This window comes from Triticum aestivum, chromosome 5A (assembly GCF_018294505.1).
Source record: "Triticum aestivum cultivar Chinese Spring chromosome 5A, IWGSC CS RefSeq v2.1, whole genome shotgun sequence".
Classification (NCBI taxonomy): domain Eukaryota; kingdom Viridiplantae; phylum Streptophyta; class Magnoliopsida; order Poales; family Poaceae; genus Triticum; species Triticum aestivum.
Window position 1 is genome coordinate 677,513,910 of NC_057806.1, and position 72,089 is coordinate 677,585,998.

A 72,089-nucleotide genomic window follows, 5' to 3' on the forward strand; every position below is an offset into this window, starting at 1 on the left:
CACAGGAAAATTATCCGGGGACTTCGGCGTCACTCTGCCGGTCTGCATTGATCGTGCTATGTCACCACTTCGGCGTGTCAAGATCTCCGCTCCGCCACCTCGGGACCGGCTTGAGGGATGGAACCTTGCCCCGCATCAAGCTCGGACCGCGTCATCAATACCGAACACATTAACCAGCTAAGTCGCTTTCATGCTCAAAGCTTTAATTTCTAACTTGCGTTCGGTTCGACCAAGCATTATACTTTTTTGGAAAAAAGTTGCTTCTAAAAAAATTCCTTGTCCAAACTTTCTTTGTGACGCATAAATTCAAATACCCCGTTTACTTGGGGGCTTCCTTTATGAATCTTTTCCTGTTGCATATGATTATACTTGTACGACTTTGTTCCTTGTTCGTGTATTACGCCACAATATGCACCACATTGACTTAAGTGATTTGCAAGCTAGGTTGCCTCGCTCCTATGTTTACCCCTACGTTCCCAATTTTTCGGCTAGGGAGTAAAGGGAGCACCTCTGCGATTGTCACGATCGGGTCACCCGAGCCGGACCTCAGACTAGGTGAAGCCGAAAGCTAGCGCTCTTATAGTTATTCAATGATGGTCGGCACACTATGGAACTCATGAGTACAAAAAATCTATTGCACAAGTCTCATAATAACAATGAGCACCGAAGAAAGGTATCGGTGGGGGTACTATTTTCTTCGAAGATGCTTCTTACTCTTCGCAGTAATATAGCATAAGTTCCCTGAGCGCGCTTTGTCTGTTACAGCCTTATGGCCTGATTGCCTGGTTATTGGAAACACCGTCGATATTCTCGACCGATGGAGTACATAACACTTTTCGGTCCTTAACCGAAGAGGGAGAAGCCGACGGTCGGTTAAGACGTGTTTAAAGTTCGGTTGAACATAGATATGATATAAGTACTTCGGTACATGCAATCATTCTTCTACCCAAGTCACTTGGGGGCTCTTAAGTTTATTTGAGCCGTTTTATAATAAGTGTTCTTCTTCTCAGTCATTGGAAAGTTCTATTATTATTATTTATCACTCCTTTTTCCAACACGAGTGTGCGGTCACTAGCCGGGGAGCCTAATTTCTCTCTCAAAGCCGCTACAGTTTAGTTTGCTAAACTGGCCTGATGAGAAGTACTCCGCCCTCGGGACGAGAGGTTGAAGCCGTAGGCTGACCCGTTCGAAGTCTTGAGATAGGATGTATCATGTTAAAGCACGACAGAAGCACTTCTTTTTTCTAAGACCAACTTTCGGATTGGCACCGAACACTTGATATTGTTCAGACGTCATGTTTTTTACTGACGTTTCTTGGTTTTCCAAGCTTTTTGGCACTTTTAAACTATTTGTGCTTTTCCAGCATTAGTCTCGCAGTGCAACGCCGGACACCTTTAGGGATTCGGCAAAAACATTCTCAGATATTGCTATATATGCATCGGTTTCGAATTGTGTCTTCGGTCAATAGTTGGGTTGCCCGGCTCCTGCACTTGCTTCCTACGTTCCATTTTTTTGGCTAGGCGTGCAAAGGGAGAACCACTGCGATTGTGCTTCCAGCTCACATGGTTAAGCACCTTAGTGGAAAAAGCCGAAAACTAACTGTCACAATAAGCGTAAACTGGTCAGCGATCTGATGACTATGACAGGCCGTTCATAACATTGGCCGAAGTGTTCACGGCTTGACCTCGACTGTCGCCGAACACTACCGGGGGCTATTAACTGGCCTCCCAAACTAAATCCTTGATATTTTGCTCTTACATTAGAGCTGATGTTTAATGATCATGCTTAGCATGACAACCCAAAGAAAGGAACCGATAGCGGGACTATTTTCTTTGGAAGACATTTCTTCTGTTAAACAGTAATATAACATATCTCTCTGCGTACCTTTGTTTATAAAACCATATGGCCAGATTGCCTTGTTTGTTGTAAATCTTTGCCCTCGTAAAGGCTTTATAAAGTAGGACAAACACTCCTCGGCTACTGGCCGAGGAGGTGGAAGCCGATGGTCAGTCAACAAAGTTTTGTACAATGCGGATCTGAGCATTAATGACGTAAAGTACTTGGATACATAGAGTCATTACACATAATTTGTGATTTTACTATGGATATTGATCCTTAATTCGGCCACATGTGCCCGCATTCAAGCTCGGGGGCTACTGGGCTTCGGGCTTATTATTTACAAATATTAAAGGGGCACATCGATCCCCTGATCTGGTGTTGCCACCCGACCAGTGTCTCGGGGGCTACTGCATTGCTTGTCCAATGCAGAAAATTTTATGTGCAATATAGTTTCCGAGGAGATTTTGATCCTCAGGTTGGTCGGCCGCACCCAACCTGAGTCTCGAGGACTGAGCATGCCGCTTTTAGTTTCCCAAAATATTCTGCCGAGCTTGGACTTGATACTCAGGCCGATTTTGCAAATCAACCAGAGTCTCAGCGGCTACTAGGATCAGCGGTCTTACGTCATCCTTCAAGTGCATCTCGGGTTTTAGACCGATACACACCTTGAGGGCTACTGGCTATATATCTCGGCAAAGAATAAATTGCACCAATAAAAAATATTCACAAAAATCGGCCCACATTCGGGGTGGTGCACCACCTCGGAAGCAGCCCGGCATAAAGCTCGGGCGCTAGTGGCTGGCTCCATAGAGGGCATTTCCGGCATTAAGCTCGGCTAAACTCCTTTAAACTTCTTTGAACCAAGGTAATTTACGACACCTCAGATATAGTCCGGCATTGGAGTTCGGATACATAGTCCGGCGTTGGAGCTCGGATACATTCCGGTGTTAGAGCTGGGAAGCGGTCCGGCATTGGTGCTCGGCTGCAAAAGATACCTCGAATGCAGTCCGGCGTTGGAGCTCGGACGCAAGAGGACATTGCCTCCCGGGAACAACTTCAAAACCCGAGGTGTGGCATAAAAATAACAAGGCATTGATAAAGGCCGGAAACTTAAAGGGGCTCCTCGGATACCCGACGTGTAAACTCGTCGAATGCATTTCGGCGATCCTCAAGATCGAAGATAAAGAAGATTTGTTGAACCAGTTTTCAAGACCGGCAACCGAAGATGAAGAACAGTTCGGAAGAATCGAGGAGCGTCCCTAACTTGAAGACCGGTTCAGGGGGCTACTGACGGTGTCCTGGACTAGGGGGTACTCACCACGTCGTTTCCCGATCTATTAGATTGGGCCGAGGACCCCCGTGGCCGTATACTCATGGGCCAGTTCGAACGGCTACCGCATACAAGGAAGATTCCACAAGACTTGGCGATCAAGACAAGGACTTCTCCCCACGGGCGTATTCGGCTAGGACTCTTGTTATCCTAGGCCTCTGGTGCATTATATAAACTGAGGCCAGGCTAGTCGATAGATATACAATATATACAACAATCATACCATAGGCTAGCTTCTAGGGTTTAGCCTCCTTGATCTCGTGGTAGATCTACTCTTGTACTACCCATATCATCAATATTAATCAAGCAGGACGTAGGGTTTTACCTCCATCAAGAGGGCCCGAACCTGGGTAAAACATCGTGTTCCCTGCCTCCTGTTACCATCCGGCCTAGACGCACAGTTCGGGACCCACTACTCGAGATCCGCCGGTTTTGACACCGACAACCATACCGACTTACTCTTATTATTCGCCTTGCTATATGGGATGGTAAATCTGAGTGACTTACCTATAGTAGAGAGACGACGATATTAAGCCTTGTTTAAACCTTAGAATGGTATAATCATTTTCCCTTGTACAAGGCAGCTGTTGCCAATCGTAGGACATACGGTGAGAATGAAGCCTGGACCCATTTCCTGCAGGAGAAGCCCTAAATGGTTGACCACCATGAGATATCGATAGTTGTTTAGTATTTGGCGCCAGACCCGTCAGCTAGGAAGACCCAGTCTTGGAATAACCTTACCAAGATGAAAGGACAAAAGAATTGAGGAAAAGGTTATGCCACTACCAGAAGAGCCCAGAGACGGAATTTTTCTCGAGATCTGAGAAGACCGACACTATCAAACAATAAGGATGGAGTATATGGGTTTTGATGGAACCGTAACCATGTTTCTAAGGGTGGTAGCACCCCGGACCCCAAAGACAATCGATGGATTTTGAGAAGACCCCCAAACCTAACCCATTTCTTTCTAGCCTCTCCGAATCTCGAGGACGAGATTCTTTTTAAGGGTGGTAGGTTTGTAACATCCCAAAATTCTAAATTTTGGAATGTTATAATAAATAGATAGATTTGAATTGATTGCTTGTTCGTTGTGTGATTGATTGACTGAAAGTGAGTGAATTTGAAACTTTTTGAAAGTTAAATGAGAGGGAATAAAAGGACTTTCCAAACTTTCATTTTTGCATTTATGATCTCCGTAAATTCAAATTCTTTTCACCGCAAAACCCTAGAGAGAAGATGACATGACTTGTTCCATTTATTTAAATGAAAAGGGGTGTTGAAAATATTTGAATTTCATTTGAAAATATTTCCAATTCTGAAACTTTACGCAACTCAATGATTTTCACGAGAGAAGATAAAATGACTTCTTCAAAACGTATGAAATATGAGTTGGGAGTTTGAAAGGATCAAATTTAATATCCTTTTGAAATTATTTTCAATTCGGAGTTATTTGAGTTTTATTCAAATTATTTTACTCCAAAAATAAAATATATGGAAAATAGGGTAACATGATTCCCTACATCAAAAAATTGGAGATAAATAAATTTGAATTCATTTAGGTTTTTTAAAAATGATTTTTATGAGGTTTTATTTCAACAGTAGCACTCTTTGCTTTATTTGAATTTCTGTAGATTTTATTTGGTGCTAAAAAAATGTTCATGTCGTAGAAAATCTTTTTCTGAAAATTTTGATATATTATATGCCTATATAATATTTTTTATTTTTGTTTATCTGGAATATATATATATATATATATATATATATATATATATATATATATATATATTTGAAAAAATAAAAAAAAACATTTCTCCCCACCGCCGAACTGGGCCGACCCAATAGGCCACGGCCCAACCCAGCCAGCGCGCCACCGCCTTCCTTATCGCGTGCCCCAGCGGGACTCGCCGGAGTCCGCCGCCTCTACGACGCCCATCGCCCCCTCCTCCACGCCACCACCTCCCCTCCCCTCGCCCTTTTAAGGCCGACCCCGACGCCCCTCGCCCCTCTCTCTCCTCCCCGCTCTCGCTTCGCCGTTGCCGCATCCCGCCCGCATTGCCGCCGCCGCAGCCAGATCCGCTGCTGCCGCCGAACATCACCGTCGCTGCACCACCGCCACCGCGCCGTGCCCCGCCTGCTCGCCTCGCTGCCGTTGCAGTCCCGCGCCGCATCCACCGCCACCCGCGCCGCGCCGCCGACCCCGCCAGAGCCGCCATTGTCGACAAACCGTCGCTGTTAGTTTTCCTGCCTGAACCGGCCGAACCGGTAACTAACCGTCCCGGTTTATTTTCAATTAGGGTTCGGTTTTCGTTTTTAGCCGGTTTATTATTTTAGGTTAACTTATTCTACGAGCGTTCATTAGCTATGGTTCGGTAGCGAACGATTTTCGTTCGTTAGCGATCGGTAATGAACGTCCACTATTTAGTCTTTTTCTTTTATTTTAGTTTTCTGCCAGGGACCTATTCGCTAGGTTTTATCTACAGATTAGCCCCTGGTTTTCTAACGACCGCATCTTTTTACTCGTTTATCCAAATCCAATGAAACCAACGCCCACTTCTTCGTTATGATCTCCTCTATCCAGTAAAACAACTTAAACATGTTTTTGAAAGTTTTAAAATTTGAATTCAAACAGATTTGTATTCAAACTTGTGTTGTTCATAACTTGAGTTTCGTAGCTCCCTTTGAGTTGATTCTTTTGGAAAACCAAAGCTCTTGACCTAAACTTTCTGATAAGGCCAAATACACATAATTTTGGTACTGTTAGAAATTGTTTTATGTTGCAAGAGTTATTTGCTTGGTTTTGATGCTTTCCGAATTGTTCTTCGTTCTTTCCGACCTTTTGAGTGATTGCTTATGTGTGGTTACTATTGCTTGCCTACGATAGGTTGAACGGAGTGTGACGAGTAGAACTATCAAGAGTTATGAGTGTGAATCATCTTCATCAACATTGTAGGCAAGTTCACACTTTGATCATATCCCTTTCATACCCAGGTTTTATGCATTAGTTTCACTCTGAAACATTGCATGGTTAGGAATTGATAACATGTGGGTATCAGGAAGTAGTTTATGAGGTAGGAACCTATTGCCCTGCATTCAAACCTTGGGAGTTACTTTTACGTTCTGCTCATATTGCTATGCTATGCTCGTAGACGTGGATTGGTTTGAGATAATTCATGACAGATGTGAGAGTTATTATTTAATGGTTAAATTAAGGTGGCTACTTTAATACACATCTGGGTGGATTGGTTGGGGCACCAGGAGAACCCAGTGTTTGCCCAAGGGGATCCCGGAGGACCCGTGTGATCACCCTATGGAATGCCACCCAGGCTCAAAGGGATCATATGATTATTCATGCTAGAAACTTCCGTGTGCAGCCACAAGCTATTATGGGCTCTAGCATAGTTGAGTAAGTTGCGTGAAGCTCTTGAAGAGATAGACTAGCAGGTAGTGGGTTGTAGGTGGTATAGTCTATCCGGAGTAGAGAGTTAATGCTTCTGAAAGACTATGTCTCTGTCTCGGTCATCCGTTTCTCAAACATCATGTAGTGCGAGAAATCCAACGGAGGAGATCGAGTCTTGTGGGGAAAATTGCGCAAACCTCTGTAGAGTGTACAAACTAATCATGATTAGCCGTGTCCCCGGTTATGGACATCTTGAGTATCTGGTTCTTAGATTATCATATTGATCTCATCATGTTACTTAAATAATTTGTTGGGTTATTGATGTTAATTTGGGATTGAGTTGGCAGAACCTTCTCAATATTTTCAACCAACTTTGTAGTTAAATAAATTTTATTCCTTTGCAGTAGGGAAAAATTGGCTTTTCGCAAAAACACTATAACCATAGAGCTTTTCCACTAGCCAAATATGCATGTAGTGATAGCTATTATTCATGATTATCCTGTGGTGTAAATTTGCCAGCACATTCAATGTACCGACTCTTTGTGGCTGCAACGTCTCATGTTGCATGATTCTTATGACGAGTAAGTGATACGTTAGGGTTACGATTTCTACACTCAACTTTGCCGTTGGTGTTGATGGGAATCCACAACCTTGTTACTTCCGCTATTTGGATTGAGGTAATAATATTTTGCGTTACTTTATACATGTGATTTACCTCTATTATAAATCCTCGAGTACTGTGTGTGTCAGCATACCGATCCAGGGATGACACTTAAGCACAGAGACTTGACCGTCTGAGGTCGGGTCGCTACAAGCTTGGCCGATAGCAGTAATCCCCGGCCTCTACCGCATGCATGTGCCATATTGCGTCGATGTGAACGCAGCGATGCTCCATTTCCCCGACCCATTGCTTACGCTTGTGCGTTTGCAAACACCCTGTGTGGATCAGCTCGGTGCACACTCTTTGTTCACCAATATGTCTCAAACGAGTGAGTCATCGTATGATGATGCAGGTAGGAAGATGATGGAGATCATCCACAATGGAGGGTAGGTGGAGGCTACTACAAGGAATGACAAGTGGATGCCTCAGAGCTGAATAGGCACCCCCAGCTGGGCACGGGCACGTACACCCAGCAGTCAGACTCGTACATCGGGAAACCACAGCAGGACGGTGACGATGACCTTAATCCAAAGGACGGGCCGACCAATCCAAAGAAGAGGGGCAGTGGAGAAAGTTCTAGCATGAGGGAGGTCGAATTGTTTTGCGATGTGTGGTTGGCCACTAGAATTGATGTGATACATAGCAGGGAGCTAAAGGGTGCAACATTTCAGGCTAACATCCATACTTGGTTCCATGAGCACAAGAACTTTGACCTCTACCTCAACAAACTCATCCGCAATTGTGGGATCAAGTCGCTCAACCATCGATGGTGCATCATCCACGAAGCCGTGAGCAAGTATTGTGGCCATTTGAAACAACTCATCGGTCGGTGGCCAAGTGTGCACTAATCATCAAAGAAATAAGTTACTCTATATATTCTACATTTGGTCGTCCATGCTCTATGTCTTTTGTCCGGCTATGGTCGATGCACAATGTTGAGAATTTATTTTTGTGTAGCCATCCGTCTGTGTAATTTATTCTTGAAGATTGATAAGAGGAACTTTGTCCTCATGCATGGTTGGTTAAAGTTGGATGGGCAACCCAATTGTCAAAATGGAATCACCAATTCCATGAAGACTGCCAGCATCGACAATGAGGAAGACGCAGGTGATAAAATTGCCCAACAAAAAGGCCGCTCAAGAAGGTTAGAAGGGGGTTCCCGAAAAGAAATGGGACGAGAAGAAGGAGAAGCGAGAAAGGGTGGCGGCCAAGATAACGGAGAGGTTCGAGGGCATCTTGGCGAAGGAGGAGGCATGTGTCAAATGTTCCAAAAATGAAGAAGAAAAGGACAGAGAGGTTTAACATCTTGATAGCGGCAGCCGATAATATGGCCAAGCTTGAAGAGAGGAGAGTTGAGCTCGCGGCCGCTTTGGGGGAGACACAAATGTTGACCAGACTAGTTGGATCCCGAAGCGACGATGATCATGATCACACCCATGTCAAGACATTGAAGTGCTTGATGGCCAAGATGGAGGAGGCCGAGATAGCGGCGGCTGGTGAGGAGGAGCCAGGGGCAGAGTGAGGGAGGAGGTATGGGTAGCCGGTCTGGGAGGGCAAAAATATTGTTTTTTTGCATGGATTGCCGGACTGGATTTTTTGTGATCGGGCACATGAGAGAACTATGAACATCCGTCTATTTTGGTTGTGATTGGATGCTATGAACACCACATTTTAATTTAATACATATTGATATACATTCAAAATGAAAATTGATGCCAGAATTTACCAGGTGTTTAGGCTTTTGGATGGCTGGCTCCCGTATCAGTGTTTGCAGACTTGTCCGGATCCGTCTATGAACAAATAGTGTGTCCGTTTTAGGGATCTGAAGATACCCTTATTAGTTAGTCTTAAAATATGCATATGTCTAAATTCGACTGTTCAAATAGGGAATACCACAGGCTATTGGAGTCGTTCGGCTGGTCGCCTTCCTGACTGGTGTCCTCACATCAGTGACCTTTGTTGTGCTCATCAAGGTATGTTGCATACTGAATGTTTACTCAAAATTAATTATTCTCGATATGTATATCCAACGACTTAACTTTTCCCTATTTCAGTTCTTGGCCAAGTCAAAATATGGATTCAATGATCTTCAGTTCCGCGGTTCATTGGATGATCAACCACGGTAATGCTACCTCTTGAGCACTGCGATGGATTTCCCCGAAGAGGAAGGGATGATGCAGCAAAGTAGCGTAAGTATTTCCCTTAGTTTTTGAGAACCAAGGTATCAATCCAGTAGGAGGCTACGCTCGAGTCCCTCATACCTACACAAAAACAATAGCTCAACGCAACCAACGCGCTTAGGGGTTGTCAATCCCTTCACGATCACTTACGAAAGTGAGATCTGATAGAGATGATAAATAATATTTTTGGTATAAAGATGCAAAGTAGATAAAGTAAAAAGCAAAGTAAAAGCAAAGCAATAATAAAGTGATGGAGATTGATATGATGAGAAAGAGACCCGGGGGCCATAGGTTTCACTAGTGGCTTCTCTCAAGGGCATAAGTATTCTATGGTGGGTGAACAAATTACTGTTGAGCAATTGACAGAATTGAGCATAGTTATGAGAATATCTAGGTATGATCATGTATATAGGCATCACGTCCGAGACAAGTAGACCGAAACGATTCTACATCTACTACTATTACTCCACTCATCGACCGCTATCCAGCATGCATCTAGAGTATTCTGTTAAAAACAGAGTAACGCCTTAAGCAAGATGACATGATGTAGAGTGATAATTTCATGCAATATGATAAGAACCCCATCTTGTTATCCTCGATGGCAACAATACAATACATGCCTTGCTGCCCCTTCTGTCACTGGGAAAGGACACCGCAAGATTGAACCCAAATCTAAGCACTTCTCCCATGGCAAGAACAACCAATCTAGTAGGCCAAACCAAACTGATAATTCGAAGAGACTTGCAAAGATAACCAATCATAAATAAAAGAATTCAGAGAAGATTCAAATATTATTCATAGATAGACTTGATCATAAACCCACAATTCATCGGTCTCAACAAACACACTGCAAAAGAAGATTACATCGAATAGATCTCCACAAGAGAGGGGGAGAACATTGTATTGAGATCCAAAAAGAGAGAAGAAGCCATCTAGCTACTAGCTATGGACCCGTAGGTTTGAAGTAAACTACTCACACTTCATCGGAGGGGCTTGGATGATGATGTAGAAGCCCTCCGTGATCGATGCCCCCTCCGGTGGAGCTTTGAACAGGCCCCAAGATGGGATCTCGTGGATACAGAAAGTTGCGGCGGTGGAATTAGGTTTTTGGCTCCGTCCCCGATCGTTTGGGGGTACGTAGATATATATAGGAGGATGAAGTACATCGGTGGAGCTTCGAGGGGCCTGAGGGGGTCCTGGATTAGGGGGTCTCCGGACAGCCGGACTATATCCTTTGGCCGGACTGTTGGACTATGAAGATACAAGATTGAAGACTTCGTCCCGTGTCCGGATAGGACTCTACTTGGCGTGGAAGGCAAGCTAGGCAGTACGGATATGGATATCTCCTCCTTTGTAACCGACCTTGTGTAACCCTAGCCCCCTCCGGTGTCTATATAAACCGGAGGGTTTTAGTCCGTAGAAAAACATACAATCATACCATAGGTTAGCTTCTAGGGTTTAGCCTCTCCGATCTCGTCGTAGATCAACTCTTGTAATACTCATATCATCAAGAATAAATCAAGCAAGACATAGGGTTTTACCTCCATAAAGAGGGCCCGAACCTGGGTAAAACATCGTGTCCCCTGCCTCCTATTACCATCCGCCTTAGACGCACATTTCGAGACCCCCTACCCGAGATCCGCCGGTTTTGACACCGACATTGGTGCTTTCACTGAGAGCTCCTCTGTGCCGTCGCCGTTAGGCTTGATGGCTCCTACGATCATCGATAGCGATGCAGTCCAGGGGGAGACTTTTCTCACCGGACAGATCTTTGTGTTCGGCGGCTTCGCACTGCGGTCCAACTCGCTTGGCCATCTGGAGCAGATCAAAAGTTACGCCCCTGGCCACCAGGTTAGGTTTGGAAGCTTAAACTACACGGCCGATATCCGCGGAGACTTGATCTTTGACGGATTCGAGCCCCTGCCTTGTGCACCACGCGGTCACGATGAGTACGATTTAGCTCTACCATCGGACAGTGTTCAAGAAATCGCACCGGCAGCCGCTCCGACCCTCAATTCGGAGCCAGTTGCGCCATCCATGGACGGGTGGATAGACCCCGCCACGGAGGTTGTATCCTCTGCGGCGATCGAGCCAAATATCAACCTTACCCTTCACGAGAGCCGTGTTGCCAAACTGCCAGTTCCTTCTCCGGCCATGGACTCCAAACCGCCTGCGCCCGTTCCTGTCGAATCCGATTGGGTGCCGACCATGGAGTTTACCTCCGCAGATATTTTTCAGCACTCGCCCTTTGGCGACATACTAAACTCATTAAGGTCTCTCTCCTTGTCAGGAGAGTCCTGGCCGAACTACGCCCGACAGGATTGGGATGTGGATTACGAAGAAATTCGCCGCCCACCCACCACCCACTTAGTATCCACTATTGATGACTTAACCGACATGCTCGACTTCGACTCCGAAGACATCGACGGTATGGACGATGATGCGGAAGGCAAAGAGGAACCACTACACACAGGGCACTGGACAGCCACCTCATCATATGACGTATACATGGTGGACACACCCAACGAAAACAACGACGAGGAACGGAAGGACGCATCCAAGGGTTGTTCCCTCGAGAAGCAGTCAAAGCGGTGACGTAAACGCCGCTCCAAATCCCGCCTCGGCAGAAATAACGATCATATAGACCCAGCGATAGAGCAGGGTGAACCATCGCCCGACCAGGGCAACACGGGGAATCAAACCGAACAACCCGACTCCGTCGAAGATAACAGTCCGGACGACACCACACCAGACAGGCGCCTGGAGCAACATAATTCCCACCAAAGGCTTGTTGCCATGACGAGGATTCTGAAAAAACAGAAGCAAAGGCTCAAGGCTGCACAAGACACACTCAAAATCAAATGGAGTGAAGTGCTCAACACTGCAGTGAAGTACGGAAGTAATCGCCACACCAAGAGCTATCCGAAGCGAAAGTTGCTACCTGAATTTGATGAGGAGGCCTTAGATCCTCCACAATTAAAAAATAAAACGGCCATCCGGTCGGATAGACGACCTCATAGCCAACATAAAGCGGCAAACGACGCCGCACATAAAGCAGTATGCGATCCGCGTAAGGGCTCGCATCAAAAGGACAACGCAACCAGATCCATCTATGGACCACGCAAGCGCGCTCCAACACACAATGCAACACAACAAACATCTGAACACCACGGTACACCCAAATACAAGGGTGTCGCACACCCCCTATGTTTCACCGACGAGGAGCTGGACCATGAATTTCTAGAGGAATTCAAACCCGTAAGCATAGATGCATACGACGGAACAACAGACCTGGGGTCTGGATTGAGGACTACATCCTCCATATCCATATGGCTCGAGGAGATGATCTCCACGCCATCAAGTACTTACCCCTCAAGCTCAAAGGGCCAGCTCGGCATTGGCTTAAAAGCCTCCCCAAAAACTCCATCGGAAGCTGGGAAGAGCTCGAAGACGCCTTTCAGGCAAATTTCCAAGGGACATACATCCGACCACCGGATGCAGACGATTTAAGTCATATAACTCAACAACCCGGAGAGTCCGCCCGAAAACTTTGGAACAGGTTCCTCACTAAAAAGAACCAAATAGTCGACTGTCCGGATGCCTAAGCCTTAGCAGCTTTCAAGCATAGCGTTCGAGACAAATGGCTTGCCAGACACCTCGGTTAAGAAAAGCCGAGAACAATGGCAGCATTAACAAGCCTCATGACCCGTTTTTGCGTGGGCAAGGACAGCTGGTTAGCCCGATGAAGCACTAGCGACCCAAGTACATCTGAAGTCAGGGATGGAAACGGGAAATCACGACGCAACAAGAATAAGCGCCGGAATAAAGAAGACAGCCCGAAGAGCACGGCGGTAAACGTCGGATTTAGAAGCTCTCAGCCAGGTTAGCAAAAGCCGCCCTCCAAAGGCAGCAGAGACGAATTGTCCAGCCTAAACAAAATTCTGGACCAAATATGTCAAATCCATAGCACCCCTGATAAACCTGCAAATCATACCCACAGAGAATGTTGGGTCTTCAAATAGTCCGACAAGCTCAACACCGAACACAAGGGGCAGGATACACCAAGTGAAGACGAGGACGCGCCTCACAAGCAAAGCACAGGGGAACAGAAGAAATTCCCACCAGAAGTCAAAACAGTCAACGTATTACACGTAATAAAAGGGAGAAACAAAGCGGCACCTTTAGAGAAACATGCCCCAGGGCCTATCACCGCGGAGCTCCGCCACTGGTCGTCCCAACCGATCACCTTCGACCATCGGGATTACTCGGCAAGTATCTGGCGTGCAGGATGGGCTGCCTTGGTTTTAGATCCAATAATTGACGGATACCACTTCACACGAGTCCTGATGGACGGCGGCAACAGTTTAAATCTGATATATCAGGACATAGTCCATAAAATGGGGATAGACCCAACAAAATTTTTTCCGCAGCAATGCCACCTTTAAAGGAATAATGCCAGGCCCGGAGGCTCATTGCAGGGGCTCCCTGGTACTAGAGGTTATATTCGGCTTCCCCGATAACTTCCGCAGCGAAAATTTAACTTTCCACGTCGCTCCATTCCAAAGTGGCTATCAAGCACTACTCAAACATGAAGCTTTCGATCGCTTTAACGCAATACCCCATTACGATTCCCTCAAGCCTAAGATGCCCGGTCCATGTGGCATCATTATAGTAAATGGAAATATTGAGCGCTCCTTGCGCGCCGAAGACGGTGCGGCCGCCTTGGCTGCCGCACACTAAACGGCCTCACCAACTCAAGCATTTGACAGGTCGTTAAGACCACAGACGCGGTTAGATGAGTCCGGCGCAGCTATACGTAATTAATACAGGTTTGATGGCTATACCCCTATTACAATACAAGGGGCTCAACGCGTGCGCAAAAGTGGCAATAAGGCTCATCTTTACTCATTTTAAACTATATATTGTTTATTTAGTACACTTAACCTTTGCACGGCAACTTTTCAATTAAGTTCCTCTCTTTTTCAGATGACCATCGTGCTACACCCGTCCAGGATACGGCACAACGGAGACACAGACACAGACGTGCAGCAGGGACCCGTTCAAGGATTCTTTGTAGATTAAGACCCTGCGTAAACCTTTTTTACTGTCTCTTGTTGATTTACATCCCTCGGATTCTCAGTATAATCGAGAAGGATGCTAACGTCTTGGCATGTGGCCACGCCAGAATAATGCACGTACCTGGACACCAGGGGCATCTTACAAAGGGTACTGTTTAGACCCGGTTTACACCATAAAGACCGAATACCTTAGGGAGTATTCGGCGTCGCGAGTTTGGCCTTATATGTCAGCTCCGAATCATGTCTTTGGTCAAATGCTGGGTTTGCCCGGCTCTTGTGTTTTGCTGCCTTACGTTCCGCTCTATCGGCTAAGGCGGCACCAGGAGAACTACTGCGATTGTGCCCTGGTTCATCCGGACGAGCACCTCAGTAGAGAAAGCCGAAAACTGACTGTCATGATATAGAGTGAGACTGGTCAACCACTCGATGTCCTATTGGAATCTTCAGGATTCCTCCACATTAACGAAGGGCCGTTTCCCGGCCAGGCATGAACGCACCCCGAATCCGGATGAGTGCGGAGCCACCAGGGGCTATGTAGTAGCCCCACTGTCAAACTCCTCTGGCTAAGTGAAAGTGCTAAAGCATTATAGTCCGGTTGCCTAGTTCACTGCGCTATCACCTCCTTAATAGGACCAGGACGTTGGATTAAGTGTGAATACGCGTCTTCTGCGGACACCCCCCGCATTATATGCGTGGGGGCTGAAACCGACGACTGCAATCTTTCAGGTTATATACATGTATACATAAACGGCCGCACAGGAGGCAACACAATACTTTCGGGCAAAAGTATAAATACAGCCTTGATAAATTCAATAAAACGTTGTTTTTACAATGGGAATACATGTCACTCAAACATAACATTCTTCGAGCACTGGGCCTCTATCGAACGAGCGCCCTCAAGAACTTCTTCAAAATAGTGCTCGGCAGCCACTCGGCCTATGGCCGAACCCTGCGCCGCGACAGTGGTGGCATCCATCTCCGCCCAGTATGTTTTGACACGGGCAAGGGCCATCCGCGAGCCTTCTATGCACGCCGACCACTTCATCGCATTAATGTGTGGCACTGCACCAAGGAACTGCTGCACCAAGCTAAAATAGATGTTCGACTTTGGCCTTTCCGACCACAGATGATCCACGACAGACCTCATGGCGAGTCCGGACAATCTATTGAGTTCGGCCCATTCGGCAAGCTGATCCATCAATGGAAGCGAACGCTTTGTAACATTAAATTGCGACCAGAACAGCTTGTCCACTTCATGATCTGTTTGATCTCGGAAGTATTCGGCCGCATCGACAGCGCTCGCCGCTAAGTCCAGATATGCGTCGGCCGAACTCCACAGCCGATCCAGAGGGGCATACCAGCCACAATGTCCCCGGCTTCACGTAGTTCCTCCTTCTTCGCTCTCATTGCAGAGCGGGTGTCTTTGGTCGCCATTGTGGCCTTTTCGAGGTCCGTAGCCTTCGCTCGGTTTTCTTCTTCAAGAAACTGGCAGCGGTCGGCAGTGTCTTTTAACTTCACAGCCATTTTGGCCATTTTCTCTTTGCTCTCGCTATGCACGGCCTTCTCGGCTCTCAACTCTTCGGCCGCCTTCAAAGCGGCCGCATTACTACTCCTTGCTTGCTCCTTGGCTCGGGCAAGCTCCGCCCGCAGGGCCTCCACGGTGGCAGCTCCATCTGTAGTCACAATATATTAAAGATACTGGCATCACGCTCCTCTTACTATGTGACATTCATTATAAACATCACCTACCCTGTGCCTCGTCAAGCCGCTTGTTAACAAGCTCGATGTCGGCATCCGCCGCATCCAATCGCCGCTTCAGTTCGGCAACCCCATCAGTCCGGCTAGCCACCGGAGCTTCGGACACCTGCACATAAAGGCGGTCTGGTTATTACCGGGGACTATGATCCTCTGTTCGCCGCCGTTCTCGATGACAACCAGAGTCTTAGGGGCTACTATCTACACAGGGCACATCTAAAAATGTGCGGTACCATCACAAATGTATATCATTTCACGTACCTCAAAGCCCGTCAGTAGACTCCTAAAGGCTTCATGCAACCCGTTTTTGGCGGACGAAATCCTGTCAATCACCGTACACATTAATGTACGGTGCTCTTCTGAGATAGTCGCTCGCTCTAACATATCCTTCAGTACGTCCGACCGCATAACAGATGGCGCCAGACTCTTTTGATTGCTCTCTTCAAGAGCCGGATACTGAGGGCTTCGGGTGACTATGGGATTACCTTCTGGCCTTGCCGGATCCGGAGAAACTCTCCGTGATGACACTTCAAGGTCGCCCGCTTCTTGAGCTGGGGAGTCCGGGGGAGGCGTTTCACTCTCCATCATCTCCGGAAGAAGATCCCCCGATGACGAGCTCTGCTGAGAAGGGCTCAGATCCGAACTGCAAGATAAAATGCTTCGGTTATCTCCCTCAGAAGTAAGGTAGTATATCTTCGCTATTAAGTACTTTTTGATTACTTACAGCTCGTTAGAGGGCTGATCCCCGCACGGACTTTGTGCGGCAGGAGCACCCTCCGAGGCAGGACCCTCTGGTGGAGTTTTCTTCTCCCATTTGGAAACCTTGGTTTCCGGATCATCAGAGGTAGTCCTCTTCCTCCCTTGGTTATCCTCCCTCACGGAGGCGCTCGTTCCCTCGGATGGAATAGGTAGTGGTGGAGGCCCGCTTTCGGCCTCTTTGTTCCCCCCTTCATCTTCCTTTGAGGGCACCGGGCAAGGTGCTGGCTCGAGCATCTTTTCCACCACCGGATTGTCCAAGCCTTCGGGAAGGGGGGCCGAACACCAGATCATCTTCGCCTTTGTTATCCAGTCCTGGTCAAAGAGCGATTCTTCAGAATGATGTCGTGATAAATGAAAGACTGTGTGTTCGACTAGAGGATTACTTACTTGGGCCGCGGTGCGGTTGCTGCTCAGGCCCACATCCTCAGAGGTGTCCGGACACTCTATTTGGGGTCCGAAAAACGACTTGTACATCTCCTCGTGCGTCAGGCCGAGGAAATTCTGAATAGCACGCGGTCCTTCTGGGTTGAATTCCCACAAGCAGAGGGGCCGGCGTTTGCAAGGCTGGACTTGACGAACCAGCATGACTTGCACTACCATAACCAAACTAAAATCTCCCTCGAAGAGATCTTAGATGCGGCTCTGCAGTATGGGCACATCATTGGCTGGACCCCAGCTCAGCCCCCTGCTGATCTATGACATCAGTTCTGGTGGAGGGCCCGAGCGAAAGGCGGGGGAAGCTACCCACTTGGAACTTCTAGGAGCAGTGATGTAGAACCACTCCCGTTGCCATAATCCGGAAACCTCTGGAAAGGAACCCTTTGACCATAGAGCTCCAGCAATCTTGCTTATTAATGCACCTCCGCACGCTGCATACTGCCCCTCGACCGTCTTCGGCTTCACGTCAAAGGTCTTGAGCCACAGGCCAAAGTGAGGGGTAATGCGGTGGAAGGCCTCACATACGACAATAAATGCCGAGATGTGGAGAAAGGAATCCGGGGCTAGATCGTGGAAATCAAGCCCGTAATAGAACATCAAACCCCTAACGAAGGGATCCAGAGTGAGGCCTAGTCCTCGGAGGAAGTGGGAGATGAACACGACGTCTTCATTGGGTTCAAGAGAAGGGACGACCTACCCTCGGGTAGGCAGCAGATGCGAAACTTCGGCGGTCAGGTATCTTGCCTCCCTCAACTTCTTGATATCCTCTTTCGTGACGGAGGATAGCATCTACCGGCCCTGGAGGCTGGATCCGGACATGATTGAAGATCCGAAGCACCTGACCTGGGCTTTGGGTGTTAGAACTCGAGGCGGGGGAAGGATTCGATTAAGCACGGGAGGAAAAAAGTAAAAGCCTTGTCCCTTTATTAAGAGGGTGAATATCAAGCGTCCTCCTCGTGGCCGTTTGGGACTTGCCTAAAATCTAGGAGTCCTAGGCGCGGTTGGGTTACCCACGACCGTATTAATGAGAATCCTGTAATAAGGGGGACACGATCTCTGCTTTGACATGACGTGTCAAGAAACTGCCTTGCGTTATGTGCGGGGCTAGTTAAAGAAAAACGGTTCGAATAATCACCAAGCCATGGCATGATGTCATGTTGTCGAAACGTGTCAGCGGATTAGATTTGTGGAAATATTATTCTCTCTATGGTGGTATGTGGAACGTATTTTGCAGGGTCGAACACTATACTTTTATTCAAACTCTTCTGTGGTGTATCCGGAGGAGGAACCCGCCTTGCAATGCCGAAGACAACACTGCGCGCCGGACTCATCGTCATTGAAGCCTGGTTCAGGGGCTACTGAGGGAGTCCTGGATTAGGGGGTCTTCGGATAGCCGGACTATATCCTTTGGCCGGACTGTTGGACTATGAAGATACAAGATTGAAGACTTCGTCCCGTGTCCGGATAGGATTCTACTTGGCGTTGAAGGCAAGCTAAGCAGTACGGATATGGATATCTCCTCCTTTGTAACTGACCTTGTGTAACCCTAGCCCCCTCCGGTGTCTATATAAACCGGAGGGTTTTAGTCCGTAGAAAAACATACAATCATACCATAGGTTAGCTTCTAGGGTTTAGCCTCTCCGATCTCGTGGTAGATCAACTCTTGTAATACTCATATCATCAAGAATAAATCAAGCAGGACGTAGGGTTTTACCTCCATCAAGAGGGCCCGAACCTGGGTAAAACATCGTGTCCCCTGCCTCCTGTTACCATCCGCCTTAGACGCACAGTTCGGGACCCCCTACCCGAGATCCGCCGGTTTGGACACCGACAAGGCCCACGAGGCAGGGGGCGCGCCCTAGGCGGGGGGCGCCCCCTACCCTCATGACCACCTTGTGTCTTTCTTGACGGAGGGTCCAAGTCTCCTGGATCTTATCTGATGAGAAAATCATTTTTCCAAAGGTTTCATTCCGTTTGGACTCCGTTTGATATTCCTTTTCTTCGAAACCCTAAAATAGGCAAAAAAACAACAATTCTGGGCTGGGCCTCTGGTTAATAGGTTAGTCCCAAAAATAATATAAAAGTGGAAAATAAAGCCCAATAATGTCTAAAACAGTAGATAATATTAGCATGGAGCAATCAAAAATTATAGATACGTTGGAGATGTATCAAGCATCCCCAAGCTTAATTCCTGCTCGTCCTCGAGTAGGTAAATGATAAAAACATAATTTTTGATGCGGATTGCTACTTGGCATAATTTTAATGTAATTCTTCTTAATTGTGGTATGAATATTCAGATCTGAAAGATTCAAGACAAAAGTTCATATTGACATAAAAATGATAATACTTCAAGCATACTAACTAAGCAATTATGTCTTCTCAAAATAACATGGCCAAAGAAAGTTCATCCCTACAAAATCATATAGTTTAGTCATGTTTCATTTTCGTCACACAAGAATGCTATCATCATGCACAACCCCGATGACAAGCCAAGCAATTGTTTCATACTTTAGTAATCTCAAACCTATAAACTTTCATGCAATATATGAGTGCGAGCCATGGACATAGCACTATGGGTGGAATAGAATATAATTAGGGGGGTTATGTGGAGAAGACAAAAAAGGAGAAAGTCTCACATCAACGAGGCTAATCAATGGGCTATGGAGATTCCCACCGATTGATGTTAATGCAAGGAGTAGGGATTGCCATGCAACAGATGCACTAGAGCTATATATAAATGTATGAAAGCTCAACAAAAGAAACTAGTGGGTGTGCATCCAACTTGCTTGCTCACGAAGACCTAGGACACTTGAGGAGGCCCATTGTTGGAATATACAAGCCAAGTTCTATAATGAAAAATTCCCACTAGTATATGAAAGTGATAACATGAGAGACTCTCTACTATGAAGATCATGGTGCTACTTTGAAGCACAAGTGTGGTAAAAGGATAGTAACATTGTCCCTTCTCTCTTTTTCTCTCATTTTTTGGGCCTTTTCTTTTTTATGGCCTTTCCCTTTTTTGGGCCTTCTCTTTTTTATGGCCTTTTTTTATTTATTCCTCACTTGGGACAATGCTCTAATAATGATGATCATCACACTTATATTTATTTACAACTCAATGATTACAACTCGATACTAGAACAAAGATGACTCTATATGAATGCCTCCGACGGTGTACCGGGATATGCAATGAACCAAGAGTGACATGTATAGAAGAATTATGAATGGTGGCTTTGCCACAAATACTATGTCAACTACATGATCATGCTAAGCAATATGACAATGATGAATGTGTCATGATGAACGGAATGATGGAAAGTTGCATGGCAATATATCTCGGAATGGCTATGGAAATGCCATAGTAGGTAGGTATGGTGGCTGTTTTGAGGAAGATATAAGGAGGTTTATGTGTGAAAGAGCGTATCATATCACGGGGTTTGGATGCACCGGCGAAGTTTGCGCCAACTCTCAATGTGAGAAAGGGCAATGCATGGTACCGAAGAGGCTAGCAAGGATGGAAGGGTGAGAGTGCGTATAATCCATGGACTCAACATTAGTCATAAAGAACTCACATACTTATTGCAAAAATCTACAAGTCATCAAAAACCTCGGCACTACGCGCATGCTCCTAGGGGGATAGATTGGTAGGAAAAGACCATCGCTCGTCCCCGAACGCCACTCATAAGGAAGACAATCAAATAACACCTCATGTTTCAAATTTGTTGCATAACGTTTACCATACGTGCATGCTACGGAACTTGCAAACCTCAACACAAGTATTTCTCAATTTCACAACTACTCAACTAGCATGACTTTGATATTATTACCTCCATATCTCAAAACAATCATCAAGCATCAAACTTTTCTTAGTATTCAACACACTCATACGAAAGTTTTATTATTAATCTTGCATACCAAGCATATTAGGATTTTAAGCAAATTACCATGCTATTAATACTCTCAAAATAATCTAAGTGAAGCATGAGAGATCAATAGTTTCTGTAAAACAAATCCACCACCGTGCTCTAAAAGATATAAGTGAAGCACTAGAGCAAAATTATAAAGCTAAAAAGATATAAGTGAAGCACATCGAGTATTCTATCAAATTCCAAATCATGTATGGCTCTCTCAAAAGGTGTGTACAGAAAGGATGCTTGTGGTAAACTAATAAGCAAAGACTCAAATCATAAAAGACACTCCAAGCAAAACACATATCATGTGGTGAATAAAAATATAGCTCCATGTAAAGTTACCGATAGAAGTAGACGAAAAAAGGGATGCCTTCCGGGGCATCCCCAAGCTTTGGCTTTTAGGTGTCCTTAGATTATCTTAGGGGTGCCATGGGCATCCCCAAGCTTAGGTTCTTTCCACTTCTTGTTCCATAATCCATCAAATCTTTACCCAAAATTTGAAAACTTCACAACACAAAACTTAAAGTAGAAAATCTCGTGAGCTCCGTTAGCGAAAGAAAACAAAAGACCACTTCAAGGTACTGTAATGAACTCATTATTTATTTATATTGGTGTTATACCTACTGTATTCCAACTTCTCTATGATTTATAAACTATTTTACTAGCCATAGATTCATCAAAATAAGCAAACAACACACGAAAAACAGAATCTGTCAAAAACAGAACAGTCTGTAGTAATCTGTAGCTAGAGCAAGATATGGAACCCAAAAAATTCTAAAATAAATTGCTGGACGTGAGAAATTTATCTATTAATCATCTACAAAAATAATTAACTAAATATCACTTTCCAAATAAAAATGAAAGCAGTTCTCGTGAGCGCTAAAGTTTCTGTTTTTACAGCAAGTTCAACAAGACTTTCCCCAAGTCTTCCCAACGGTTCTACTTGGCACAAACACTAATTAAACACAAAAAACACAACCAAAACAGAGGCTAAATAGTTTATTTATTGAATAACAGCAAGGATAAATATTGGGTTGTCTCCCAACAAGCACTTTTCTTTAAAGCCTTATAGCTAGGCATACTATTTCAATGATGCTCACATGAAAGGCAAGAATTGAAGCACAAAGAGAGCATCATAAAACACGTGACAAAAACATCTAAGTCTAACATAATTCCTATGCATAGGAATCTTATAGGCAAACAAATTATCAAGGCAAGCAAGAACTAGCATATGCAAGGAAGCGGAAAGAAACAATAGCAATTTCAACATAACGAGAGGTAATTTAGTAACATGAAATTTCTACCACCATATTTTCCTCTCTCATAATAATTACATGTAGGATCATAATCAAATTCAACGATATAGCTATCACATAAAATATTTTCAACATGATCCACATGCATGCAAAGTTGACACTCTTCCAAAATAGTGGGATTGACATTAACTAAAGTCATGACCTTTCCAAACCCACTTTTATCAAAAACTTCATAAGATTGAACATTCTCCAAATATGTGGGATCTAAAGTTGACATTCTTCCAAACCCACTTTCAAAATTATTGCAAACATTATAATCAATCTCATATTCATCATGGGGTTTAAATAAATTTTCAAGATCAAAAGAAGAATCACCACGATCATGATCGTTGCAACAAGTAGAGGACATAGCAAAATTAGCATCCCCAAGCTTAGGGTTTTGCATATTATTAGCACAATTTACATTAATAGAATTTATAATAACATCATTGCAATCATGCTTTTTATTCAAATTTCTACCGTGAATCACTTCATAAAATACTTCATCGCAATTTTCTGATTCACGAATTTCAAGCGAAACTTCATAAAGATAATCTAGTGCACAAAACTCACTAGCAATTGGTTCAACATAACTGGATCTCTTAAAAAGATTAGCAAGAGGATGAGGATCCATAAATCTTAGGTTCTCTATTTAGTAATAAATAAACAACTATTCTAACCATACGAGCAAACAAGAAGCTAGCGGGCAAAAAGAGGCAAACGGAGAAAGAGAGGGAGGATAGAGAGAGAGAAGGCGAATAAAACGGCAAGGGTGAATTGGGAGGAGAGGAAAATGAGAGGCAAATGGCAAATAATGTAATGCGGGAGATAGGGATTGTGATGGGTACTTGGTATGTTGACTTTTGCGCAGACTCCCTGGCAACGGCGCCATAAATTCTTCTTGCTACCTCTTGAGCACTGCGATGGATTTCCCCGAAGAGGAAGGGATGATGCAGCAAAGTAGCGTAAGTATTTCCCTCAGTTTTTGAGAACCAAGGTATCAATCCAGTAGGAGGCTACGCTCGAGTCCCTCGTACCTACACAAAACCAATAGCTCAACGCAACCAACGTGCTTAGGGGTTGTCAATCCCTTCACGGTCACTTACGAAAGTGAGATCTGATAGAGATGATAAATAATATTTTTGGTATTTTTGGTATAAAGATGCAAAGTAGATAAAGTAAAAGCAAAGTAAAAGCAAAGCAATAATAAAGTGATGGAGATCAATATGATGAGAAAGAGACCCGGGGGCCATAGGTTTCACTAGTGGCTTCTCTCAAGAGCATAAGTATTCTACGGTGGGTGAACAAATTACTGTTGAGCAATTGACAGAATTGAGCATAGTTATGAGAATATCTAGGTATGATCATGTATATAGGCATCACGTCCGAGACAAGTATACCGAAACGATTCTGCATCTACTACTATTACTCCACTCATCGACCGCTATCCAACATGCATCTAGAGTATTAAGTTAAAAACAGAGTAACGCCTTAAGCAAGATGACATGATGTAGAGGGATAATTTCATGCAATATGATAAGAACTCCATCTTGTTATCCTCGATGGCAACAATACAATACGTGCCTTGCTGCCCCTTCTGTCACTGGGAAAGGACACCGCAAGATTGAACCCAAAGCTAAGCACTTCTCCCATGGCAAGAACAACCAATCTAGTAGGCCAAACCAAACTGATAATTCGAAGAGACTTGCAAAAATAACCAATCATACATAAAAGAATTCAGAGAAGATTCAAATATTATTCATAGATAGACTTGATCATAAACCCACAATTCATCGATCTCAACAAACACACCGCAAAAAGAAGATTACATCGAATAGATCTCCACAAGAGAGGGGGAGAACATTGTATTGAGATCCAAAAAGAGAGAAGAAGCCATCTAGCTACTAGCTATGGACCCGTAGGTTTGAAGTAAACTACTCACACTTCATCGGAAGGGCTTGGATGATGATGTAGAAGCCCTCCGTGATCGATTCCCCCTCCGGCGGAGCTCCGGAATAGGCCCAAGATGGGATCTCGTGGATACAGAAAGTTGCGGCGGTGGAATTAGGTTTTTGGCTCCGTCCCCGATCATTTGGGGCTACGTGGATATATACAGGAGGAAGAAGTATGTCGGTGGAGCTTCGAGGGGCCCACGAGGCAGGGGGCGCGCCCTAGGGGGGCACCCCCTACCCTCGTGACCTCCTTGTGGCTTTCTTGACGGAGGGTCCAAGTCTCTTGGATCTTATCTGATGAGAAAATCACGTTTCCGAAGGTTTCATTCCGTTTGGACTCCGTTTGATATTCCTTTTCTTCAAAACCCTAAAACAGGCAAAAAAACAACAATTCTGGGCTGGGCCTCCGGTTAATAGGTTAGTCCCAAAAATAGTATAAGAGTGAAAAATAAAGCCCAATAATGTCTAAAACAATAGATAATATAGCATGGAGCAATCAAAAATTATAGATACATTGGAGACGTATCAGGTAACTGGTGTTTTAAGAACACCTTTAGTGCTAGCATTAACCTTGTTTGATATACATAATAAGAGTAGTTTATTTGTCTGTGTGTTTATTGTAATTTCATTGTTGCAGGTTGGTACACTCTCTAACCATTACGATGTCGTTTGTAAAGATCGCCAGATCCATTGGCATCTTGCCATACAACACCGGGTGCCTCAAAGTGTTACTCCTCTTCATACTTGCACCAACTACGGCGTCTTCCACCGGCTGCCCCTCCCCAACCTTCAGTAATTTTGTCTCTTTCTCTTTTATACAAAATCGTTATTACTTCCTCCGATCTAAATTAATTGACGCAACTTTACTATAACTTTATTGTAAGGTAACGGGCACGAATTTACTACCCTCTAATCAACTAGCTTTATTCCTGGATCTACAGACTCTGGTCCATCTCACCATATGATATTTCTTTTCTTCCATAAAAATGTTGTCCTATGTGTGTACCATTTTTCAATTCGAGTTTTATTCATAGGGAACATGGACATATGATAAGAGGGGGTATTGGGCAACACAGAATTCAATAGGATATTTGTATACCCCCACACCCCACCCCACCCCATTGACATATCATTACCCTTGTAGTCATCACCATTTTTTATGAATTTTGTTTCCACAATCCCAATCCACCATTTTTAAACTAGTGTAGCTAATAGGCACCCCAAGTACTCCCTCCATCTCAAAATGTATGACACTATGATAGTTCGGCCAACCTAACAACTGAACATTTCAGCATATGTGTTTGACTGATGGAATCATCTCCACCAATACAAAGGACCTCACTTTTCATGTAATTTACTTTAGCCGCAAACGTGATCTCAAACAAATATAACTGTAATTCAAGTTAATGGACTTCTCTATATCATGTGAAATGCAAATAATAGTGTCGTCAGCATATTGTAAAAATAGCAACCCTACTAGAGATCAAATCAGCAGCTAGACCAGTTAGGGGACCATTTTCTTGAGCTTTCATTACCATGCAATTCGCAACAATGTTAAAGAGGAAACGGGTTAGGGGGGTGTCCTTGTCTGACCCAGGGGAGACTAGTATAAGATCTAGCCTTAGGTGAGATCAATATATCATTTTTTGAAAATACAAACACATATTAAAAATTTCGGAAAATATTTGCAGGCACACATCCATGTATAATGTACAACCTCCAAAAGTTTCAGTTCCTAATTCAACCTACACATGTGATAGTGCCAAATACTATTCACCCAAAGTTGACATTATTCACAGTTGAATTTGTCTTTTTTTTTATCTCACGGTAAATTGGGTTTTGAGCTGACTTTTTTTTGAAGTTGTAGGCATACACCATAGGTATGTTGTCAAATAATTTTAGTTTTTTTGAATTGTCTAAATATTATGTTTGGTTGATCCTACGATCTCACATAAAGGCTAAGATTCTATTTTAGCCCCCCTCCCCCCCCGTGTGACCCCCTTTGCACTTTGAAATTAAGTTTCACTTTTGGTCTCGTTATTAAGCTTAGTCACATTAAATACTTTAACCATTTTTCATCAAACCCCCTCAAAGTATCACATTCAAGTAGGAAATCTCAGTCCACTTTATAATACGCCTTCTCAAAATTAAGTTTGGGTGTACAATTCCAACTTGTTTCTTTACATGATTGTGATGTAACATTTCATGCAAGACCATCACCCCATCCATGTTTGAGACGCGATTTTCAGCACCCAGGTGCCCCTACACCCTCTACAAACAGTAAATTCAAACCAAATTCAAAAAAATAAAAAAAACTCTGAAACTTTGGGACATCAAACATGATCAAACTTTTGATGGTCTCGCAAAGTTTTAGCTAAAAATAACATTCGAGAAGCCCTCACCTAAAAAAACTAAAATCATTATTCAAAGATTATGTACATTTTTAGCAGTGATTTTTTGTGAGGGCTCCATGAATGTTATTTGCTGCTGAAACTTTGCAAGAATATCAGATGTTTGATCATATTTGATCCCTGAAAGTTTCAGATTTGTTTGAATCTTTTTCCATTTTTTATGAATTTACTGTTCATCAAGGTGTAGGGGCACCCGGTAGCTGTTACACCTTTATCATCCATGTTTTTCTTCTTTACAAAAGCATTTCGATTAATGCTAATAAGTTTGTCCACAAAAGGTTCAAGCCTAAGGTCATCACCTTAGTGATAAGTTTATAAAGCACCTAAGAAGGTAGATAGCTCTGAATTGCTGAATCTGGTTAGCAAAAAATCTTAGGTAATAGTGTGATGACCCCATAGTATAAACACTACACATCTAAAGTGCCAGCATATGTGTTTGCTTGATATATACATCATTTTGTCTTCTGGTTATATGTGTTGTTCAAGATAGGTTCTCATCGCGCTTATGTTTTTTGCACAATACACATATGCAGTAATTTTGCACACAAGTACATAAGCTATAGAACATACTGTAAATCCAAAAGGCTAGTTCCAGATTGCACAAAACACACAGACTATGCAGTAATTTTGCACACAAGAGCATGTTTTCAAAACCTGAAAACCAGTTGAGTGACCGACTAGTCACACAAAATCTAGACTCAACAAATAGCAAGTTGTTCAATTGTTTCTGAAAATATTTTTCTTATTGTATTTGCATTTAACTATGAGTCTCTTACGATTATGTGGCGGGCCTGTTTTAACAGATCATGTTGTCAACTCAGACGGAGCACTTGAGTTCTCATTGTTTCACAGGGACCATCCATGCGTCCAGCAACACCTCGGCAATACGAGGTCATCTGCAAACATCGTTGAGATGGACCTGCCGCTGCCGATTGACTTGATACAGAATGACGATATAAACAACTTCCTCTTTCTGATGCCCATCAAGCTGGGCACACCACCGGTCTGGAATCTCGTGGCAGTTGATACTGGAGCCTCACTTTCTTTTGTTCAGTGCGAACCATGCACTCTCCGGTGCCATGACCAATCCAATGCCGGTGAAATATTCGACCCCAGCAAGTCATCGAGTTTGACGCGTGCTAGGTGCTCGGAAGAATTCTGCAACCTGATCCACCGGGCGCTACGTCTTCAAACCAAAGCATGCTTGGAGGAAGAGAATACTTGCCTTTACACCATGACGTTTGGAGCATCATCTACATATTCCACGGGCAAGGTGGTGTGGGACAGGCTCGCAATCGGCCAGTATGCCAAGGGATACAACTTCCGTAGTTTCATCTTCGGCTGCAGCTTGGACACAGAGTACCACCAGTATGAAGCTGGCATACTGGGATTTGCTGATGAGGCATTCTCCTTCTTTGAACAAGTAGCACCACTGGTCGGCGGCTACAAGGCCTTCAGCTACTGCTTTGCAAGTGACAAAAGGAAGACATGCTACTTGTCCATGGGGAATTACAGTCGTGTCAGCTCCACTTCCTACACTCCCTTGTCCCGGGCTTTTCAACGATCAACGTATGCATTGAAGCTGGATGAGGTGCTTGTCAATGGGGTCGCGTTGGACACAACCCCCGCAGAAATGATTGTAGACACTGGGGCTAAATGGACAATACTGTTGTCGGATACCTTCACCCAACTTGATGCAGCAATCACCAAGGCTATGCGACCTCTAGGATATAATCGCAGCTATTATAGGGGATCAGATTATATCTGCTTCGAGGATGCCCACTTTCAACAGTTCAGCAATTGGGCCGCTTTACCAGCAGTGGAGCTGAAGTTCTACATGGGTGTTACACTGACTCTACAACCCCAGAGCTCATTCCACTTTCCATCGCGGCGGGGAGGTGATGGTGTCCTGGCTAGGAGTTCTCTCACCACGTCGTATCCCAGCCTGGTGGGCCAGGCCGAGGACTCCATGTCGGTTAACGAATGGGCTATGTTGGACTGCCCATGCTAAATAGAAGGGAAGGCTCATGAAGTCTTGTCGTGTACTCCTAGGTATCGAGATCGTTGGTCTTGTAGCACGTAGCCGACTATGATGTTATAATCCTAGACCCTCGGTATCTATATAAACCGAGGGGTAGGGCTCGTAGAAATACAACAACAATCTCAGGTTAGATCATCTATACTTTGTTCTCCATTCAAAGCAATTAACACAAGCAAGATGTACGGTTTTATCTCCTTGGAGAGTCTGAATCTGGGTAAAATCTCGTGTCTTTGTATTGTCATATCTAGATGTTTAGTTCGGGACGCCCTACCTGAGACCTGCCGGATTTAGCTCCATCAGAAGGTCATGCTCATAGGCGGCGCAGTAGTCGGCAGGGAGCAGGCCATGAGCCTGCGCCACGCTAGCGTGCCCGCTCGTCGACGCCGTCGCTGCCCATCTCCTCAGCGTCGCACACGTCCTCGACCTCGAAATCGACAGCAACGCGTTGCCGTGATGGGTGGTTGAGCTCGTGGGTGGGGAAAATGAGGATAGTGATGGACAGAGAGAGTGGAAGGGGCAGCAATGCTACATCGACGGAGATCTACAGGATTTTACAGGGTGTGTTTCAGCTGTCAAATTGCGATTAGATTAAAGGGAGATTGAGCCCCACCCACCTGAAAATCAAAGAGGTCATGTTTAGTTGGTTAGGAAAGAGCCTGTAGAAGTTTGTAGGGCTATGTGCGTCTAGCATTTTTGGTGGAAGGGGATGTATGGTGGGGCCGTGGCTTCGTTCGCACATATGCCAATCCCAGCGAACGTTTTTGGAAAACGTTATTTCTAAACCGACGTGGCAACAAACCCCCGCTTAAGATTCGTACTTGCACCCAATGGTGGCCGGCTAGTTCGCTGGGCTCAAATAGCATTTCATTTCAGTAAGGAAATTGGAGTAGTTCAGTTTGTGCAAAAGTCAAATCAATTTCCCCTCCACCTCCACGGTCCACTTCACTCCACACAGCCTCCCGAACCCTAGCCTCGCCGCTGGAATGAGCCGGCTCTCGCCGGCGCCCGCGCTGGACGGTGGCGTCGTCCTCGAAGAGATCCTCCTCTGCCTCCCTCCGAAGCCCTCCTCCCTCCCGCGCGCATCCCTCATGTGCACGCGCTGGCGCCGCACCCTCGTCGACCCCGGTTTCCACCGCCGCTTCCGCGAGCACCACAGCCGGAATAAGCCACCGCCGCTGCTCGGCTTCTTCGACAAGGAATACCGCGCACACGAGCCGCCTATCTTCAACCCCACGACTCAAGATGGCAATGGGGCCACGAAACCCGCGTCCCCGTGGGTTTTTACCCTATTAGGAGACGGGGATGGGCGACTTTCTATCCCCGCGGGGCTACTTGTGGGTACATTATAAAACCCGACATGTTTCGCGGGTTTAAACCCGTCGAAATACGTTTTTTTAGCCGAACCCGAAACCCAACAAAACCCGTCAAAATACGTTTTTTTAGTATGCACCGATCCATCTTGACTCAAGTGGCCCAAAGCCACAGCGCCCGAGCAGCCAAGCCCCACAGCATCGTGGCCCTGGAGTACAAACCAACCCCTCGCTCAGTCGCTGCAGTGTCGCTCGATCTTCAGGCCTCTCTCCCGCATAACACAACACCTAAACCTAAACCTAGGTTCCCCAGTTGTCGCATGCTGCTGTAATATGCTCCTATTTTTCTTTCAAGTATTGTTGTTTTCATTAATTGCTCGTGGGAACGGATTTCCTGTGGGTTTAGAAAACCCGACGGGTTTAGGGGACGGGCAAAAATTTAACCCGGCGCACGTCGGTGGGGACAGGAACGGGTTTACGATTTTTCGTGAGGATGGGTTTGGGCAAGCAAAATCCGGTGGGTTTCGGACCCGTTGCCATCTTGACCCACAACTGCGGGCCGGCGGGACTGCATCCCACCCGCGCGCTTCTCCGCGCCATGGAGCCTGGGCGAGAGCTGGGAGTTTCTCGGCGGCCGCCACGGCCTCATCCTCCTCATCTGCCAGGCGCGCCGCGATGCCGTCGTGTGGGATCCCCTCACCGGACACCAGCGCCGCGTTGGGTTTCCACCGGGGTGGAAGTCCGTCCAGAACGCTGCGGTGATGTGCGTCGCCGCCGGCCAAGATGGGCATGTGCATGGTGACTGCCGGTTCACCCCATTTAGATAGGCCTTGGTGCGCAGTGATTCTACCGGCACACGCCATTTTGCATGCCTCTACGAGTCAGAGTCTGGTGTGTGGGGGGATATTGTTTCAGTAATCAGTAGAGACTGCACATTCGACTTCGACTTGCATTGCGAACCCCAACATCCTGGTTAGGACTGGACGTCCGAGCGAGCTTTTCGGCTCGGCCCGAATCTCGCTCCAGCTCGGCCCATTACAGCTCGGCCCGTTACAATAAACGAGCGAGCCCAGTTGCGAAAAGAGGCCCGATTCCCGACCGAGCCGAGCCGAGTTTCGCCCGGTCCAACTCGGTGACTCGCTCGAGGCCCAGCCCAATTCGTCCAGCTCCATCGCACGCAACACATTAGGGCACGGGAGACGCAGAGAGAGCGCCGCCTCCCCCTTTCTCTGCTCCGTGCTGCCTCGCGCCCTCGCCCCTTTCTCTGCTCTGCGCCGCCAAGCTGGATCGACAGCGACGGGCGACACCGCGCTTCCTAACCGCACCGACAGCAACGGGCTCGACGGCGACAGGCGACGCCACCTTTCCTCACCACACCGGACGCAGACGGATGCGCCTCCCTGGTTTCTCGCCGAATGTGACGAGCAGGAGCAGGTACCTCCTTCCTTTCCAATCCCTAGCCGCAACTCTCTGAACCAGTACGCATGTGATGGATCAATGGATGGATGGATCGATGGATGTACTCATGTAGTTCTTCCTTCCCAATCCCTAGCCGTAGGTGTCTAAACTAGCATGCATCTCATGGATGGATGGATGGATCGATGGATGTAGTCATGTAGATGTAGGGCTAGATGGATGGATCATGGATGGATGTATTGTAGCCTGTAGGGTTAGATCTAGAAGAGCCAGTCGGATGGATGGAGTTATAGGGCAGAATGGATTGGTTGATCGAAATTTTCATTGATTCCATGTGTAATTAGTTTTCTGATGTTGATGATCTACTTGCGGTAGCATAGCAGCTTGAAAAAAACTACTTGCTGGGAAATTACATTGATTCCATGTGTAATTAGTTTACTTTTGTTGATGATTGACCGTTTGTTGTTTGCTGATGTGTGCAGAGGCCTATCATCGCAAAAATAGACAAGGAAAAGGGGAAGCCGAATGGGAAGGAGAAGGAGAAAGAGAGGACCTTGGACTCCATTATGAAGAGTAAGTTGCCGGTCTCGGGGACCTCCGCCTCGACGTCCCCCTGACCCCACCGGCGGTGGCGTGCGTGCCGGAATCGCCGCTGCCTCCGGCTCCGCAAACGACTACGAGAGGGAGGCTACATCTTCCCAGGTATGTGCGTGCAAAATACTTCCTCCGTTCCAAAATAGATGACCTAATTTTGTATTAAAATTAGTATAAAGTTGAGTCATCTGTGCAAGCTCATGTATGTGCTGTTTTTGCTTTTTGGAAGTCAAACTTATGTGTGCCCAAGCTCATATGTGCTGTTTTTGGTATCCAAATGTCAAATATATGTTTGTGCAAGCTCATGTGTGTGCTTTTTTTTGGTGTCCAAATCTCAAATATATGTTTGTGCAAGCTCATGTGTGTGCTGTCTTTGCTATCCAAAAGTCAAATATATGTGTGTCCAAGCTCATGTGTGTTTTGTTTTTGTGTGCTAGGCAATGGGGCATGTAGCAAGTGGAGGAGGATCATGAAGAGGTGAAAGAGGATGAGGAGGAGGACGAGGAAGAGCAAGATACTTTGTTTGAGGTGCCGTCTAGGGTTGGTGACAAATCAGATTTAGATGAATTTGCGGATAGTGAAAATTTCTTTGTTTCGCTGTCAATATTTGATGTTTTTGCTGTGTAAAGTTCAAAGGATGTGCTGTCCAAAATTCAATAGAAATGCTGCCCAATTCTTTCTCTCATATCTGTTCCATTGTTACAATTTTTGTAGAAGAATTCATAGAAGAAAGCTAGTTTCTCATTACTATGACCATTTTTTAAAATAATATACTGCTGGATGTTTCATTTTAAGCAGTATAAACTATTTTTCTTTTAAAATATGGGTTTAATTGCTGCAAAACAATCAAGATTGTGGACTATATACAGAGGTTCTGTCTTCTGTAAGTAAAAATGAAGACTGGCAGCAGCTGGCTTTTGAGTCGGCTCGGTCTGAGCCGAGCCATACCCAAAACGAGCCGAGCCGCTTGAAGTAGGCTCGTTGGCTGACCGAGCCGAGCCGAGCCGAGCCGCTCCAGAGCGAGCCAAAGCCAGGCTCGGATCAAGCTCGGCTCAGCTCCGCCTGTGTCCAGCCCTAATAACGACTATGGACTATGCACGTACTTCAATTCGGATGACAATCTGGGAAGCGGTGTGCAACTACTAGGAAACACGATGACACGGTCTGTTGGCATCACATTTGATATCCAAGGGGGTCAATTTGCGTTCCGCAAGGAAGACTGCTGATTTGGCCCATGTAACTATGTAAGTATTTTTCTTGCATCCTTAGCTGCTAGCTCAAAATACCGCTATTGTGTTCCCAGACAGAGGAGTGGCCCTGATGCACGTATGCTTGATTCCTCGTTTGCAGCCACATCCTTGACGGTGCAGGTTGTGTCCCACTGGCGGTTGCCTTGAAGGTAGCGGTGGCGGAGCTTGAGCTACATGGGGTCTGCTGCCACTCGTCGTGTTCCTACTACATGCGTGATTCCCAATAATTGTATCAACTGATTATGGTCTAATTGAACCTATGTACTGCTATGCTATTTATCAAAAATGTACTGCTTCGCCATTACTAGTGAATAAAATCTTAGCATACCTTGTTGTCTCCAAGTTACACCTGTGTCCCCATGTCAGCTTGCATCACGTTTGCAGGCACGTGAGCAGCCGTAGCGCCGATCGCATGGCATCAAGCCTCGTGTCGTTGTAAGCCAAACAAGTGTGTGTTCACCCTTTACTATTAGGGTTCTTCATATGCTAAATATCCAAAGTTAGGTTAATCCACTTGTGGACATTATCCAGTAAGAAATATACCAGATTAGATGGTGATGACTGATGAGCATAAACATAAGCAGCTTATAGCAAATTAATCTACAACATGCATGTATCAGGATTACTGTCTATAAATTCATTAGAGTGGTTATAAGAGCCAAGCAATGAAGTATGAAAGACAAAGCACCTGTAAAACTAACATGTATGAGTATGCATTTTAGGCATGCACTGGATCACAGAAACTAAGGTCCGATGCTACAACTCTTCTGGTATGGAGCCCATTGTACTAAATGTCATTTATTTTATTGATAAACTTGCGGCACTTTATTTAAACCAAAGTAAAGTCATTATGAAGACTTGCTTGGATAAAGTCCAGAATGAACACGTAAAGAAACAAAAACTGACAAATCACTTGCCCGAGCTAAAAGTTGTGCTGTCTTGCTTGCTACCTGATTGATGTGGACGAAAGAGATCAAAAAGAAAAACGAGGCCTCAATCTTGATGTTCATGACATGGCCCCAAGTGTGGAGCGAACCTAGCAACTCGAAAGTAGACGCCACACCATCTGAAGGTAGTAAGATTCCACAGTCGAATCACTGAAACCATTCTGAAGCACGAAAGTGGGACCGCCGAACGGCCTCAGCTTCAGCTAGACGTGATTACTTAGCAGTCATATAAGGGCAAACCCACATATTTCCTCTCTGCAATTTATGTTGTCCCTGCCTGAATATCATGAGAATCGCAACAAAATCCCAGTTAAAGTGAGTCAGAAGAGAACCTCCCAGAGCATGGGGTCATAACTTAATCAGTAAACAGCCATGCCCAACTGCCCAAGAAGAAATATTTTCTGTTGTGCCATGTTCCAAACACTGTTGTCCTGATTCGGGCTTCATATGCCACAGGTTCGATCAAATATTCTCACTAACCACTACACCAATAGGATTCTAGAGAATGTTAATCATGTATTTGAAGGTCAACTGCCCTGTCGTAACCAAAACATGAAAACAAGTAGATTTTCCGGCAACAATCTGGAGTACCTCGTCTGGGTAACAATTCTGGCATCATGTTTAATACTAAGGATTTCACCAATAGTTCTGGTATCATGCTTTATGATAAAGATTTCACCAATAATTCCTAGAATTGCAAACATCTTGCTTAAATGTGTGGTACCTAGTGACATTCCTTACCGCAATCACTCTGTCAATCACGATGCTAGCATACTTGAAGAATTCATGATAGCGTGCACATATTCTAACTTCCCTGATGGCACAGACCCGCTAATCAATCCATATGCAAGGGCCAACCTTTCACTGTGATGCCATAGCCCCTCGCCTTACCTCCTTGTATCCTAACTTCTCTACCTCTGTAATCTATTCATTTAACTTGTCATATATATCGAACAATTTATCATGCCTCCTCTCAATCAGCGACAAACAGATGTACCTACCCTCTCACCTCAATACAACTTCGACCGACTTCTTTTCTAACTCCGCAGTCCATCATTGCAGTCCATGACTCGATCAACGTGATCGATGTCAGAGCCCGACACATCACCTCACACCCCCTTAGTTGTACGACTCTACAGAGCTACTATCGGGTGCCAAGGGTGATACCTCGTATAGCACTTTTGATGAGATCTTTGTAGTGTAGCTAATAGGTCGTGGTCTACGGAGGGTGATTCCTCCTTCACCACTCTCGATAACGATTCTGTCATGCAACACACAGATACACGGATACTTTGACTTTACCCCCAGAACCATGTGAAAGACAGGTCGGCCCAAGGGGTACCCGCGAGAGTTACTGTTTCTGCAGGACTGGCGGTACCATCCTTCCTTCCTGTTGTGGAGTCAACATTGGCTGAATCATCCTTTGTGTAGAAGTGCATGTTCTAGCCAATGCAACCAAAAGACCGATCTGATGGAAGAGACTACGCAGCACATTATACGTCAACACTCTCCCTCACATGTGGCTTCCTCAGTCCTAAACGTGGACCGAAAGTGGGCTGCAATTTAATTGCGCCAGCCGGGTCTTGAACTCAAGACCTCTTGGCTCCTATATCATGTAGAAGCGCATGCTCTAGCCAATTCAACCAAAAGTCTAAACTGATGGAGGGAGGCGAGCAATATATTTCAATACTCCCCCTCACGTCTAGGCTATTTTATTCCTTACACGTGGGATCGATGTAGGCCGCAGAATCGTTTTATTTAATACTGCGTTGGCAGGGTCTTGAACTCAAGACCTTTTGGCTCTGATACCATGTAGAAGTGCATGCTCTAGCCAGTGCAACCAAAAGACCGATCTGATGAAGAGACTAGGCAGCACATTATACGTCAACACTCTCCCTCACGTGTGGCTTCCTCAGGCCTAAACGTGGACCAAAAGTGGACTGCAATTTTATTGTGCCAACCGGGTCTTGAACTCAAGACCTCTTGGCTCCGATACCATGTAGAAGTGCATGCTCTAGCCAATGCAGCCAAAAGACCGATCTGATGGAGGGAGGCGGGCAATATATTTCAACACTTTGGGTTAATCTCCAATAGGCGTTGCCCCGTAATTCCCGTCATATCATCCTCACGGTGAACCACACAGCCTGTTAGGAGTGTCGGTCACACAGACACAGGTGCGTCTGGCTTGCATGGCATTGTAGAAGCAATGATATCCGCATCGTCCTCAAGGCGTCCCACCCGAGCCATTGCACCAATCACAAATGTGTAATGTTCAAGACTAGGCTTGACCTTGTACTTTGACTGCATTGCTTCCAACCAAAACTCAGCCTCTCTTGTTGCAACAACATTACTACATGCTGTGAGAAGAGCAAGAAACGTCGGCCCATCAGGCTCAAAGCACGACTCCATCATCTCATGGAACAACCCGTTAACCATCTCTACATCCCCCTGCTGTGTAAGCGCAGCCAACATGACATTCCACGTGATCAAGTTCCGATCATCACCCAACCACCTTCCGTGCATGCTCCACAACCCCGGCCTTCCCATATGCATCCAGCAATGCAGTTCCAAGAGACACATTTCCATCAAGTCCAATCACCAGTGCATGCACCATGGAGGGCGTGAAGACGTGGCGCCATGGAGGGCGGCATGGAGCGGAGGAGGGAGGGGTGAAGGAGACGTGCTGAGGAGGTGGCGGAGAAGCAGGAGCACGGAGGATGGGGAGGAGGAGGAAACGGAAGATAGCGCGGAGGTGAGCGAGGCGGCGGTGGGGCGGAAGGGGAGGCGAGGGAGGAGGGGCTGCGAGAGCGACAGAGGAGAAGGTTGTAGTCGGAGCTAGAGGCAGAGGAGATATTGATGAGGACTGTGTGGAGCACCGCTGGGTCGTCGCCACCGTGATGGCCGCGGTGGCCGTAGCCGTGACGGAGGCGGTCGCATGCGTGGGGTGAAGGACGGCGGCAGCGGCGGGCTGGGATGTGAGGCGAGCTGGTGGTTTTTCTAGATGTGCTCTAGTTATTGCACATCTAAGTAAGTGAATCAAGCATAAAAAGAAAAAGAAAAAAGAAAAAGGAAATACCCACACTAAGATCAATGATATAGGACTTAGATGTGCAATACTTATGACATATTTAGATGTGCTTTAGCAAAACTGAAAAAAAACTGATGTGATGACTGCGGTGGTTGATTGGTGGGCCCTGCATGCATGCAGTAGGATCTGGCGAATATTTTGGCTTCTAGCATATGCACCAACTTAAAAAATCTTCCTAGAGCTATACTTCCAACTGCAGCGTCTCTCTCTTGTACTCCATAATTCACTAGAGGCTGGGGAGCCACCTAAGACGGGCATGTGCGCTCCCATCCTAATTATGCACATGGTATAACAACTACCATTATGTACATGAACACTGGCGTTGGGAAAATAAAATGACACACAATTTCTTTATGCAATCACCAGCAAGTAAATTAGGCAAAGAAATGACACAGACTAGTTTGGCATCATTTTGCTTAATTAATATGCAGTCAAGTTTAGAGGTTTACATACCCACAATCTGAAGGCCTGTGATACAAATCATATATATCCAGAAATGTGTGTTTCATCTCCTTCAATATCTCGCCGAGAAACGCATAGGCCTCGAATAGGCTTTCGCACATCTGGCAGCAATCGGCGCTTCCTCGGCTCCCCTGCAGCTTAGCTACTTTCCCGATGTGCACAAGTATAGCTCTAGGAAGATCATGGATGGACTGACAACTCCACATTTTTCGCTCCTCTCCTACGCGACCCACACACTTGCCTAAATGAGATGCAGGGCGAGATCAAGACGGGCGGCGGCGGCGGCTCACCGGAGCAAAACTAGCCAGTGAGAGTGACAGGATCCACTACCTACATCAGCACGTGGCTCGTCCGCACCGTACTCCGGTAGGGCCACCGTTTCCACGGCATGGCGATGGACCTAGATGTGCCACCTATTCGTTTGCAGACCTATACTGAAAATCAATCAACAATGGAACCAATTCAACATATGATTACGACACGATGAGAGCAAGCATCTTGAGTTTTAGTAACCATACAGAAGAAACCATAAGTTGGACAACATATAGACTAGAAACAATTTTTTGTTTGAGAAAAGATAGAAAAGTCCAACAAGCAACCCTTCAGGAAGGCAATATATAACCAGAAAAACTAAAACAACGCCAAAATCTTATAGACACGATCTATTTGAATAAAATTCAACTCCCTATTTTGTTATCAGGATTTAGAGCATATTCCAAAAGGTCGCATTCTTAAGATTTTAGCAAATGTAACTACAACTAACAGTTCTGTTAGGGGGGGGGGGATTTAAAAGGTTGTTGTTGTTGGTAATCATTTCTGTGGCCATGAGACCATGAAATGGTTCCTTCCTAAAAAATATCATATGTACTGGTTAGTCTTTACTCAAGCTTCTCGGTATGCTCCAAACTCCGGACAAGATATATGTAAGCATGTTTCCTGTAAGTGATATGATTAAGAGAAAGATAAACATGAAAAAATTTCAACTATGGCTAATACAACTTACAGACTATTGATACTAAATTTGTGCATCTCAATAGTTTCATAAAATAGGTTGCATACACACTTAATGAAGAATGTCAAAACTCACGAATTAAAACATCAGTGACTGGCATTGGGCATTGTTGACCGCATGGGTGGCGGCAAGATCCTAGTTATACATAAGGGCTTCGGTATATCAATCCAAATAAGCACAACATTTGAGTGTCTACATTAACAAGCTAATATAAAATACCTTTCCAGGATAATGTGTGACCAATTACGAAATTGTAGAACTCGAGAATAACTACATAGAAACACACACAAGTGGTTAACACTTGGTTAACTGGTCGAATCTTACATCAAGAACATGAGTACCCATTTCCATTAAATCATTTTTTGTGAGCACACCAAACATTCTTTCACCCAAATCGAGAAAATGTGAAGTCCAAGCTCAACAATGAGACAAATTGCGGCGATGGTACATGAAATTAAACAAAATTACTATATGTGAGCTTACCTTTTCTTCAACAGAGTTAGCCCACAATAGGTTCATACAAAAAATCAAACATATCAACCAAATAGTGATTGCCAATATAATATGGTTGATATACACAAAGATAAACTAAAAGCAGAGGTCTTGGCAGTTTATCTTTATGTTTGATATTGTTCCAATAAATAAGGTGAAGATAACATAGTTTGAAGCTTTGTGGCATATTAAAAGTAAAGAACCCGATATAATAGGCTTTATAAGACATTAGTTATAGGGAACATAATGAAATTAACCACATTACCCGGAATGCAGTTCACCAAACTAGCTGCAACAAAGTCATACCTTTTGGGTTAACTTCCCATGAAATCTTGATAGCATCCAAAGTCGTAAGGTCCTGATTGGCTGGAGAAACAGCCAGAATGATATAAATGGGATGAAAAAAGACCAAAACAATTGTTCTTTACACAGTGCATGGCACCATAATTCTAAATCAAACATGCTATTATATGGGATATGGTTGAGCGCGGATCATGTTAGACCAAATATGCATAACATAAATACTAAATTTGTACATAACCATGAGTCATATAGCTGTGGTGCTGGATATGACATTTTTTGGTTGCTCTAGTTCGTTCTAGGCAGCACAAGTAGATGCAACTATTGTTGAACTTAATAGCCCCTTCTAGTTGCTTTTTGTCTACTTGCTGGCGTGTTTAGTCTACTTGCTGGAAAACATAAACTTTGAGCCTGATTAGCATAAGTGAAGTACTAGAGCAATTTCATACCTCAAAAAATTTAAGTGAAGCACATAGAGCAATTCTAACAAATCAAAGCATCATTATGGCTCTATCAAATAGGTGTGTCCAGCAAGGATGACTGGGACAAACTAAAAAGCAAAACAAGCAAAGACTCATGTAATACAATACGCTCCAAGAAAAACTCATGATATGTGACGAATAAAAATATAGCTCCAAGTAAAATTACCGATGGTCATTAGAAGAAAGAGGGGATGCCTTCCAAGGCATCCCCAAGATTAGTTGCTTGGTTCTCCTTGAATATTACCTTGGGGGTGCCATGGGCATCCCCAAGATTAGGCTCTTTTCAGTCCTTATTCCTTCATCCATCATGATCTCACCCAAAACTTGAAACTTCAATCACACAAAACTTAACAAAACATTCGTAAGATCCGTTAGTATAATAAAGCAAATCACCACTTTAAGTACTATTGCAAACCCATTTATATTTTATTATTGCATTATACATACTTAATTCTAACTTTACCACGGCTTATACCCCCCGGTACAATTCATAGATTCATCAAAATAAGCACACAATGCAACGAAAACGGAATCTGTCAAAAACATAACAGATTGTAGTTACTTTGACCATACTTCTGTAACTCCAAAATTTCTGGAAATTTAGGAAAACGTGGGAAATTTGTATATCAATCATGTGTAAAAAAATTCAGAGCAATATCATATTTATGTGAATTTAGAAAATTCTAGAACTGGGCGCAAAAGTTTCTATTTTTCAACAGGATCAAATCAACTATCACCCAAATCACCCCAAAGGCTTTACTTGACACAAACACTAATTAAAACATAAAAACACAATCATAACATAAGTATAATTGCATATTTATTGAAGAACAAAAATAAAATAAAAAAAATCAAAGGTAACTATTGGGTTGCCTTCCAACAAGCGTATCGCTTTACGCCCCTAGCTAGACATAATGCAAAGATTCAAGTATTGTCTTCTTTAATTTTTGCTATCTTTGTAAGAGTTTTCTCAAACTCGGGAGGCTCTTTATGCTTCCCAATATTTTCAGGAAATGAGACCATCTTGAGATCCAAAATATCAAATCGCTTATTACACAAAGTAATCAAACTATTCATGCGATTGAGGTTTCCACTAATATTTTTGAGAGGTTCATTAGACTTTTGCAACACAACCAAAATTTTCTGTATATCACCTAATTTGTCTAATAATTGAATCCCTTCTTGAGTAAAATTAAATCCGTTTTGTGGTGGTGGAACTCCCAATATTCCCTCTACGATTTCATAAGCAGCATTAGCATCGATCTCAACAAAATTCCCTTTAGCGGCAAAATCCAAAAGTTGTCTATGATGCATGGTTAAACCTATACAAAAATTACGAAGAATTTTTTTTGCATTTCCTTTTATATTGCAAATACGGTAAGATTCCATTAATTAACCTATACTAAGCATCTTTCGAATTTCTCCTCGTTTTTGTTTGAAGTATAGGACTTTAAAATCTGGTGACAAAGGAGGGGTAGTCATCATAGTCATGTTGACAAGATGACCAAAACAAAAAAGGCAAACGATTTTTTTTATTTTTGCAAAAACTTTTTAGAAGTGGGCGAGATGAAAACGAGAGGCAAATGGCAAATAAAGTAAATTGCAAGGAGATAAGAATTTTATGCATATGTACTTGATAGATGTTGATGATGTCTCCCCGGTAACGGTGCCAGAAATTCTTCTTGATTGCTTGTATCTGCGTTGGTAATTACCCGAAGAGGAGGGAATGATGCACCACAGCAACGGTAAGTATTTCCCTTAGTTATGAAACCAAGGTTATCAATCCAGTAGGAGAACCAAGCAACACTATGTAAACAACACCTGCACATAAACAACAAAAACTTGCAACCCAACGCGTAAGAGGGGTTGTCAATCCCTCCTCGGTATTGAGATAAATTAAATTGTATGAGATTGGATAAATAGATCTAAATAAAACATAAAATAAACTAAGTAAAGAAAAAAATGTAGCAAGGTATTTTTAGATTTAATCTGATAGGAAATAGATCCGGGGGCCGTAGATTTCACTAGAGGCTTCTCTCAACAAAATAGCATACGGTGGGTAAACAAATTACTGTTGGACGATTGATAGAAAAGAAAATAATTATGACGATATCCAAGGCAATGATCATGTATATAGGCATCACGTCCAAGATTAGTAGACTGAAATGATTCTGCATCTCCTAGTATTACTTCACACATAGACCGCTATCCAGCATGCATCTAGTGTAATAAGTTCATGGAAAAATGGAGTGATGCATTAGGCAAGATGACATGATGTAGACAAGATAAACTCACGTATGAATAAACCCCATATTGTTACCCTTAAAAGATCTCTTTCTGTCACTGAGATTGAGCACCGCAAGATCGAACCCATCACAAAGCACCTCTTCCCATGGCAAGAAAAATCAATCTAGTTGGCCAAACCAAACCAAAGTTTCAGAGAAGAAATACGAGGTTATAAAGATCATGCATAAAAGAGTTCAGAAAAGACTCAAATAATATTCATGAATAGATCTGATCATAAACTCATAATTCATCGGATCCCAACAAACACACCGCAAAAAGTCATTACATCAAATAGATCTTCAAGAACATCGAGGAGAACATTGTATTGAAGATCAAAAAGAGAGAATAAGCCATCTAGCTACTACCTATGAACCCGTAGGTCTGTGGTAAACTACTCACGCATCATCAGATGGGCAACAAGGATGATGCAGAACTCCTACGTGATCGTTGCCTCCTCCGGCAAAGTGCCGAAAAAGGCCTCTAGATTGGATCTCGTGGTTCTGGAACTTGCAGCGGCTAGAAAAGTGTTTCGTTGACTCTCCTAGTTTTTTTGGGATTTCAGAGTATTTATAGAGGTGGAGGTCGGTGGAGAAGCTTCCGTGGGCTCTACTACCCACCAGGGTGCGCCTCGGCCTCTTGGCGCGCCTGATGACCCACAAGTATAGGGGATCTATCATAGTCCTTTCGATAAGTAAGAGTGTCGAACCCAACGAGGAGCAGAAGGAAATGATAAGTGGTTTCCAGCAAGGTATTCTCTACAAGTACTGAAATAAGTGGTAACAGATAGTTTTGTGATAGGATAATTTGTAATGAGCAACAAGTAACAAAAGTAAATAAAGTGCAGCAAGGTGGACCAATCCTTTTTGGAGCAAAGGACAACCTTGGACAAACTCTTATATAGAGAAAAGCGCTCCCGAGGACACATGGGAATATCATCAAGCTAGTTTTCATCACGTTCATAAGATTCACGTTCGGTACTTTGATAATTTGGTATGTGGGTGGACCGGTGCTTGGGTACTGTCCTTACTTGGACAAGCATCCCACTTATGATTAACCTCTATTGCAAGCATCCGCAACTACAACAAAAGTATTAAGGTAAACCTAACCATAGCATGAAACATATGGATCCAAATCAGCCCCTTACGAAGCAACGCATAAACTAGGGTTTAAGCTTCTGTCACTCTAGCAACCCATCATATACTTATTACTTCCCAATGCCTTCCTCTAGGCCCAAATAATGGTGAAGTGTCATGTAGTCAACGTTCACATAACACCACTAGAGGAGAGACAACATACATCTCATCAAAATATCAAACGAATACCAAATTCACATGACTACTAATAGCAAGACTTCTCCCATGTCCTTAGGAACAAACGTAACTACTCACAAAGCATAAACATGTTTATAATCAGAGGGGTATTAATATGCATATGGGATCTGAACATATGATCTTCCACCAATTAAACCAACTAGCATCAACTACAAGGAGTAATTAACACTACTACCAACCTACTAGTACCAATCCCGGACTTGAAGACAAGAATTGGATACAAGAGATGAACTAGGGTTTTGAGAGGAGATGGTGCTAGTGAAGATGTTGATGGAGATTGCCCTCTCCCGATGAGAGGAGCGTTGGTGATGACGATGGCGATGATTTCCCCCTCCGGGAGGGAAGTTTCCCCGGCAGAACAACTCCGCCAGAGCCCTAGATTGGTTCCGCCAAGGTTCCACCTCGTGGCGGCGGAGTTTCATCCAAGAAGATGGCTTGATATTTTTTCCCATCGAAAGACTTCATATAGCAGAAGATGGCCACCGGAGGGCCACCAGGGGGACCACGAGGTAGGAGGCGCATCTAGGGGGATGGGGTGTGCCCCCCACCCTCGTGGGCAGGGTGTGGCCCCCCTGGTGAACTTCTTCCGCTGAGTATTTTTTATATATTCTGAAAACGTCTTCCGTGAAGTTTCAGGACTTTTGGAGCTGCGCAGAATAGGTCTCTAATATTTGCTCCTTTTCCAGCCCAGAATCCCAGCTGTCGGCATTCTACCTCTTTAGGTAAACCTTGTAAAATAAGAGAGAATAGGCATAAGTATTGCAACATAATGTGTAATAATAGCCCATAATGCAATAAATATCGATATAAAAGCATGATGCAAAATGGACGTATCAACTCCCCCAAGCTTAGACCTCGCTTGTTCTCAAGCGAAAGCCGAAATCAAAAAATATGTCCACGTGTTTAGAGATACATGTGTCGATAAAAATAAAATACGGACATGAGGGCATCATGATCATTCTTAGAACAGCAACTTACATAATTCTTGGCATATGATCTCTTATGCTAGAGTAATAATTCAATCACAATTTTAAGTATGAATCGTAAACTTCATTGAAAACTAACAAACTATAATCTCAGTCATTGGAGCAATTGCAATTTATCATAACATAGGAAAGAGTCAATATATAAGAGCTTTTCAGCAAGTCTACATACTCAACTATCATATAGTCTTTTCAGAATTGCTGACACTCACGCAATACTTATGGGTATGGAGTTTTAACCAGACACAGAGAAAGATAGGGGCTTATAGTTTTGCCTCCCAACGTTTTACCTCAAGGCTAATGTCAGCAATAATAGTTCATGAAAACTCACATCCAATTAGCCATATATACCAGGATCTTTCCAACATACTGTGCTTGCCAAAGGATAAAATGTAAAACGTAAGGGCGAAGATCACCATGACTCTTATGCAATGTAGGATATGGAAGTAAAAGATAGGCCCTTCGCAGAGGGAAGCAGCGGTTGCCATGCGCGTTAATGGTTGGATGCACAAAGTCTTAATGCAACAGAACGTCACTTTATATTGCCACTTGTGATATGGACCTTTATTATGCAGTTTGTCGCTTTTATTTCTTCCATATCACACGATCGTATAAAGCTTATTTTCTCCCACACTAATAAGTCATACATATTTAGAGAGCAATTTTTATTGCTTGCACCGATGACAACTTACTTAGAAGATCTTACTCAATCCATAGGTAGGTATAGTGGACTCTCATGGCAAAACTGGTTTAAGGGTATTTGGAAGCACAAGTAGTATCTCTACTTGGTGCGATAAATTTGGCTAGCATGAGGGGGAAAGGCAAGATCAACCATGTAGGATGATCCATCACAATATAATTTATCTCTGATGTAAGAAAACATAACCCATTACGTTGTCTTCCTTGTCCAACATCAACTCTTTAGCATGTCATATTTTAATGAGTGCTCATAATCATAAAAGATGTCCAAGATAGTATATCTATATGTGAAGACTTCTCTTTATTTATTACTTCCTATTAATTGCAACGATGACCAAAACTATGCTTGTCAACTCTCAACAACTTTTTATTCATCATACTTTTTCTATGTGAGCTCATTACTCTCCATAAGATTCACATGATCTCTTTGTTTCTCTTTTTATTTATTTCGTTCTCTTTTCTTTTATTCCCTTAGGATCATGGCAAAATAATCAAGCCCTTGACTCAACACTAATCTTTATTATATAGCTCACGGACTCGATTACATAGAGGAATCATAAAGCAAAACTCACAACTAGATCATACTAAGAACTTATATTCTACTAGATCAAGATATTACCAAAAGGATCGAAATAAGAAAAACGGTAAAGATAAAAGTGAGGGTGATACGATACCAGGGCACTCCCCCAAGCTTGGCAGTTGCCAAGGGGAGTGCCCATACCCATGTGATTATGTCTCCTTTGTTGGTGAAGAAGGTGGAGTTGTTGATGATGGATAGTCGCACATCGAGCATAGGAGGTCTTCTAACTTGCGGATAATGCCCTTGAGTGCGATGATATGCTCCTTCAACAAAATATTTTCACGTGTGAGATACTTATTTTGTATACAAGCTAACTCAATCATCTTGAAAGCTTCAATCTCTGTTGGGGTAAGAAGATTGTGATCAAGTTGAAGGGTGTCTTCTGTTGCCGGAACTTGGTCCTCCATGGCCTTCTTGATCCCTTCATCCTTGTTGATCTCCATGGGTTCTTCTCTCTTCAGCTCTATCTTCATTAGCCAAGCATCGTTGCCCTCATGGTTGGAGGAGGAGGGAGACGACATAGTGCATGGCCTTGACAATCCTGACAGAAAATAGCTCGAAACAAAGACAGGAGATTTTTGCGTGATACGGGAGTCAAAACCTCCGGGAGATTATATAATGAATTTTTACCGACCAAAATACGTGTCGTGTAAGAAAACGGAGTTCGGAGAGCGCACGAGGTGGCCACGAGGTAGGGGGCACGCCCAAGGTGGTAGGGTGCGCCCTCCACCCTCATGGAGCCCTCGTGTCCTTCCCGTACTGCTTCTTATTTTTCTATTTTTCTAAATATTCCAAAACAGAGAAATATTGCCTTAAAAACTATTTTGGAGTCGGTTTACTTACCGTACCACATACCTATTCCTTTTCGGAGTCTGGAACGTTCCGGAAAGTGTCCCTTATGTATTCCTCCGGGGTTACGGTTTCAATAACATTGGTTTCAACATTTATGGGATTACCTGAGATATAATGTTTGATTCTTTGACCGTTCACCACCTTCGGATTTGTGCCTTCGAAGTTGTTGATTTTTATGGCACCGGAACGATAGACCTCCTCGATAACGTAAGGACCTTCCCATTTAGAGAGAATTTTTCCCGCAAAAAATCTTAAACGAGAGTTGTATAGCAATACATAATCACCTACATTAAACTCACGCTTTTGTATCCTTTTATCATGCCATCTTTTTACTTTTTCTTTAAACAACTTGGCACTTTCATAGGCTTGGGTTCTCCATTCATCAAGTGAGCTAATATCAAATAACCTCTTCTCACCGGCAAGTTTGAAATCATAATTGAGCTCTTTAATAGCCCAATATGCCTTGTGTTCTAGTTCGAGAGGTAAGTGACATGCTTTTCCATAAACCATTTTATACGGAGACATACCCATAGGATTTTTATATGCAGTTCTATAGGCCCATAATGCATCATCAAGTTTCTTGGACCAATTCTTTCTAGATCTATTAACAGTCTTTTGCAAAATTAATTTGAGCTCTCTATTACTCAATTCTACTTGACCACTAGACTGAGGATGATAAGGAGATGCAATTCTATGATTAACATCATACTTAGCGAGCATTTTACGGAAAGCACCATGAATAAAATGTGAACCACCATCAGTCATTAAATATCTAGGGACTGCAAATCTTGGAAAAATAACTTCTTTAAGCATTTTAATAGAAGTGTTATGATCAGCACTACTAGCTGGAATAGCTTCTACCCACTTAGTAATGTAATCAACAGCAACTAAAATATGTGTATATCCATTAGAGGAAGGAAAGGGTCCCATATAGTCAAAGCCCAAACATCAAATGGTTCAATAACAAGTCAATAATTCATAGGCATTTCTTGACATCTACTAATATTACCAATTCTTTGATATTCATCACAAGATAATACAAACTTACGGGCATCCTTGAAGAGAGTAGGCCAATAAAAACCAGATTGCAATACCTTATGTGCAGTTCTATCTCCAGCATGGTGTCCTCCATAAGCTTCGGAGTGACACTTGCGTAGGATTTGTTCCTGTTCATGCTCAAGTATATGATACGTCTCCGTCGTATCTACTTTTCCAAACACTTTTGCCCTTGTTTTGGACTCTAACTTGTATGATTTGAATGGAACTAACTCGGACAGACGCTGTTTTTAGCAGAATTACCATGATGTTGTTTTATGTGCAAAAAAGAAATATTCTCGGAATGACCTGAAACTCCACGGGAGGTCTTAGAAAAAATAATAAAAAATCCTCGCCAAATATGAAGACCAGGGGGCCCACACCCTTCTCATGAGGGTGGGGGGTGCCCCCCCTAGGGCGCGCCCCCCTACCTTGTGGGCCCCCTGGAGACCCTCCGACGCCAACTCCAACTCTATATACTTGCTTTCGGAGAGAAAAAAATCAGAGAGAAGAAATCATTGCGTTTTACGATACGGAGCCGTTGCCAAGCCCTAAAACCTCTTAGGAGGGCTGATCTGGAGTCTGTTCGGGGCTCCGAAGAGGGGGATTCGTCGCCGTCGTCATCATCAACCATCCTCCATCACCAATTTCATGATGCTCACCACCGTGCGTGAGTAATTGCATCGTAGGCTTGCTGGACGGTGATGGGTTGGATGAGATTTATCATGTAATCGAGTTAGTTTTGTTAGGGTTTGATCCCTAGTATCCATTATGTTCTGAGATTGATGTTGCTATGACTTTGCTATGCTTAATGCTTGTCACTAGGGCCCGAGTGCCATGATTCCAGATCTGAACGTATTATGTTTTCATGAATATATGTGAGTTCTTGATCCTATCTTGCAAGTCTATAGTCACCTACTATGTGTTATGATCTGGCAACCCCGAAGTGACAATAATCGGGACCACTCCCGGTGATGACCATACTTTGAGGAGTTCATGTATTCACTATGTGCTAATGCTTTGTTCCGGGTCTCTATTAAAAGGAGGCCTTAATATCCCTTAGTTTCCAATAGGACCCTGCTGCCACGGGAGGGTAGGACAAAAGATGTCATGCAAGTTCTTTTCCATAAACACGTATGGCTATATACGGAATACATGCCTACATTACATTGATGAATTGGAGCTAGTTCTGTGTCACCCTATGTTATGACTGTTACATGATGAACCGCATCCGGCATAATTATCCATCACTGATCCGGTGCCTACGAGTTTTCCATATACTGGTTCTCGCTTATTTACTTTTCCGCTGCTACTATTACAATCACTACAAAATACCAAAAACATTACTTTTGTTGTCTTTACTTTTGTTACCGCTACCGCCACTATCATATTACTTTGCTACTAAACACTTTGCTTCAGATACTAAGTTTCCAGGTGTGGTTGAATTGACAGCTCAGCTGCTAATACTTGAGAATATTCTTTGGCTCCCCTTGTGTCGAATCAATAAATTTGGGTTGAATACTCTACCCTCGAAAGCTGTTGCGATCCCCTATACTTTTGGGTTATCAAGAACCTTTTTCTTGTGCCGTTGCTGGGGAGCATAGCTCTATTCTTTGAGTCACTTGGGATTTATATCTGCTGGACACTATGAAGAACTTGAGAGATCCAAAAACCAAGATCTATCCCTCAACTATGAGGGGAGGTAAAGAACTGCCATCTAGCTCTGCACTTGATTCACCTTCTGTTATGAGTAAGTTTGCGACACCTACACCTGCTTCTGCTATTCGTTCTGATATGTCGCATGTTATTGATGATGCCACTTCTGCTATGCATGATACTTATGATGAAACTTCTTCTATGCCTGATACTACTATGCCCCTTAGTGAATTTCTTGATGAATAAATTGCTAGGGCTAGAGAAAGAGAAATTATTGAATCTGAATATGATGATGATAGTGATGATGAAAATATGTCTGTTATTCCTGAGGGTTATTTATTTGATCAAGATCCTTCTTTAGCTATTTTAGCTTGCAGAGATAGATATGAGCTTAAGAGGTTATTAATTAAATGGAACAAAGAATCACTTAGAGATAAAATGAAACCCGATCCTCCTTTTGCTACTTCATCTATATGTGTTCCTGATTAGGATTATGAATTCTCTGTTGATCCTGATATAATTACTTTGGTTGAATCTGATCCGTTTTATGGCTATGAATCTGAAATGTTGTGGCACATCTTACTAAGTTAAATGATATAGCTGTCCTGTTCACTAATGATGAGAGATCGCGTTACCTTTATATACTCAAAATATTTCCGTTCTCATTAAAGGGTGATGCTAAGATATGGTTTAATTCTCTTGATCCTGGTTGTGTGTGTAGTCCCCAGGATATGATATATTACTTCTCTGCTAAATATTTCCCTGCTCATAAGAAACAAGCTGCTTTGAAGGAAATATACAACTTTGTGCAAATTAAACAAGAGAGTCTCCCACAAGCTTGGGGGAGGCTTCTCAAGTTACTTAATGCTTTGCCTGATCATCCTCTTAAGAAACCAGAAATACTTGATATCTTTTATAATGGACTAACCGATGCTTCCAGAGATTACTTGGATAGTTATGCTGCTTCTCTTTTCAGGGAAAGAACACCGGATGAAGCTGAAATTCTATTGAATAATATGTTGACAAATGAAAATAATTGGGCACCTCCTGAGCCAACTCCTGAGCCATCTCCTGCTCCAATTACTGAGCCTATTCCTAAAACAACTCCGAAGAAGAGAGGTGTTTTATTTCTCAGTCCCGAAGATATGCAAGAGGCAAAGAAATCTATAAAAGAAAAGGGTATTAAAGCTGAAGACGTTAAGAATTTACCTCCTATTGAAGAAATACATGGTCTTAATTCACTGCCTGTTGAAGAAACTTATGATCTCAATTATTTATTTACTGAAGAACCTCCTGATCCCGATATCCCGACACAGGTAGTAAAGGTAAATCCTCTCTATAGATAAGATAAAGCTGAAGTCCCTCCTACTAAAATTGCTAGTTAGTGCTTGGATGAGTTTGATAACTTTATGTTTAAGCAAGACGACTTCAATGCTTATTTTGGTAGACAATTAAAAGAAAATGCTTATATGATTAGACGCTTGGGTGATTATATGGCTGATATTAAAGGTGAACTTAAACTTATTAGCAAACATGCTTCTATGGTTACCACTCAAGTAGAACAAGTACTTAAGGCTCGAAAAGAAGTGCTTAATGAAATGAATAATAAGAAAAATGATTATGCTGTTAGAGTGGCTACTAGAACTGGTAGAATGACTCAGGAACCTTTGTATCCTGAAGGCCACCCTAAGTGAATCGAGCAAGATTCTCAAAGAAATAATACTGGTGTTCATAGTTCTTCTAAAAAGAATAAAAAGAAAAATGATAGAACTGTGCAAACTTCTAGTGAACCTATTGCTGAACCACCTACCAAATGATATTTCTATGTCTGATGCTGAAACACAATCTGGTAATGAACATGAACCTAGTAAAAATATTAATGATAATGTTCATGATGATGCTCAACCTAGTAATGACAATGATGTAGAAATTGAACCTGTTGTTGATCTTGATAACCCACAATCAAAGAATCAACGTTATGATAAAAGAGAATTTGTTGCTAGGAAACATGGTAAAGAAAGGGAACCTTGGGTTCAGAAACCCATGCTTTTTCCTCCGAAACCATCCAAGAAAAAGGATGATGAGGATTTTGAGCGCTTTGCTGAAATGATTAGGCCTATCTTTTTGCGTATGAGATTAACTGATGTGCTCAAAACAAATCATTATGCTAAATATATGAAAGATATCATTACTAATAAAAGAAAGATACCGGAAGCTGAGATTTCCACCATGCTTGCTAATTATACTTTTAAGGGTGGAATACCAAAGAAACTTGGAGACCCCGGAGTACCTACTATATCTTGCTCCATTAAAAGAAATTATATTAAAACTGCTTTATGTGATCTTGGAGCCGGTGTTAGTGTTATGCCTCTCTCTTTATATCGTAGACTTGACTTGAATAAGTTGACACCAACTGAAATATCTTTGCAAATGGCTGATAAAGCAACTGCTATACCTGTCGGTATTTGTGAGGATGTGCCCGTTGTGGTTGCAAATGTTACTATTTTAACGGACTTTGTTATTCTTGATATTCCCGAGGATGATAGTATGTCTATTATTCTTGGAAGACCTTTTCTTAATACTGTAGGGGCTGTTATTGATTGGAACAAAGGCAATGTCACTTTTCATGTTAATGGTAATGAGCATACGGTACACTTTCCGAGGAAACAACCTCAAGTTCATAGTATCAACTCTATTGGAAAAATTCCATCAATTATATTTGGAGGTTTTGAATTTCCTCTTCCTACTGTCAAGAAGAAATATGATATACTTATTATAGGGGATGTGCAAATCCCCGTTGAGGTAACTTAGTGTTATTCGAAATTTCTCCGGTTTCATGATTATCGGAATGAGTTTGTTAACAAGACTTGATCAACCTTGTTAGTGGATTCTTTTTGATGAGCATGAGATGGATTAAACTAGAAGCACAAACTTCTGTACCCCACTTTTACTTTCTGTTATTTATATTAAATAAAGTAAAAATAGTATTTTTTGTCTATTTCCTGACTTATCCGTACAATATAAAAATATCCCGAAAATAAAAGTCCTCAGAATGCCATGCCAATTTAATATGATTTTTTCGGGAATATTTGAGAATTTACTGTGCAAAAATTACCGCGGGAGGAGCTGCCACCTAGCCACGAGGGTGGTGGGCGCCCCCCCCCCCCCCACCACCACATATAGGGCGCGCCCCCCTGCCTCGTGGGCCCACGGTGGCCCTCCTCCACTTATCCCAGCACCCATCTTCTTCCTCTATCTCACACAAACCCGAAAAACCAACTCAAGCACGAGTTCCAGCCACTTTTGTTGTGATTTTCGATCTCCTTGCTCAAGGCACCTCTCTCAAAACTACTTGGGGAGATTGTTCCTTGGTATGTGACTCCTCCATTGGTCCAATTAGTTTTTGTTCTGGTGCTTTATTCTTTGCAAATTTGTGCTGCATAGGTGACCATGTTCTTGAGCTTGCATGTCAGATTTATATGGTTCCAAGTAGTTCTAATGCTTGATATAGGCTCTAGGCACTTGTAGGAGTAGTTGCTATCAGTTTTATTGAAGTTGGTTCACTTTTATTTTGAAGTTACTAAAAATTTCAGAATTTTTCAGAGAAACACAATATGTTTAGGAAGATGCTCCAAGGTGGTTCCTCTAAGAAGTAAGGACCCAGAATTGCTATGCACGATGCTGACGAGGATCCGCCAAGAGACGCTCCAGTACGGCCTTGCGAATGGCCGTCGGAAAATTTTATGGACCGTGCGGGAATTAAAGAAGAATTCAAATCATATTTGCGCAATGCCGGTCTTGAGGATTTTGAGGCTAACAAATGCCCCCAGTATCATGATCTCACAAGTTCATTTGTGAGGAGGTTTGAGTATTCATCTTCGCGTAATTCTCCTTCAGTCATGTTTGATCTTTATGACAAATCTTATACCATGGACCAAGAGGATTTCACTTCTGCTTGCGAACTTCCATCATGGGGCAGTATTAGGGATCCCCCTAAATCTGAATTTAGAAACTTTCTTGATAGTATAACTGTGGGGGAATCCAGAGACATAACGCAGGCTACCATAGGGAGCATTCACTTTCCTGCTATACATTATTTTGCTCTCTTTATCGGTAGATGCATAAATGCTAAGGATGAAGCATGTCACATGTGTGTCCCTGATCTTAGCGTTCTTAGGAGTGCTGTGTTAGGAGACCAATCTTATCATATGGGAGCCATTGTAGCTCGTAGGTTGCATCATAATAGACATAATGGAGATTTCTTTGGAGGAATTTATGCAACCCGCTTAGCTCATTTTCTTGAATAGACATTCGTGAGGGTGATATGGAGTTGCCTCCTGCATATTTAGATTATAACTCTATGGCATCTCACCAGTTTGTCGAGAGGCCTGAATCACCTCTCTTATACCGCTTAATTTTTGATAAACGACGTGTTTTCCGTATTACTCTCCCTGCTCCTGCCTTCTTTGATTCACAGACAAAAGGAAGATATGTTATTACCAGAGAGGAGGCAGAAGAGTACGAGAGGAGAGCGGAGGCAGCTCGACTCCACGCTGTAGCTCAGCAGGCGATAACCGCTGCACATTAGTATGATCCCAACTATCCTTCCTCATCACAGTACGACCCCAACAACTATTATTATGGATATCCGCCAGGCTAGCCGTGGCCATAGACCAACTTAGGCCAAAAGCCTAAGCTTGGAGGAGTACGTATTTCTCATCGACATTACATTTATGTTCACACACACTCATTGCTAGATGTCGGTGCTCATACTTTTTCACTCTAATATCTATGCTAGTTTATTTTCCTTTTCTTGCTTTCTTCTTATGTGTTTAGTAAACCTTAAGAAAGAAAAAACTAAAAAAATAGTAGTAGTTTATTTTTCTGCTGTAGTAGTAATAATTAAAAAGAAAACCCAAAAATATTTTCCCGTTCTTCTTTTGCTTGCTGGGAGCTTTCCCGTGTAAATAGTTTTATTTATTTTTCTTTTCTTTGGGGGTCAGTAGGAGGAGACCATAGTTAAATTGTTGAAGTGGCTCTTATATGCATCATTGTTGATTTAACCCAGAGCCCATATTGCCTTGTCTTCTCCTGTTTATTGAATGCTCGCAGATTCCAGCTTAGTCCCATGCACGTGCACTCTTATTATTATTCACACCGTTCGGTCGTGCAAGTGAAAGGCAATTATGATGATATATGATGGACTGACTGAGATGAGAAAAGCTGGTATGAACTCGACCTCTTTTGTTTTTGTAAATATGATGAGCCCGTCATTCTTGATTCAGCTTATTATGAGTAAACATGTTTGCAATAACAATTAGAGATCAGAGTTGCTTGTGCCATGCTTGATTAGCTATGAGTTATAATGATTTACCTTGTATGACAACATGCTATTGAGATGATTATGATGTGGTATGATGGGGTGGTATCCTCTTTTGAATGATTTAAGTGACTTGACTTGGCACATGTTCACGCATGTAGTTGAAACAAAATCAACATAGCCTTCACAATATTTATGTTCATGGTGGATTATATCCTACTCATGCTTGCATCCAATGTTTACTAATTTTAATGCATGTACATGGCTGTTGTCGCTCTCTAGTTGGTCGCTTCCTAGTCTATTGCTAGCCTTCACCTGTACTAAGCGGGAATACTGCTTGTGCATCCAATCCCTTAAACCCCAAAGTTATTCCAGATGAGTCCACTGTACCTTCCTATATGCGGTATCTACCTGCCGTTCCAAGTAAATTTGTATGTGCCAAACTCTAAATCTTCAAATAAATATTCTGTTTTGTATGCTCGAATAGCTCATGTATCAACAAAGGATGTCCTTATCTTCCGTGTTAGGTGGGTTATTCTCAAGAAGAGTGGACTCCGCTCCTCACTCACGAGAAAATGGCTGGTCACCGGGATGCCCAGTCCCATGCTTTATGCAAACTAAATCAAAATTAATTGCAAACAAAACTCCCCCTGGGACCTGATGTATGTTGGAGGCACTCGTTGTTTCGAGCAAGCCATGGATTGATGCCTGTTGGTGGAGGGGGAGTATAAACTTTACCATTCTGTTTGGGAACCGCCTATAATGTGTTTAGCATGGAAGATATCGCCATCTCTTAGTTGTTACGTTGACAATGAAAGTATAACACTTAAAATACAATTTATCTCTATTTCAAAACCGAGCTCTGGCACCTCTGCAAATCCCTGCTTCCCTCTGCGAAGGGCCTATCCATTTACTTTTATGCTGAGTCATCACCCTCTTATTAAAAAGCACTAGCTGGAGAGCACATCCGTCATTTGTGTTCATCACTGTTAATTTATATTGGGTATGACTATGATTGGATCTCTTTTACCATGAATTACAATGTCTAGTCAGTCCTGTATCTTTAAAGGTGCTCTACATTTATGTTTTGCGGTCTCAGAAAGGGCTACCGAGATACCACCTTGTTATATCATATTATGATTGTTTTGAGAAAGTGTTGTCATCCGAGATTTATTATTATGACTTGCTAGTTGATTATGCTATTGATATGAGTAATGATGAGACCAGAGAATTATTGCAAATGTGGTTAGTTATGATTTATGCTGAAAACTTGAATGCTAGCTTGACATAGTTAAAACAACAAGAGCAAACAGAGTTTGTAAAAGTTTTTCTTTCTTTCTTTCAGTTTGTCAACTGAATTGCTTGAGGACAAGCAAGGGTTTCAGCTTGGGGGAGTTGATACGTCTCCATCGTATCTACTTTTCCAAACACTTTTGCCCTTGTTTTGGACTCTAATTTGTATGATTTGAATGGAACTAACCCGGACTGACACTGTTTTCAGCAGAATTACCATGATGTTGTTTTATGTGTAGAAAATAAAATATTCTCGGAATGACCTGAAACTCCACGAGAGGTCTTAGAAAAAATAATAAAAATCCTCGCCAAATATGAAGACCAGGGGGCCCACACCCTTCTCACGAGGGTGCCCCCCCCAGGGCGCGCCCCCTACCTCGTGGGCCCCCTGGAGACCCTCCGACGCCAACTCCAACTCTATATATTTGCTTTCGGAGAGAAAAAAAATCAGAGAAAAGAAATCATCGCGTTTTACGATACGGAGCCACCGCCAAGCCCTAAAACCTCTCGGGAGGGCTGATCTGGAGTCCGTTCGGGGCTCCGGAGAGGGGGATTCGCCGTCGTCGTCATCATCAACCATCCTCCATCACCAATTTCATGATGCTGACCGCCGTGCGTGAGTAATTGCATCATAGGCTTGCTGGACGGTGATGGGTTGGATGAGATTTATCATGTCATTGAGTTAGTTTTGTTAGGGTTTGATCCCTAGTATCCATTATGTTCTGAGATTGATGTTGCTATGACTTTGCTATGCTTAATGCTTGTCACTAGGGCCCGAGTGCCATGGTTTTAGTGTTGGGGAACGTAGCATAAATTCAAAATTTTCCTACGTGTCACCAAGATCTATCTATGGAGTCATCTAGCAACGAGGGAGGAGTGGATCTACATACCCTTGTAGATCGCGCGCGGAAGCGTTCAAGAGAACGGGGTTGATGGAGTCGTACTCGTCGTGATCCAAATCACCGACGATCCTAGCGCCGAACGGATGGCACCTCCGCGTTCAAAACACGTACGGAGCAGCGATGTCTCCTCCTTCTTGATCTAGCAAGGGGGAGGAGAGGTTGATGGAGATCCAGCAGCACGACGGCGTGGTGGTGGAAGTAGCGGGATTCCAACAGGGCTTCGCCAAGCGCTGCGGGAGGAGGGAGATGTGTCATGGGAGGGAGAGGGAGGCGCCAGGGCTTAGGTGTGGCTGCCCTCCCTTCCCCCCACTATATATAGGGCCAAGGGAGAGGGGGGCACAGCCTTGGCCCTTCCTCCAAGGAAGGGTGCAGCCAGGGAGGAGTCCATCCTCCCCAAGGCACCTAGGAGGTGCCTTCCCCCTTTAGGACTCTTTCTTTCCCTTATCTCTTGGCGCATGGGCCTCTTGGGGCTGGTGCCCTTGGACCATATAGGCCAAGGCGCACACCCCTACAGCCCATGTGGCCCCCCGGGGCAGGTGGACCCCCTTGGTGGACCCCCGGACCCCTTTCGGCACTCCCGGTACAATACCGATAATGCACGAAACTTTTCCCGCGACCAAAACAAGACTTCCCATATATAAATCTTTACCTCTGGACCATTCCGGAACTCCTCGTGACGTCCAGGATCTCATCCAGGACTCCGAACAACTTTTGGTTTGCCGCATACTAATATCTCTATAACCCTAGCGTCACCGAACCTTAAGTGTGTAGACCCTACGGGTTCGGGAGACATGCAGACATGACCGAGATGAATCTCCGGTCAATAACCAACAGCGGGATCTGGATACCCATGTTGGCTCCCACATGTTCCACGATGATCTCATCGGATGGACCATGATGTCAAGGACTTAATCAATCCCGTATACAATTCCCTTTGTCTAGCGGTACGATACTTGCCCGAGATTCGATCGTCGGTATCCCGATACCTTGTTCAATCTCGTTACCGGCAAGTCTCTTTACTCGTTTCGTAACACATCATCCCGTGATCAACTCCTTGATCACATTGTGCACATTATGATGATGTCCTACCGAGTGGGCCCAAAGATACCTCTCTGTTTAAACGGAGTGACAAATCCCAGTCTCGATTCGTGCCAACCCAACAGACACTTTCGGAGATACCTGTAGTGTACCTTTATAGCCACCCAGTTACGTTGTGACGTTTGGCACACCCAAAGCACTCCTACGGTATCCGGGAGTTGCACAATCTCATGGTCTAAGGAAATGATACTTGACATTAGAAAAGCTTTAGCATACGAACTACATGATCTTGTGCTAGGCTTAGGATTGGGTCTTTGTCCATCACATCATTCTCCTAATGATGTGATCCCGTTATCAATGACATCCAATGTCCATGGTCAGGAAACCGTAACCATCTATTGATCAACGAGCTAGTCAACTAGAGGCTTACTAGGGACATGGTGTTGTCTATGTATCCACACATGTATCTGAGTTTCCTATCAATACAATTCTAGCATGGATAATAAACGATTATCATGAACAAGGAAATATAATAATAACTAATTTATTATTGCCTCTAGGGCATATTTCCAACAGTCTCCCACTTGCACTAGAGTCAATAATCCAGTTCACATCGCTATGTGACTAACACTCAAGGTCACATCCCCATGTGACTAACACCCAAAGAGTTTACTAGAGTCAATAATCTAGTTCACATTACCATGTGATTAACACTCGATGAGTTCTGGGTTTGATCATGTTATGCTTGTGAGAGATGTTATAGTCAACGGGTCTGAATCTTTCAGATCCGTATGTACTTCGCAAATTTCTTATGTCATCTTGTAGATGCAACTACTACGCTACATTTGGAGCTATTCCAAATAACTGTTCTACTATACGAATCCAGTTTACTACTCAGAATAATCTGGATTAGTGTCAAAGTTTGCATCGGCGTAACCCTTTACGACGAACTCTTTTACCACCTCCATAATCGAGAAAATTCCTTAGTCCACTAGTTACTAAGGATAACTTTGACCGCTGTCCTGTGATCCATTCTTAGATCACTCTTGTACCCCTTGACTGACTCATGGCAAGGCACATTTCAGGTGCGGTACACAGCATAGCATACTGTAGAGCCTATGTCTTAAGCATAGGGGACGACCTTCGTCCTTTCTCTCTATTCTGCCGTGGTCGAGCTTTAAGTCTTAACTTCATACCTTACAACTCAGGCAAGAACTCCTTCTTTGGCTGATCCATCTTGAACACCTTCAAGATCATGTCAAGGTATGTGCTCATTTGAAAGTACCATTAAGCGTTTTGATCTATCCTTATAGATCTTGATGCTCAATGTTCAAGTAGCTTAATCCAGGCTTTCCATTGAAAAACACTTTCCAAATAACCCTATATGCTTTCCAGAAATTCTATGTCATTTCTAATCAACAATATGTCAACAACATATATTCATCAGAAATTCTATAGTGCTCCCACTCACTTCTTTGGAAATACAAGTTTCTCATAAACTTTGTATACACCCAAAACTTTGATCATCTTATCAAAGCATACATTCCAACTCCGAGATGCTTACTCTAGTCCTTAGAAGGATTGCTGGAGCTTTGCATACTTATTAGCATCTTTCAGGATTAACAAAACCTTCCGGTTGTATCACATACAACCTTTCCTCAAGAAATCGTCGAGGAAACAATGTTTTGACATCCTATCTGCAAGATTTCATAAATAATGCAGTAATTGCTAATATAATTCCAACAGACTCTTAGCATCGCTACGAGTGAGAAAGTCTCATCGCAGTCAACTCCTTAAACTTGTCGGAAAACATCTTAACGACAAGTCGAGCTTTCTTAATGGTGACATTTACCATCATTGTCCGTCTTCCTTTTAAAATCCATCTGCACTCAACAGCCTTACGACCATCGAGCTATTTTGCCAAAGTCTACACTTTGTTTTCATACATGGATCCTCTCTCGGATTTTATGGCCTCGAGCCATTTATCGGAATCCGGGCCCACCATCGCTTCTCCATAGCTCGTAGGTTCATTGTTGTCTAGCAACATGACTTCCAAGACAGGATTACGTACCACTCTGAAGTAGTACGCATCCTTGTCATCCCACGAGGTTTGGTAGTGACTTGATCTGAAGTTTCATGATCACTATCATAAGCTTCCACTTCAATTGGTGTAGGTGCCACAGGAACAACTCCTGTGCCCTGCCACACACTAGTTGAAGAGACGGTTCAATAACCTCATCAAGTCTCCGCCATCCTCCCACTCAATTCTTTCGAGAGAAACTTTTCCTCGAGAAAGGACCCGATTCTAGAAACAATCCCTTATTGCTTTCGGATCTGAGACAGGAGGTATACCCAACTGTTTTGGGTGTCCTATGAAGATGCATTTATCCGCTTTGGGTTCGAGCTTATCAGCCTGAAACTTTTTCACATAAGCGTCGCAGCCCCAAACTTTAAGAAATGACAGCTTAGGTTTCTCTAAACCATAGTTCATATGGTGTCATCTCATCGGAATTACGTGGTGCCCTATTTAAAGTGAATGTGGTTGTCTTTAATGCCTAACCCATAAACTATTGTGGTAATTCGATAAGAGACATCATGGTATGCATCATATCCAATAGGGTGCAGTTATGATGTTCGGACACACCATCACACTATGGTGTTCCAGGCTGTATTAGTTGTGAAACAATTTCCACAATGTCTTAATTCTGTGCCAAACTCGTAATTCAGATATTCATCTCTATGATCATATCATAGATATTTTATCCTCTTGTCACGACGATCTTTCAACTTCACCCTGAAATTACTTGAACCTTTCAATAATTCAGACTCGTGATTCATCAAGTAAATATACTCAACATCTACTCAAATCATCTGTGAAGTAAGAACATAACGATATCCACTACATGCCTCAGCACTCATTGGATTGCACACATCAAAATGTATTACTTCCAACAAGTTGCTTTCTAGTTCCATTTTACTGAAAACGAGGCTTTCAGTCATCTTGCCCATGTGGTATGATTTGCATGTCTCAAGTGATTCAAAATCAAGTGAGTCCAAACGGTCCATTTGCATGGAGTTTCTTCATGCATATACACCAATAGACATGGTTCGCATGTCTCAAACCTTTCAAAACAAGTGAGCCCAAAGATCCATCAACATGGAGCTTCTTCATGCGTTTTATACCGATATGACTTACGTGGCAGTGCCACAAGTAGGTGGTACTATCATTACTATCTTTTGGCATGAACATGTGTATCACTACGATCGAGATTCAATAAACCATTCATTTCAGGTGTAAGACCATTGAAGGTATTATTCAAATAAACAGAGTAACCATTATTCTCTTAAATGAATAACCGTATTGCGATAGACATAATCCAATCATGTCTATGCTCAACGCAAACACCAATCTCGATGGTAGAGGGAGCGTACGATATTTGATCAACCTTGGAAATACTTCCAACACATATCGTCATCTCACCTTTAGCTAGTCTCCGTTTATTCCGTAGCTTTTATTTCGAGTTACTAACACTTAGCAACCGAACCGGTATCTAATACCCTGGTGCTACTAGGAGTACTAGTAAAGTACACATTAACATAATGTATATCCAATATACTTCTATCGACCTTGCCAGCCTTCTTATCTACCAAGTATCTAGGGTAATTCTGCTCCAGTGGCTGTTCCCCTTTATTACAGAAGCACTTAGTCTCGGGTTTGGGTTCAACCTTGGGTTTCTTCACTAGAGCAGCAGCTGATTGCCGTTTCATGAAGTATCCCTTCTTGCCCTTGCCCTTCTTGAAACTAGTGGTTTCACCAACCATCAACAATTGATGCTCCTTCTTGATCTCTACTTTTGTGGTGTCAAACATCGCGAATATCTCAAGGATCATCATATATGTCCCTGATATATTATAGTTCATCACGAAGCTCAAGCAGCTTGGTGGTAATGACTTCGGAGAACCATCACTATTTCATCTGGAAGATCAACTCCCACTCGATTCAAGCGATTGTTGTACTCAGACAATCTGAGCACAAGTTCAACAATTGAGCTTTTCTCCCTTAGTTTGCAGGCTAAGAAAATCGTCGGAGGTCTTATACCTCTTGACGTGGGCACGAGCCTGAAATCCCAATTTCAGCCCTCGAAACATCTCATATGTTTCGCGACGTTTCAAAACGTCTTCGGTGCCTCAACTCTAAGCCGTTTAACTGAACTATCACGTAGTTATCAAAATGTGTATGTCAGATGTTCGCAACATCCATAGACAACGTTCGAGGTTCAGCACACTGAGCGGTGCATTAAGGACATAAGCCTTCTATGAAGCAATGAGGACAATCCTCAGTTTACGGACCTAGTCCGCATAATTGCTACTATCAACTTTCAACTAAATTTTCTCTAGGAACATATCTAAACAGTAGAACTGAAGCGCGAGCTACGACATAATTTGCGAAGACCTTTTGACTATGTTCAGGATAATTAAGTTCATCTTATGAACTCCCACTCAGATAGACATCCCTCTAGTCATCTAAGTGATTACATGATCCGAGTCAACTAGGCCGTGTCCGATCATCACGTGAGACGGACTAGTCATCATCGGTGAACATCTTCATGTTGATCGTATCTACCATACGACTCATGCTCGACCTTTCGGTCTCTTGTGTTCCGAGGCCATGTCTGTACATGCTAGGCTCGTCAAGTCAACCTAAGTGTTTCGCGTGTGTAAATCTGTCTTACACCCGTTGTATGTGAACGTTAGAATCTACACACCCGATCATCACGTGGTGCTTCGAAACAACGAACTGTCGCAACGGTGCACAGTTAGGGGGAACACTTTCTTGAAATTATTATGAGGGATCATCTTATTTACTACCGTCGTTCTAAGTAAACAAGATGCATAAACATGATAAACATCACATGCAATCAAATAGTGACATGATATGGCCATCATCACTTTGCTCCTCTTGATCTCCATCTTCGGGGCTCCATGATCATCATCGTCACCGGCATGACACCATGATCTCCATCATCATGATCTCTATCATCGTGTCTTCATGAAGTTGTCTCGTCAACTATTACTTCTACTACTACAGCTAACGGTTAGCAATAAAGTAAAGTAATTACATGACGTTTATGTTGACACGCAGGTCATAAATAAATTAAGACAACTCCTATGGCTCCTGCCGGTTGTCATACTCATCGACATGCAAGTCGTGATTCCTATTACAAGAACATGATCAATCTCATACATCACATATATCATTCATCACATCCTTTTGGCCATATCACATCACATAGCATACCCTGCAAAAACAAGTTAGACGTCCTCTAATTGTTGTTTGCATGTTTTACGTGGCTGCTATGGGTTTCTAGCAAGAACGTTTCTTACCTACGCAAAAACCACAACGTGATATGCCAATTGCTATTTACCCTTCATAAGGACCCTTTTCATCGAATCCGATCCGACTAAAGTGGGAGAGACAGACACCCGCTAGCCACCTTATGCAACTAGTGCATGTCAGTCGGTGGAACCAGTCTCACGTAAGAGTACGTGTAAGGTCGGTCCGGGCCGCTTCATCCCACAATGCCGCCGAATCAAGATTGGACTAGTAACGGTAAGCATATTGAACAAAATCAACGCCCCACAACTACTTTGTGTTCTACTCGTGCATAGAAACTACGCATAGACCTAGCTCTGATACCACTGTTGGGGAATGTAGCATAAATTCAAAGTTTTCCTACGTGTCACCAAGATCTATCTATGGAGTCATCTAGCAACAAGGGAGGAGTGGATCTACATACCCTTGTAGATCGCGTGCGGAAGCGTTCAAGAGAACGGGGTTGATGGAGTCGTACTCGTCGTGATCCAAATCACCGATGATCCTAGCGCCGAATGGACAGCACCTCCGCGTTCAACACACGTACGGAGCAGCGACATCTCCTCCTTCTTGATCCAGCAAGGGGGGAGGAGAGGTTGATGGAGATCCAGCAGCACGAGGGCGTGGTGGTGGAAGTAGCGGGATTCCAACAGGGCTTCGCCAAGCGCCGCGGGAGGAGGGAGATGTGTCATGGGAGGGAGAGGGAGGCGCCAGGGCTTAGGTGTGGCTACCCTCCCTTCCCCCCACTATATATAGGGCCAAGGGAGAGGGGGGGGGGCGCAGCCTTGGCCCTTCCTCCAAGGAAGGGTGCGGCCAAGGAGGAGTCCATCCTCCCCAAGGCACCTAGGAGGTGCCTTCCCCCTTTAGGACTCTTTCTTTCCCTTATCTCTTGGCGCATGGGCCTCTTGGGGCTGGTGCCCTTGGCCCATATAGGCCAAGGCGCACACCCCTACAGATCATGTGCCCCCCCGGGGCAGGTGGACCCCCTTGGTGGACCCCCGGACCCCTTTCGGCACTCCCGGTACAATACCGATAATGCACGAAACTTTTTCGGCGACCAAAACAAGACTTCCCATATAAAAATCTTTACCTTCGGGCCATTCCGGAACTCCTCGTGACGTCCGGGATCTCATCCAGGACTCCAAACAACTTTCGGGTTACCGCATACTAATATCTCTATAACCCTAGCATCACCGAACCTTAAGTGTGTAGACCCTACGGGTTCGGGAGACATGCAGACATGACCGAGATGACTCTCCGGTCAATAACCAACAGCGGGATCTGGATACCCATGTTGGCTCCCACATGTTCCACGATGATCTCATCGGATGAACCACGATATCAAGGACTTAATCAATCCCGTATACAATTCCCTTTGTCTAGCGGTACGATACTTGCCCGAGATTCGATCGTCGGTATCCCGATACCTTGTTCAATCTCGTTACCGGCAAGTCTCTTTACTCGTTTCGTAACACATCATCCCGTGATCAACTCCTTGATCACATTGTGCACATTACGATGATGTCCTACCGAGTGGGCCCAGAGATACCTCTCCGTTTACACGGAGTGACAAATCCCAGTCTCGATTCGTGCCAACCCAACAGACACTTTCGGAGATACCTGTAGTGTACCTTTATAGCCACCCAGTTACGTTGTGACATTTGGCACACCCAAAGCACTCCTACGGTATCCGGGAGTTGCACAATCTCATGGTCTAAGGAAATGATACTTGACATTAGAAAAGCTTTAGCATACGAACTACATGATCTTGTGCTTGGCTTAGGATTGGGTCTTTGTCCATCACATCATTCTCCTAATGATGTGATCCCGTTATCAATGACATCCAATGTCCATGGTCAGGAAACTGTAACCATCTATTGATCAACGAGCTAGTCAACTAGAGGCTTACTAGGGACATGGTGTTGTCTATGTATCCACACATGTATCTGAGTTTCCTATCAATACAATTCTAGCATGGATAATAAATGATTATCATGAACAAGGAAATATAATAATAACTAATTTATTATTGCCTCTAGGGCATATTTCCAACATTTAGATCTGAACCTATTATGTTTTCATGAATATATGTGAGTTCATGATCCTATCTTGCAAGTCTATAGTCACCTACTATGTGTTATGATCCGGCAACCCCGAAGTGACAATAATCGGGACCACTCACGGTGATGACCATAGTTTGAGGAGTTCATGTATTCACTATGTGCTAATGCTTTGTTTCGGTTCTCTATTAAAAGGAGGCCTTAATATCCCTTAGTTTCCAATAGGACCCCGCTGCCACGGGAGGGTAGGAAAAAAGATGTCATGCAAGTTCTTTTCCATAAGCACGTATGACTATATACGGAATACATGCCTACATTACATTGATGAATTGGAGCTAGTTCTGTGTCACCCTATGTGTTATGACTGTTACATGATGAACTGCATCCGGCATAATTATCCATCACTGATCCGGTGCCTACGAGTTTTCCATATAATGGTTCTCACTTATTTACTTTTCTGCTGCTATTGTTACAATCACTACAAAATACCAAAAACATTACTTTTGCTATCTTTACTTTTGTTACCGCTACCGCCACTATCATATTACTTTGCTACTAAACACTTTGCTTCAGATACTAAGTTTCCAGGTGTGGTTGAATTGACAACTTAGCTGCTAATACTTGAGAATATTCTTGGGCTCCCCTTGTGTCGAATCAATAAATTTGGGTTGAATACTCTACCCTCGAAACCTCTTGCGATCCCCTATACTTGTGAGTTATTAGTACACAACGTCTAATAACACCATCTACTCCTTCTTTATAAAGATGTGGGTCATCCCAAAAGTAATGCCTCAAATCATAGAAGAACTTTTTCTTTTGCTGCTATGTGAAACTAGGTGGTATAAACTTAGCAACAATGTAATTAGCATAATCAGCATACCATGGAGCAGTATGAGAAGCATTTATGACATTTAGTTGCTCATCAGGAAAGCTATCATCAATAGGAAGTGGGTCATCAAGCACATTTTCTAACCTAGACAAGTTGTCTGCAACGGGGTTCTTAGCTCCCTTCCTATAAACAATATGTAAATCAAATTCTTGTAGAAAGAGAACCCATCTAATAAGTCTAGGTTTAGCATCTTTCTTTTCCATAAGATATTTAATAGAAACATGATTAGTGTGAATAGTTACTTTAGAATCAACAATATAAGGTCTGAACTTATCACAGGCAAATACAACTGCTAAGAATTCTTTTTCAGTAGTAGCATCATTTCTTTGAGCATTGTCTAGGGTTTTACTAGCATATTGAATAACATTTAATTTATTATCAACTCTTTGCCCTAGAACAGCACCTACATCATAATCACTAGCATCACATATAATTTCAAAGGGTAAATTCCAATCAGGTGGCTGAACAATAGGTGCAGAGATCAATGCTTTCTTAAGTATTTCAAATGCTTCTACACAATCATCATCAAAGAAAAATGGTATATATTTTTGTAGTAAGTTAGTCAGAGGCCGAGAAATTTTTGAGAAGTCCTTAATGAACCTCCTATAAAATACGGTGTGACCAAGGAAACTTCTTATACCTTTGATGTCCTTGGGGCATGGCATCTTTTCAATAGCATCAACCTTGGCCTTATCAACTTCAATACCTCTTTCAGAAACTTTATGCCCCAAGACAATACCTTCATTAACCATAAAGTGGCACTTTTCCCAATTCAAGACAAGATTAGTTTCTTCACATCTCTGCAAAACTCAATCAAGGTTGCTTAAGCAATCATCAAAAGAAGATCCATAGACGGAGAAATCGTCCATGAAAACCTCACAAATCTTTTCACAAAAGTCAGAGAATATAGCCATCATGAATCTTTGAAAGGTAGCAGGTGCATTACATAAACCAGAAGGCATACGTCTATAAGCAAAAGTACCAAAAGGGCAAGTAAAAGTAGTCTTTGATTGATCTTTGGCTGACACAGGTATTTGAGAGAAACCAAAATAACCGTCTAGAAAGCAAAAATGTGTATGTTTGGATAATCTTTCTAGCATTTAATCGATAAAAGGTAAGGGGTAATGATCCTTTTTAGTGGCCTTATTTAATTTGCGGAAATCAATTACCATCCTATAACCTGTAATAATTCTTTGAGGAATCAATTCATCTTTATCATTAGGAACGACAGTAATACCTCCCTTCTTAGGGACACGATGGACAGGACTTACCCACTGACTATCAGCAACGGGATAGATTATACCTGCCTCAAGGAGTTTTAGTATTTCTTTTCTTACCACTTCTTTCATTTTAGGATTCAGCCATCGTTGATGATCACGAACTGGTTTAGCATCTTCTTCCAAATTTATTTTAGGTTGACATAGAGTAGGACTAATGCCCTTAAGATCATCAAGAGTATACCCAATAGCAGCACGGTGCTTCTTCAGTGTTTTCAATAATCTCTCTTCCTCATGCCCTGAAAGGTTAGCACTAATAATAACAGGATATATCTTTTTCTCATCAAGATAAGCATATTTAAGAGTATTAGGTAACGGTTTAAGCTCAAACACAGAATCACCCTTGGGCGGAGGAGGATCCCCTAAGATTTCAATAGGTAAATTGTTTTTCAGAATAGGTTCCTATTTAAAGAATACTTCATCTATTTCCCTTCTTTCATTCATAAACATGTCATTTTCATGGTCTAGCAAATATTGTTCTAAAGGATCACTAGGAGGTACGGCAATAGAAGCAAGACCAAGAATTTCATCCTTACTAGGTAATTCTTCTTCACTGTGTTGTCTACTAAACTTAGAGAAATTAAATTCATGAGTCATATCATCTAACAACATCCCTTTTGCAATCTATGGTAGCATTAACAGTGTTCAGGAAGGGTCTACCAAATATAATGGGACAAAAGCTATCTTGTGGGGAACCAAGAACAAGAAAATCAGCAGGATATTTAGTTTTCCCACACAAGACTTCAACATCTCTAACAATTCCCATTGGTTAAATAGTATCTCTATTGGCAAGTTTAATTGTGACATCAATATCTTCTATCTCAGCAGGTGTAATATCATGCATAATTTCTTTGTATAAGGAATAAGGTATTGCACTAGCACTAGCACCCATATCACATAAGCCATGATAACAATGATCTCCTATTTTAACAGAAATAACAGGCATGCGTACCACAGGTCTGTTTTTATCTTTAGCACAAGGTTTAGCAATTCTAGCAGTCTCATCAAGGAAATGAATAACATGCCCATCAATATTATCAGACAAGAGATCTTTAACAATAGCAATATCAGGTTCAACTTTAATTTGCTCATGAGGTGTATAAGTTTTAATATTGCTTTTACGAACCACAGTTGAAGCTTTAGCATGATCCTTTATCCTAACAGGAAAATGTGGTTTCTCAACATAAGAAGTAGGAACAATAGGATCATTATAAGTGGCAATCTTTTCTTCAACTTTAATAAGTGCAGCTACTTTTACTTCTATGGGAGGATTATATTTAAACCACTTCTCCTTGGGGAGATCAACATAAGTAGCAAAAGATTCACAGAAAGAAGCTACTATCTCAAAGTCAAGTCCATATTTAGTGCTAAATTTACGGAAAACATCAGTATCCATAAAAGATTTAACACAATCAAACCTAGGTGTCATACCTGACTCCTTACCTTTGTCGAGGTACCAATCTTCAGAGTTGCGTTTAATTCTTTCCAATAAATCCCATTTGAATTCAATAGTCTTCATTATAAAAGAGCCAGCACAAGAAGTATCAAGCATGGTGCGATTGCTATCAGAAAGCCGAGCATAAAATTTTTGAATAATCATTTCTCTTGAGAGCTCATGATTGGGGCATGAATATAACATTGATTTAAGCCTCCCCCAAGCTTGAGCGATGCTTTCTCCTTCGCGAGGACAAAAATTCTATATATAATTGCAATCATGATGAACAAGATGAATAGGATAAAACTTCTGATGAAATTCCAATTTCAATCATTTGTAATTCCAAGACCCCATATCATCACATAGCCTATACCATGTCGATGCATCTCCCTTCAAAGATAAAGGGAAGACCTTCTTCTTACAACATCTCCGGGTACACTTGCAAGCTTAAATAATCCACAAACTTCATCCACATATATTAGATGCTCATTAGGATGCTTTGTTCCATCTCCTAAAAAAGGATTAGCTAGCAGTTTTTCTATTGTACCCGAAGGAATTTCAAAGCAGACATTTTCATTTTCAGTAGGTTCATTAGGTTGAGGAGCAACTCTTTGCTCTACTGGTCGGGGTGAAGATACCCCGAACAAGCCCCTCGGAGGATTACTTTCCATAGTAACAAGTGACAGTAAATTTCAGCACACTATATAAATTTTCCTTACCAAATTCCACCTACCAAAGGTGCTTCACTCCCCGGCAACGGCACCAGAAAAGAGTCTTGATGACCCACAAGTATAGGGGATCTATCGTAGTCCTTTCGATAAGTAAGAGTGTCGAATCCAACGAGGAGCAGAAGGAAATGATAAGCGGTTTCCAGCAATGTATTCTCTGCAAGTACTGAAATAAGTGGTAACAGATAGTTCTGTGATAGGATAATTTGTAACGAGCAACAAGTAACAAAAGTAAATAAAGTGCAGCAAGGTGGCACAATCCTTTTTGGAGCAAAGGACAATTCTGGACAAACTCTTATATAGAGAAAAGCGCTCCTGAGGACACATGGGAATATCGTCAAGCTAGTTTTCATCATGTTCATAAGATTCGCGTTCGGTACTTTGATAATTTGGTATGTGGGTGGACCGGTGCTTGGGTATTGTCCTTACTTGGACAAGCATCCCACTTATGATTAACCTCTATTGCAAGCATCTGCAACTACAACAAAAGTATTAAGGTAAACCTAACCATAGCATGAAACATATGGATCCAAATCAGCCCCTTACAAAGCAACGCATAAACTAGGGTTTAAGCTTATGTCACTCTAGCAAGCCATCATCTACTTATTACTTCCCAATGCCTTCCTCTAGGCCCAAATAATGGTGAAGTTTCATGTAGTCGACGTTCACATAACACCACTAGAGGAGAGACAACATACATCTCATCAAAATATCAAACGAATACCAAATTCACATGACTACTAATAGCAAGACTTCTCCCATGTCCTCAGGAACAAACGTAACTAACATGTTCATAATCAGAGGGGTATTAATATGCATATAGGATCTGAACATATGATCTTCCACCATTTAAACCAACTAGCATCAACTACAAGGAGTAATTAACACTACTTGCAACCTACTAGTACCAATCCCGGACTTGAAGACAAGAAATGGATACAAGAGATGAACTAGGGTTTTGAGAGGAGATGGTGCTGATGAAGATGTTGATGGAGATTGCCCTCTCCCGACGAGAGGAGCGTTGGTGATAACGATGGCGATGATTTCCCCCTCCGGGAGGGAAGTTTCCCCGACAGAACAGCTCCGCCAAAGCCCTAGATTGGTTCCGCCTCATGGCGGCGGAGTTTCGTCCGAGAAGATGGCTTGATATTTTTTCCCATCGAAAGACTTCATATAGCAGAAGATGGCCACCGTAGGGCTACCAGGGGGCCCACGAGGTAGGGGGGCGTGCCCAGGGGGGTAGGGCGCGCCCCCACCCTCGTGGGCAGGGTGTAGCCCCCCTGGTGAAGTTCTTCCGCTGAGTATTTTTTATATATTCTGAAAACGTCTTCCGTGAAGTTTCAGGACTTTTCGGAGCTGTGCAGAATAGGTCTCTAATATTTGCTCCTTTTCCAGCCCAAAATCCCAGCTGTCGGCATTCTCCCTCTTTAGTTAAACCTTGTAAAATAAGAGAGAATAGGCATAAGTATTGTGACATAATGTGTAATAGCAGCCCATAATGCAATAAATATCGATATAAAAGCATGATGCAAAATGGAGGTATCAGCACCCTGGTGCCTAGTGGGCCCCATGGGCCTCCTCCCGTGTGCTCCTTTGGCTCCTTGGGTGTCTTCTGTCCAGAAAATATCTCAAAAAAAATTCGTGGCATTTGGACTTCGTTTGGTATTGATATTCTGCAAAGTAAAAAACAAGCTGAAAATAGCAACTGGCACTGGGCACTATGTCAATAGGTTAGTCCCAAAAATGATATAATGTTGCTAGTCAATGAGTATAAAACATCCAAGATTGATACTTTAATAGCATGGAACAATCAAAAATTATAGATACATTGAAGACATATCATAAACACCTAGATATTGCCTCTTTACTTTTTTCCCTCTATTTTATTTTATCCTTGTAACTAGGAAGACAAGGGGCTTGATAACCCTCTTGCCAAGTTGGGTGCGGTATT

At 43.2% G+C, this 72,089-nt stretch overlaps 1 protein-coding gene and 1 pseudogene across 1 annotated transcript; one reads left to right on the forward strand and one right to left on the reverse strand.

Annotated features, from left to right (window-relative positions):
- Positions 1-8,319: 8,319 nt before the first annotated feature.
- On the forward strand, positions 8,320-33,593 carry LOC123101786 (aspartyl protease family protein At5g10770-like). The gene is made up of 7 exons (XM_044523079.1): positions 8,320-8,334; positions 8,395-8,523; positions 9,114-9,200; positions 9,282-9,349; positions 25,233-25,387; positions 27,828-28,889; positions 33,445-33,593. Exons 1-7 carry the CDS (start codon positions 8,320-8,322, stop codon positions 33,591-33,593), a joined length of 1,665 nt encoding a protein of 554 aa, XP_044379014.1.
- A 3,038-nt stretch (positions 33,594-36,631) lies between these two features.
- Positions 36,632-38,320, reverse strand: LOC123101787 (pentatricopeptide repeat-containing protein At1g74630-like; annotated as a pseudogene).
- Positions 38,321-72,089: the final 33,769 nt, after the last annotated feature.

What these genes read in the sequence shown, in the direction of transcription:
- LOC123101786 (XM_044523079.1), top strand. An exon ending in CCTTTGTTGTGCTCATCAAG is followed by an intron (nt 9,201 to 9,281) that starts GTATGTTGCATA and finishes TCCCTATTTCAG; the next exon opens with TTCTTGGCCAAGTCAAAATA. An exon ending in TCATTGGATGATCAACCACG is followed by an intron (nt 9,350 to 25,232) that starts GTAATGCTACCT and finishes TCATTGTTGCAG; the next exon opens with GTTGGTACACTCTCTAACCA.